At 41.2% G+C, this 61818-nt stretch overlaps 1 protein-coding gene across 1 annotated transcript; it reads left to right on the top strand.

The window, feature by feature from the left end:
- Window positions 1-3283: 3283 nt before the first annotated feature.
- Window positions 3284-47188, top strand: EXOC5 (exocyst complex component 5). Its single transcript, XM_060753674.2, has 18 exons — window positions 3284-3543; window positions 10572-10666; window positions 11566-11713; window positions 14414-14608; window positions 21071-21135; window positions 24680-24708; window positions 24829-24938; window positions 27018-27062; window positions 27750-27890; window positions 28230-28312; window positions 31142-31351; window positions 33766-33913; window positions 35091-35199; window positions 35647-35767; window positions 38414-38500; window positions 38801-38909; window positions 44390-44605; window positions 45143-47188. Exons 1-18 carry the CDS (start codon window positions 3415-3417, stop codon window positions 45329-45331), a joined length of 2229 nt encoding a protein of 742 aa, XP_060609657.2. The 5' UTR covers window positions 3284-3414; the 3' UTR covers window positions 45332-47188.
- The last annotated feature ends 14630 nt before the right edge of the window (window positions 47189-61818 follow it).

Here is a 61818-nt window from a genome sequence, read left to right as displayed (position 1 = left end):
TTGTTTCGCCACTCTTCTCATTTGGAATTCAATTCCCAGAAGTCCTTATCATTGATCAAAGCAGCCGAGGCTTCTGGGAGTTGGAGTCCAAAGAACCTGGAAGACTCAGGCATACATTGAACTGGCTTACATGGCAGTGTGGACTCAGATAACTCAGGTCCCTTCCACATTGCTGCATAAAATCCACATTGAACCGGATTATATGACAGTGTGGACTCTGATAACTCAGGCCCTTTCCACACAGCTGTATAAAATCCTGATAACCAGATATTGTGGATTAGCCTGTGTTGGATGGGGTCGCACTCCCCCTGAAGACGCAGGTTCGCAGCTTGGGAGTGACATTGGACTCATCGCTGAGCCTGGATCCCCAGGTTTCGGCGGTGACCAGGGGAGCCTTTGCACAATTAAAACTTGTGCACCCGTACCTTGGGAAGTCTGACTTGGCCACGGTGGTCCACGCTCTGGTTACATCCCGTCTAGACTACTGCAATGCTCTCTACGTGGGGTTGCCCTTGAAAACGGTTCGGAAGCTTCAAATGGTCCAGCGCTCGGCAGCCAGGTTGCTAACAGGAGCGGCACTCAGGGAGCATACCACTCCTCTGTTGCGCCAGCTCCACTGGCTGCCAATCTGCTACCAGGCACAATTCAAAGTGCTGGCGTTAGCCTATAAAGCCCTAAACGGTTCCGGCCCTACTTACCTCTCCGAACGCATCTCCTCCTATGAACCGACTAGGACATTAAGATCATCTGGGGAGGCCCTGCTCTCGATCCCGCCTGCATCACAGGCGCGCCTGGCGGGGACGAGGGACAGGGCCTTCTCGGTGGTGGCCCCTCGGCTGTGGAATGCCCTACCTGTAGACATCAGACAGGCCCCTTCACTGTTGGCGTTCCGGAGGAAGGTGAAGACCTGGTTCTTCGAACAAGCGTTTGGCTAAACAGTGCAATTGAATATAGGAACATGAAACAAAGGATTATGAGAATGGATTCTGATTTGTTGTTGAGGCGTTATGATAATGATTGTTATTGATATTGAGTGTTATGTATAATGTGTTTTAAATTGCTTATGATACTGTCTTGATAATTTGTACTATGTAAACCGCTTTGAGTCGCCTAAGGGCTAAGAAAAGCGGTATAGAAATAAAGTAAGTAAATAAATAATAATAATAAATTATCTGACTTGACATTTTGGTTTGCCCATTGTGTTCAATTTTCTATTATGCCATTTTGTTCTGTCTATTTTATTTATGTACTTTATTGTGATGTCATTTTTGTTGCTATATTTTGCATGGATGGTACGACTTGGTATTCCAAATTATATTTATTTATTTATCTTGTCATCAGCAACCATACCATTGTATTACAGTTCTAGCAGAGCAAAGCAAACACACAGATTAAAAAGAAAAAGAAAAAAACCCCACAGAATTTGCAAGCTTGGTAGTTGATTAGATGTCCTTTGACCAGTATCTGGCCACTTGGAGTGCCTCTGGTGTTGCCACAAGAAGGTCCTCCATTGTGCATGTGGCAGGGCTCAGGTTGCATTGCAGCAGGTGGTCAGTGGTTTGCTCTTCTCCACACTCACATGTCGAGGATTCCACTTTGTGGCCCCATTTCTGAAGGTTCGCTCTGCATCTCATGGTGCCAGAGCGCAGTCTGTTCAGCACCTTCCAAGTCACCCAGTCTTCTGTGTGCCCAGGGGGGAGTCTCTCATTTGGTTCTGGGTTTGAGCCTGCCACTTTTGGACTCTCGCTTGCTGAGGTGTTCCAGCGAGTGTCTCTGTAGATCTTAGAAAACTATTTCTAGATTTAAGTCGTTGACGTGCTGGCTGATACCCAAACAGGGGATGAGCTGGAGATTTATTATTATTATTTATTTATTTACCTTACTTATATACCACTGTTCTCAGCCCGAAGGCGACTCACAGCGGTTCACAACAAATACGAACAGCAAAAATTCAGTGCTACAATATAAAAACAGTTAACAACCTAACACATTACACAATTAATAAACAGTTACTACAATACCCATTCACTGTCGCCACGTCATCAAAAACATGTTCCAGATTCATCATCCATTGTTCCATTCCAGTGTTCATTAACCAATCATTGCACTAATCTCTGTCTCTGCCTTGGTCCTTTCACTATTGGCTGGTACTTCCCGGCGGATGTCAGGTGGTGCAATACCGACTAAGCAGTGTAATTTCTCCAGTGGTGTAGGGCGCAGACACCCCGTGATGACGCGGCATGTCTCATTAAGAGCCACATCCACTGTTTTAGCGTGGTGAGATGTGTTCCATAGTGGGCATGCATACTCAGCAGCAGAGTAGCATAGCGCAAGGGCAGATGTCTTCACTGTGTCTGGTTGTGATCCTCAGGTTGTGCCAGTCAGCTTTCGTATGATATTGTTTCTAGCACCCACTTTTTGCTTGATGTTCAGGCAGTGCTTCTTGTAGGTCAGAGAACGGTCCAAAGTGACTCCCAGGTATTTGGGTGCGCTGCAATGCTCCAGTGGGATTCCCTCCCAGGTAATCCTCAGAGCTCGGGATGCTTGTCTGTTCTTAAGGTGAAAGGCACATGTCTTTGTTTTAGATGGATTAGGGATCAGCTGGTTTTCCCTGTAATAGGCAGTGAGAGCACCTAGAGCTTCGGAAAGCTTCTGTTCTACCATCTCAAAGCTCCCTGCTTGAGCGGTGATGGCACGATCATCAGCATAGATGAAACTCTCTGTCCCTTCTGGCAGTGGCTGGTCATTTGTTTTGTATGGATGATACGACTTGATATTCCAATTATATGACTGCCTGGAAGAGCCTGAGAATGAATAATGGGTTGGCAGAGGCTGCTGATTGATTTTTACCAGTTGGACTTCATCTCCCAGAATCCTTGTCCATTGACTAAACCAGCCGAGGCTTCTGGGAGTTGAAGTCGGATTGGTAACAATCCCCGGCGTTCCATTAGAGGTTATACCTATCAATCAGCTGCTCAAGACCCGCCTTTCCTCTCAACACTTATTCCCAGTCTGTCAGCCTCTGTGGACTTCAACTCCCATAATCCTTGTCCATTGACTAAACCAGCCGAGGCTTCTGGGAGTTGAAGTTCGAAGATGCTGACAGACTGGGAATAAGTGTTGAGAGGAAAAGGCGGGTCTTGAGCAGCTGATTGATATGTGATGGAACGCCGGGGATTGTAGTCCAATGAGATCCAAGCGCCGCCTAATTGAAGGCTGGAAAGGCGACCCCGTAAACTCCAAATCCCGGCATGCTGTTGGCAGGAAACATAGAGCTATGACAATCAGTGTTGAAAGAGTTCTGAGTGACTGACTGAGTGACAAGGGCGGAGTCGCCGCAGAGGCCTAGTCGGGGAAGGTCCGCCCGGCGGTGGAGTTGTGTTCTCTGTCTGCCTGTCTGTCTCGGCGGAGCGGATGGAGGAGGCGTCGGCCTGGCGGCGGGCCCCGGGGAGCGGCCTGAGGGGGCGGCTGAGGGACAAAGACGGGGGCGGCTCGGCGGGGATGCACGGCAACATGGCCGCCGTCACACCCGACCTCTTCGAGGTAAGTGGAGCAGGAAAGGCCCCGGCTTCGTCTCTGAAGGGAAGGAAGGTAGGCCGCGCAGGAGGAGGAAAGAGAGGGAGGAGGGGGAGGCAGGTCATCATGGTAGGGCGGGTGAAGAGTAACAGTAAGAATGATAATAGGAATAATAGGGAGGGTGAACAATGTTAATTATTATTATTTATTATTATAATTATTATAATAATTAATATTGATAATTGGTAACAATAAGAATGATAATAGGAATAATATTCGCAATAGGGAGGGTGAATAATATTATTAATAATAATAGTTTATAATTATTAATATTATTAATTATTATTTATTATAATTATTATAATTATTAACATTGTTATTATAATTATTATAATATTAATATTGTATTATAATTATTAATATAATAGGAATAATAGTCATAATAGGGAGGGTGTATAATATTAATAATTAGTAACAATAAAAATGATAATAGGAATAGTCACAATAGGGAGGGTGAACAATATGAATAATAATAATAATTTATTATAATTATTAATATTAATAATTATTATTTATTATAGTTATTATAATTACTAATATAATTATTATAATTATTATAATATTAATATTGTATTATAATTATTAATATAATAGGAATAATAGTCATAATAGGGAGGGTGAACAATATTAATAATAATTACTATTATTAATATAATTATTAATATTGTTATTATAATAATAATTATAATATTAATATTGTATTATAATTATTAATATTGTTCATAATATTGTTCATAATAGTAATAATAGGGAGGGTGAATAATATTAATTATTATTTATTAATTATTATTATTAATAATTAATAATAATAATAATTATTATTATTAATATAATTATTATAATTATTAATATTGTTATTATTATAATTAATATAATATTAATATTGTATTATAATTATTAATATTGTTCACCCTCCCTATTATTACTATTATTCCTATTATCGTTACTATTATTCCTATAATCATTAATTATTAATCTATTTAATATATGCTATGCTACCAATATAATATAATGTAATTTAATGTATTGTATATACACATAATATTTATAGTATTATAATGTAATGCAATATAATAATAATATGATATAATGTATTGTATATACATATAATATTTATAGTATTATAGTGTAATGCAATATACTAATAATATGATATTATCATTATATTAATATTGTATTATAATTATTAATATTGTTCACCCTCCCTATTATTCCTATTATTCCTATTATCATTACTATTTTTCCTGTTATCATTAATTATTAATATATTTAATATATGCTATGCTAATAATATAATACAATAATATAATATATTATATAGGTAAAGGTAAAGGTAGTCCCCTGACATTAAGTCCAGTCATGTCTGACTCTGGGGTGTGGTGCTCATCTCCATTTCTAAGCCGAAGAGCCAGCGTTGTCCGTAGACACCTCCAAGGTCATGTGGCCAGCATGACTGCATGGAGCGCCGTTACCTTCCCGCCGGAGCGGTACCTATTGATCTACTCACATTTGCATGTTTTCGAACTGCTAGGTTGGCAGAAAATATATTATATATACATATAATATTATTAGTATTATAATGTAATGCAATATAATACTAATAATATGATATAATTATATTAATATAGTATTAAAATTATTAATATTGTTCACCCTCCCTATTATTACTATTATTCCTATTATCATTAATTATTAATATATTTAATATATGCCATGCTAATAATATAATATAATGTAATATAATGTATTGTGTATGCATATAATATTTATAGTATTATAATGTAATGCAATATAATAATAATATGATATTATAATTATATTAATATTGTATCATAATTATTAATATTGTTCACCCTCCCTATTATTCCTATTATCATTACTATTACACCTATTATAATTAATTATTAATATATTTAATATATGCTATGCTAATAATATAATATAATGTATTGTATATACACATAATATTTATAGTATTATAATGTAATGCAATATAATAATAATATGATATTATAATTATATTAATATTGTATTATCTATTAATATTGTTCACCCTCTCTATTATTACTATTACTCCTGTTATCATTAATTATTAATACATTTAATATATGCTATGCTAATAATGTAATGTAATATAGTATATTATATATACATATAATATTATTAGTATTATAATGTAATGCAATATAATACTAATAATATGATATTATAATTATATTAATATTGTATTATAATTATTTGTATTGTTCACCCTCTCTATTATTACTATTATTCCTATTATCATTACTATTATTCCTATTATCATTAATTATTAATATATTTAATATATGCCATGCTAATAATATAATATAATGTAATATAATATATTGTGTATGCAGACATTAACATCATAATTACATAAAACATGTGAAAACATAATGATATAAAATTACAATAAACACATCACAGTGACAAGAGCGGGTTACATGTAATGTTTAAAAGAAAAACTGATTTAAACTAATTGAAACTCAAGTGAGATAAAGGAGAGGCAGGAGGGGAGCTCATTATAGCGGAGGTTGTGAAATCACAGTAATAACAGTAATAATAGCAGAATAATAATAATAATAATAATAATAATAATAATATAGGGAAAGTGAATAGTATTAATATTAATGATAGTAATAATAGTATAACAATAACACAGAGGGTGAATAATATTAATATTTATAATAATAGTAATAAGAACAATAGTGAATATATAAGAATTAGAATAGTAATAAGAATAGGGGTGTGTGACTAATAGTAATAATAATATAATTATGGAGGGGGGCTGCCTTAGTACTAAATAGGCAGGTGAGGGAAAGATTAATATAATAATGATACTAATAATAATAGTAATAATAATATAATTTTAGGGGACTGCCTTAGGTCTAAATAGGCAGGCAGAGGGGAGGATGAATATAATAATAATAATAATAATAATAATAATAAGAAGAAGAAGAAGAAGAAGAAGAAGAAGAAGAAGAAGGATAATATAATTTATTATGGAGTGTTGCCTTGGTTCTAAATAGGCAGGGAGAGGATAGGAGGAATATAATAATGATAATAATAATAACAACAACAGCAGCAGCAGCAGCAATATGTGTGGCTGCCTTGGTCCTAAATAGGGAAGTAGTGGGAAGGATAAATATAATAATGATAATATAATTTATTATGGGGGTCTGCTTTGGTCCTAAATAAATATAATAATAATAATCACTGGCAACAGGCTATCCCCATCTGTCTTGAAAACAGCATATGTGGAAGGGGTTTAGAAATCTTGGTAGGTCACAAACTGAACATGAGTAAGCAGTGTGGTGTGGCAGGTAAAAAAGCAAATGCAATTCTAAGATGCATCAATAGGAGTGTAATGTCTATATCAGTGGTTGTCAACCTGTGGGTCCCCAGGTGTTTTGGCCTACAATTCCCAGTCAGTTTATCAGCTGTTAGGATTTCTGGGACCTGAAGGCCAAAACATTTGGGGACCCACTGGTCTAGATCCAGGGAAGTAATAACCCCATTTTCTTCTGCTTTGGACACCTCACCTGTAATCTAGTTCTGGGCACCACGATTCAAGAAGAATATGAACATCCTGAAGGGCCACCAAAATGATAAAATCCAAACCCTATAAGGAGTGGCATAAGAATGTTGAATTTGGAGAAGAGAAATTTGAGAGGGGACATGATAGCCATGCATAAATGTTCATGTCATATTGAGAAGAGGGCAAGATAGTTTTCTGCTTCTGTAGAGTAGGGCACAATGGAGCAAAGGTTTCAAATAGAAGGAAATGAGACTCCACCTAAACATTAGGAAGAACTTCCTAGTTGTAAGAGCTCCTTGGCATGGAATATGCTGCCTGGGAGTCCAGTGGAGCCTCTTTATCTGGATGTTTTTAAGCAGAGGCTGGAGGGCCATTTATTAGGAGTGGTGGGGTTTTTTTTTGGAGGGGGGTGTTGTCAAAAGACAGTGGGGCTGTAGTGGATGGTCCTTGTGATCTCTAACTCTACAATTCTATGATCCAAGGCAGGATGCTAAGTGGGTTCGCAGACAAAGCTTGTAGCAGCTATTTCTGGAAATGATTCATCCAGGAATACCCCAAGCAACATGTTTGCTTCTTGGGAGGGAATGTGGCTTATATCTTCACCGGATTGTAAATACCTCACCTGGACAAAGGAGTGAACTATCTGCGAAGCCTTTCTGCATTGGCTCTCATCTGTTCATTACTAAAGCCAGACGCTAGTTCAGCATTTCTGCAGTCAACACCTGCTTGAGCTGAAAAGAAGCAGAGTTGCATGCTGACGTACTAGCAGTATCACATTGCAACAGATTTTGCACCTTTTCTCCCTCACCCTTGTAAAATGGGTCGGGAGACCAACAGGTTCCTAAATTACCAACAGATAATGGTCGTTTAAATGTACATACTTTGCCAATTATATTATTGTGATCGCATTTGTCAAAACAGCAGATAGTATAAGTTGCTGTTTTCCTGCCTCCTTGAGAACAAGTTTGGAAGGCAAAATAGGGCTTTGAACTTGAGGTGCAGAATGTTGTGTTGTCCATCGCTACCTGATTTGATTTTAATATCTCAGACTCTCGTATAATAATTGCAATTAGACTAACAGGAATATACATGAATGACTTGAAGATCAAGATTTGACTGTTTTCTTTGCCAACCAATCTTGCAATATAACTTGGTATAGTGTAGGCATGAAGGAACTTGTGTATCTGTTGGGTTATATCTTTTCTTGATAATCAAATGTCAAGAACTGAATACTAGTTCTTGCCCTAACCAGTTCTTGCAGTTATGAGATCTTCCTGTTACTTTATTTCTTTTGTTGAAATAATTTGATATCGCTTTAGATGTTTTAAATAACATATGTAGCTCGTTCTTGACAGATTCTACAGAGTTATATGCAATTAACTTGGCTAAATTACTTTAATGTGTTTTAGAACTGTAAAAAAAATCTTGTTCAAATTTATTTATTTATCGTATCAGGAGCAAACCAAGGGTACAGTTGTATTGTACTTAAAAAAGAAAAAGAAAACACAAAGTTTGAAAACTTGGCATTATACTAAATGTCCTTGATTAGTAGCTGGCCACTTGGAGTGCCTCTGGTGTTGCTATAAGGGGGTCCTCCATTGTGCATGTGGCAGGGCTCAGACTGCATTGTAGTAGGTGGTCTGTGGTTTGCTGTTCTCCACACTCGCACGTCATGGACTCCACTTTGTAGCCACATTTTTCAAGGTTGGCTCTGCATCTCGTAGTGCCAGAGCTCAGTCTTTTCAGCACCTTCTAAGTCACTCAATCTCCTGTGTGCCTAGGTGGGAGTCTCTCATTTGGTAACAGCCATAGATTGAGGTTCCACATTTTAGCCTGCCACTTTTGGACTCTTGCTTGCTGAGGTATTCCTGCGAGTGTCTCTGTAGATCTTAGAAAACTATTTCTTGATTTAAGGCGTTGGCATACTTGCTGATATCCAAACAGGGTATGGGCACAGGGATCTCACTGCCTTGGTCCTATATAACACATTAAAAAACACAGTACAGCCAGTGATGTGTAGAAAGCTGAGTCTCCTTAATGGTTTTATCCTGTTGGGATATGCAGTTTATACATGTATAGCAGAGAGGAGAGTATGAAAGAATGTGGACGACAGTAACGGGGAAACGAGAACTGCAAGTTTGCTGGAGAAATATTAATTTTGAAATGGGACTGGAAAAAATTGCTGCCGAAGCACTTGGCTCCCCATTCTTAGAAACAGTGAATCATGGATTATTTGGGCTGTTTATATGCTACAGTGAGTTAGTTAAATAGGAGGAGTTTGATGTGTATATGGTCTTGTATTGAGAGAAAGCCTCTCTCTACTCAATACTCTTTAGTCTGAGTTATGGCACTTCTTTGAGATCTTGGGATGAAGATAATAGCCCTGTTACCCACCATCCTTTAAATTGGAGATACTGACAGTATAACTTGGACATGTATAAACCAAAGCCTGTAATTTACAGCAGCGTTCTGTCCTCCATTCCTAAGTAGCATCAGGTTAAAAGGAACAAAATGAACAGAATTATGGTGGGAAAGGCGAGAGCATGATCCTATGAACATGAGAAACAATTTCAGCAATTCCTTATCCCATTCACATTTTTTTGAGCTACTCGATGGGAAGAGATCTGTCTCCAAAGCTTTAGTATAATATGGTCTTCAGTATGGACTCAGTGCTATGGACTCATAGGAGTTATACTTTTACCATATTTTTTAGTTTTCTCTCTCCAAAAGTGCTAGTGCCTCACCAAACTACAACCCCTAGGATGCCATAGCATTGAGCCATGACAATTAAAGTGATGTCAAAGTGCATTAATTCTACTGTGTAGATGCACCTATTGTTGAAGAGAAACACTTTGAGCCTATACCATGATAGAGCTTTGAAGTAAACAACAGGCCCTGGACTGTAGAAGGTTGGAAAACCTTGTTTAATATGTATTGTCGAAGGCTTTCATGGCCGGAATCACTGGGTTGTTGTAGGTTTTTCCAGGCAATATGGCCATGTTCTAGAGGCATTTTCTCCTGACATTTCACCTGCATCTATGGCAAGCATCCTCAGAGGTAGTGAGGTCTGTTGAAAGTAGGAGCCCTATAAACCCATTTTCCTACTTCCAACAGACCTCACTACCTCTGAGGATGCTTGCCATAGATGCAGGCGAAATGTCAGGAGAAAATGCCTCTAGAACATGGCCATATTGCCCGGAAAAACCTACAACAACCCACTTGTTAAATTGTTTTCCATTTTTAAAAAAATCTCATTTTTATACTTGGTCCACAAAAGTGAAATGTACTATTAGATATAATATGAAGTATCTTTATCTGTAGAAGGTATATTCTGTAGAAAGGCTGTGTGCTTTGTACATTGACATGTAACCAACATGTACCTTGCATTTCCCACTGCTGTTTGCTGTAAAAGAGCCTCTTTGTCTTGTTTGGGCAGGAGCCCTTTGTGGCAGATGAATACATTGAACGCCTGGCATGGAGGACTCCTGGTGGGGGTTCCCGCGGAGGCATGGAAGCCTTTGATCCCAAAAGGTAAAAATAGTATTTTTTAACCATTTCTCACATAAAGTACAACTAGAAATCAAAAACATCCCTGTGTTACTCTGGAATATCAGTAGGCATAGGGATTATGTAGCACTTTAGAAACTAATTGAGTGAACAAAATTGGTAGCATAAGCTTATGTGGACTAGAGGCTCATCTACATGGGCCGCATATCCTGAATGGCAGAAAGGTCATTGTGGCATGAACATGACACACAGGGCCTTCTCACCCCCAGCATGGAGCAAAGCTACAAATATATTATTGATTGATAAAGAGTTTTGCAGAAGAAACTATTAGCCTTTAATGGCTTTTGAGTCTTTGCTCTCTGCCCAGCCAAGGATTCCTTTAGTATAGATGTAGTAATAATCGTGCACTTTATAGAGGTGGCCTGTGATCAACTTAAGAGATGTGTCTCAGATTTATTTTCTTGTCTGGACAATTGCTAGGATAAGGCAATACCTAACTATAGGTTATACCATGAAGCCTGATGGGGCAAAATTTCTTGCTCTGTTTACATTGGTACAGAGACACAATGGCCTTCATTAGTTTAATTCCAGGCCAAATGCTTGCTAAAGAAATGCCCTATCATGGGTCAAATGAAAGACCTTTTCGTGTAACTACAGAGTGGTATGTATGACCCGCAAGGGACGACAGTAAGATACAAATGTTGTTGCTAAAATGAGGGTAAACTATAGAAGTCAGAATTTTTTTAAAGCTCACCAATTGTAAGTATTTCCATGGTATACCTATCTTAGGTACTTATTTGTAACACCTTTGTGATTCTGAAATACTATATTTTGTAATATCATACTATGATTTTACTGTCACAGATAAAACTCCTGTGTAATAAAATCTGTTGTTTCAAACATCTTTCTTTTCAAAAAATCAGATTGCAAGAAGAATTTGTAAACCACATAAACGAGCTGAAGTTACTAGATGAAAGAATACAGAGAAGAGTGGAAAAGTTAGAGCAGCAAGTCCAGAGGGAAGCGAAAGAATTTGCCAAGAAGGTTCAGGAGCTTCAGAAAAGCAATCAGGTAAGCTGCTTAATCCATGTTCTTCATGTATTGCTGCTATGTGACCTTGTACAGGAAAACCCCCTCTTGTTCCTTGAGGTTCTCTGTGAGGATTTTTTTTTGTCTTCAGAAGTTTTAGTTTAGGAGCACTAAAGTCATAGCTCAGCACTCACACAAAAGGTACCCTTTGTGTTCTGTACACCTAACAGTAAACAAAATCTAGGGAAATTGCATCCTTTTTTCTTTTTTTTTTTTTTTTTGGTGGAGTTGTGGTGGTATGCTTCAGTTATTAGAGGAATTAAGAGGACACCCACCAATGCAGTGGAATCAACTTCTTTCCTCTCAATAGGGAGTAATGAGAGTTGAGATACAGTTGCTCAATTTATCTTACTATCTACGAGGGGTATTTTTTAAGTAAGGTCCGTTTTGTTGTAGACACTAGTAGTTTGCGCACATACCGCAACGAGCTCGTGCGTCGTCTACCGGCATGCCTCGGGAACAACTGTGCTCAGTTTCCGCTCTGTAGCTCACCTGTATGGTTCTGTTCTGTGCTTTAAAAATGTTTAAGACTATCAACTCACCCTCCGCATGTGACGTTCACTCAGTGATGCGGTTTTTGTCAGCAAGGAACCTGCCTGCTGCAGAAATTCATCGACAGATTTGTGAAGTGTACGGTGATACTGTTATAAGTGAAAGCAAAGTGCGTAAGTGGGTACGACAATTCAAAGACGGCCGTGACAACGTCCATGGTGAGGACTGCTCCGGTCGCCCTTCTTTGATTACAGTGAACTCTTGGTTATCGGAACAGGCGGCAAGTTTTTATGAAGAGGATATTTTAAAATTGGTTCAGAGGTATGATAAGTGTTTGAACAAACTTGGCAACTATGACAAAAAATAGAGTGAAGTATGTACTTTCTGAAAATAAATTTACTTTTTTGAAATAAACTTTCATTGTGTACTTATGTTCAAACGGACCTTACTTTAAAAATACCCCTCGTATATAAGTACGGTTTTCTGCATATAAGTATCGGTATGCGCATGTGGATTTTTCTCCATTTGATTACCTCTGCAACCATTAGTTAGTTCTGCTGCTTGTACTTGAGTCTGCAACTGTGGCACTAGAGAATGAAACTAACAGGATCTGTGATTATGACAGATAGCCTTGTATATACTGTACTGTTGTTTCTCCACCCTTTTGTGTGGGTTGGATTATTCACAATTTAATTAAAATGTTTTCTCTAGGTTGTGCAGTGTGACTCTGTGGCTGACCATAATATCATTCTGGAGGTCATAGAAATTCCCTAAAGAATGTTCTCTAGTGTAAAAACACTCAGCAGTTTCTTTGTTTTTGGTTTTTTACTTTTAAAGAAATCCTTTGCTCCTAAATTTGCTAAAAGTAGAAGGCTGATTGTATAAAGTTATGTATAAGTTCATGTAAGTTGCTCCCAGTGGCACAGTGGGTTAAACTGCTGAGCTGCTAAACTTGGTAACCGAAAGGTCGCAAGTTCGAATCCGGGGAGCGGCGTGAGCTCCCGCTGTTAGCCCCAGCTTCTGCCAACCTAGCAGTTTGAAAACATGCAAATGTGAGTAGATCAATAGGTACCGCTCCGGTGGGAAGGTAATGGCACTCCATGCAGTCATGATGGCCACATGGCCTTGGAGGTGTCTATGGGCAACGCTGGCTCTTCGACTTAGAAATGGAGATGAGCACCAATCCCCAGAGTCGGACACGATTGGACTTAATGTCAAGGGAAAAACTTTACTTTACCTATAAGTTTAGAAATTTTAGTTAAAAAAATAAACCCAGTAAACCTGAGTTGATATATCTACAGGTCAGTGTAAATTTTGTACCTTAACTGTTATCAAAAAAAGGAACCATCTCCTTTCTGACCAGATGGTGAAATGCACTAGCTTATTCCAGGAGAACCTAGAAGAAGCACTGATGCCCTCCCCTAGATTCTCTGCCGCTTCTGGCCTTTTTTTGGATGCCGGTTGGGAAGATGGTGGCTGCAGGTCTTTGCCACTTTCAAAAGTGAAGGAGTAGAGTGGGTTGTGCTCCTTTTAGTTTCTACTGGGGTGGACTAAGCTCTCAGCTTTTGTCACTTTACTCAGAGGAGATAGTTCCTTTTATATTAAGAGTAAATTAACTTCATACCTTAGCACTTATCATAAAAGGGAGGCATCCCCTTTTTTTGAATGAGAGTAACCAGAAGTGGCTGGCCCTTGGAGGTAGCATTGGAGCTTCTCTCTAGAATAACCTTCAACTTCTACTAAAATCCATATTTTTGTCCTCCATAGCTTCCCTCAATTTGTACATGAATCTAGAGAGACAGCAACACAATTTTCATCTTAAAGCTGACTGATAAGAAGTGTTGAAAAAAATACAGGAAATCTTTTGCACATTTCACTGAACTCTTAAAACCAATTTGCCCAAATAGTTAAGCAGATAGGCACTTGGGGAAAATCATTGTGGCCATCCCTGCCATGCCTTAGATACCAACTGGAATCAGTTCACTTTGTGTAAATGAAGGCTTTACTCTCATCCACTGTGTTTGGAATTTCATTGATGTTTCTACATTTTATGTAAAGCTGCTGGTTGCTGAATCTCTCCCCCTATATTGACTTCTGTGGGTCTCTTTGTTCTTTGGCATGCTGGTTTTATAGGTTGACTGTATTTAATGACTGTAAACACCAACAGATTTGCTTTGCCACTTCTCCCAGGTTGCCTTCCAGCACTTCCAAGAACTTGATGAGCATGTCAGCTACGTGGCCACTAAAGTCTGTCACCTTGGCGACTTGCTGGAGGGGGTAAACACTCCGCGACAGAGGCTGGTGGAGGCCCACAAACTGATGAAGTACTTTAATGAGTTTCTGGATGGAGAGCTGAAGTCTGACGTTTTCACCAACTCTGAAAAGGTAAGACCCGACAACGGCATTGAATGGCGTTGGGTGCAATAAGCTGAGCTGCCCTAATTACAACCCTTTGCAGTAACTTTTCCACAGCCTCGGCTCCCCAGTGAGCAACTTGTCTGAGCACCATTGTTCTGGTGTGCAGATTAACTTCATTTACCTGCAGATTCAGCTGTTTTCAGTATGCCACATTTTCATTTTGCAAAATCATAAGCGACTTGGAAGAATTGCTGAGAGAGGAACTCTTTAGAATACCTTTAGAAAGCTCTTGTGTTCTTTTCTCTTTTTTCTGAACATCTCGCCCTAATTCCTCTCACTTGTGAATGAGTCTTTTTGCCCCATATAAACTCCTTGAGAGATCGTTCTTCATAGAATTACGTATTGTTAGACTATCTTTTTAGGCTCCAGGAAAAAAAAATAATGTTCTACTTTGTTTTTTTTCTGAGGACATATAATGGAAATTGAGACACAGTGTTGAAATAAATCCTGCAGATGTAGGAATACTTCTTTGTGCATTTGACTTCATAATTCTGAACCACTGTTCCTGATACTGTGGTAGATATAATGGTTTGTTCAGCCAGTTTGTCATGACTGTGGATAAAGCAACATTTCTGAAGTCAACCAACATCAAATAAGCCAGTCATATTAGTTTTTATTTGAGTCTTAAATATATAGAACACTGGTTTACCTTCCTCAAGATGTAGTTGCGAACCTTTCCTCTTAACAAGTTCCCAGATTACCCCTATCAATGTTTTTATATATGCCCTTGTTTTGATCTATTTGCCATCATTTATACATCTGTGATAGTATGTTTTGTATTTCTAAAAGGATGTTTTTATATTGTACTAGCTTGGGGACTCTGCATTGCCAGGGTAATTAGAAGAATAATAGAATCATAGAATCAAAGAGTTGGAAGAGACCTCATGGGCCACCCAGTCCAACCCTCTGCCAAGAAGCAGGAATATTGCATTTAAATCACCCCTGACAGATGGCCATCCAGCCTCTGTTTAAAAGCTTCCAAAGAAGGAGCCTCCACCACACTCCGGGGCAGAGAGTTCCGCTGCTGAACATCTCTCACAGGAAGTCAAAATGCATAAATTTGTGGGTGTACCACAACTCATATCATGCTAGGTTAACCCCCTGAAACTCCACCCATATTTAAAGTTTGTCATGTTGGGTAAGTTTGCTCTAGATGCAGCATCGGTGGGGTTCAGTGTGCTCTCTGGCTGCAGGATGAATTACAACTCTCACCATGGTGGGTCACTCCCATCAAATCCCTTCATTACTTTCAGTTGGTTTTGGGGGTTCTGGGTTCCAAGTTAGGTCCAGGTACATCATCAGTGGGGTGCAGAGTGCTCCTTGAATGCAGATGAACTGTAAATCCCAGAACCTACAACAAACAAATGTCAAGGCCAATTCTCCCCAAAACCCACCAGTATTCAAATATCGGGTATGCGTGCCAAATTTGGTGCAGATCCATCGTTGTTTGCGTTCACAGTGCTCTCTGGATGCAGGTGATCTATAATTCCTATAAATCAAGGTGAATTTTCCCCAAAGCCCTCCTGTATTTATGTTGGTCATGGGGGTTTCTGTGTGCCAAGTAAGGACCAAGGCCATCGTTGGTGGGGTACAGATTGCTCTTTGATTGCAGGTTATAGATAAATCCCAATACCTAAAATGGCTCTAAATCAAGTTGATTTCCCTCCAAAACTGTCCAGTATTTTTGTTTGATAATGGGGGTCCTGCGTACCAAATGTGGTCCAGGTCCATTGTCAGTGGGGGTCACAGTGCTCTGACTTGATACAGGGTGAACTACAACTTCCATCATGTGGAGTCAATCCCCCAAACCTCTCCAGTATGTTGAGTTCCTGTTTAGTTCTGCTCTGTTTGTTGTGCAGACAGAGTTGAAAAGTGTAGGAAAGGGTTAAGGGAGAGGCAGTGGGTTGGGTCATACAAATTCCATACCAGTGGAGAGAGTCAGAAACACTGGGATGTCTGTGGTGGAGGAAACATGTAAAATCTAGGATGAAATTGTCCCCAAATGAAAGCATTCCTTGGGTGGTGGGCAGTATGATGTTTGGGAAGCATATTGGCTACATGTTCATGGCACCTGCTGTAACCTGAAATGTCAGTGGAGGGAGGACTTTTGGTGGCTCCCCGTCATTGTGGATTAAAGCTGTTTGTGGAAGTGGGCAGCCCAGCTACACGCATACATACACATTTTTACTTTAATTATGGATATTTTTTCATTCATGTATTTTGATTTAAAAGATTTCTGATTTGAAATATTGACTGTCATTATTTGAAATAATTATTTTAAAGTGGTAACTGAGAGTCAGTGTGGTTTAGTGTTTAAGTGTCAAAATAGGACTGTGAGTCTTGGGTCCAAATCCCCATTCAACCATAGAAACTCACTGCATGTCATGGTCCCTTCGCCTTAGAAGAAGGCAATGGGAAACCCCTTCTGAACAAACCTGACCAGGTGCACTCTGAGATCAATTCGTTTTAAGGTCTTCATAAGTTGGAAACAACTTGAAAGCACACAAGAACAATGTCTCCCATTTTTTCCCTTTGTAATGACAGTATCTCTTTGCTCTTGCTTTCTTAATTTGAATGGATAAGTTCATACCTTTTTCAGTCAGGTCTGTGTACTTTTTAATTCCAGAAGATGTGCCTATTTTAAATCATCTGGTCTTCCACAGTCCTTTGAAATTTGGATTGGATGTCAAGGGAGAATTATTTGGAGATAAAACTCATCTAAATTTATCTGCGACATTCAGTAGGAAATTAGAGCTGACTGTTTCCATATTAATTATATCCTGCCTTTTAGATTTTCACTGCAGCACAGTTGGTGATGGCATCCTGCTAAAAGTTTTGAAAGCCATATCCTACCCTTTACAAAATTTAATTCAAACAATTTATATTGTCAATATATATGTAATTTTAGACTGTGCCTTTTTCCTTCCTATTTTACATAGTGGCTTCCAGGAATAGGACACGATGTGTCATGTCCTTCCCTCAGAAATACCCTGTGCTTTTTTAAATGCTTGATTTAGGGCTGGGAAATCTTTGGAATTTTGTCACTGGCTCCAGATGGGTGAAGCAATTGAGAGGACAATTGAGAAGGGTGCTTTGAGAATGCAGTTTTCCTGCTTCTTGGCAGGGGATTGGATTGGATGGCCAACGAGGTCTCTTCCAACTCTACGATTCTATGATTCTATGACAAACCGCCCACTGTTTTATAGGAAGAAAGGAACAAGCTAAGGTCTAAATCATTACTTTGATGTCACCTTATTGCTTTGCTTGTTCTCCAAGATCAGGAGCAGGGAAAGTAGTGTGCAACAGCCACATGGGGCCCCAAGGTTTCCTGCTCATCCTCTGTGTTGTGTGAGGCGGCCAATTCTCTCACACCAGAAGTGACTTGCAGGATGGCCTATGTGGTATTTTCTGACTGGGCCCTTCCAGACAGGCCCTATATCCCAGGATCCGATCCCAAGTTTTCTGTTTATCCCAGATTATCTGGCAGTGCAAACACATATAATCCAGTTTAAAGCAGAAAACCTGGGATCAGATCCTGGGATATAGGGCCTGTCTGGAAGGGCTCTGTGATTACATCTCTTGCTTTCCAGACAATTTAAAACTGCTGTAGTCTTGCATTTGTGATATACTTTTAGCATGACTTTTTTGCTCTGTAGAGGACTCTTAGCTCTAACATCCCACATCTGCAGTTCAATTATTTACCTCCTGTTTCTTACATGTCAGCTAATTGCATAGGTAGTTGAATGACATTTTACAGAGAACATCCTTGTGTATCTTCATCAATCCCTCTTTCTTTGCCTAATGTTTCTGTTTAGAGCAAGGTTATTAAACTTCCTGAAGTGGAGCTTCTGGAGAAATCTCTCTTCTCCATCTCTCCATCCCAGTTGTTTTTCGAGTTTTCCCTTTCGTGTGAGATCTTGCAAGGATTTTTGTCACCCCTTCCTGCAGGATGCCCTCCAGTTTCTTGTCTGCAACAAATGTCTTGTATGTCTCACTATGTTCCCAGGGCCACTTTAGACTTCAAAGGCTTTTGATTGCCTACTAATCTTGGCAGTTTTCAAAACTGTAATTTTTGCCTATTTTTAAACCAGCTTTGCAAATCTCGCTCGCCTGGGTGATAAGAGCTGTTCAGCTACCCTTGCCTGTCATGACAAGCAGTCAGGAAAAGACAGATCTTTTCACTTCACTGTTGCGGGATGCAGGTTAGAATTTTGGAGAAACTCTTATACATGAAGGTCTGTTGCCGCTAAAAAATGTGTTTGGTTAGCAGTGGAAAACTTCCTTTCTAAGACTGGTTCTAAACCTTTAAAATTGTATCTTGGGAAGAACTTCCTGACGGTATGAGCTGTTTGGCAATGGAATATTCTGCCTGGTGGAGTCCATTAATGTTCCTCCATGGCAGAAAGGGTTGGACTGGATGACCTTTGTGGTCTCTTCCAACTCTGTGATTCTATGAAAGTGCCAGATTTTGCATGAGATCCTACACAGTTGAGCATAGTGCCTGAATTATGGTGGAGAATAGGGGGGAAAAACTGAGAAGCACCTGGCCTTATTCTTCATCAGATGCAGATGGAGGACATAAAACCATAATGTTGGATGAGATCCTAAGGGCCATCCAATCAAACCCTAAGAGGAGCACACACACACACACCCAACAGATGGCCATTCAGCCTCTTAAGAAGCCACCCAATAGGGAGACTCCACTAGACTTCCAGGCAGTAGCCTATTCCACTGTCAAACAGCTCAATCCATCAAGACATGCTGGCGATTTCAATGAACAGTGCCATTTGTCCCCACCTGATTATAGGGACATAGGCAGACACTTTTCTGATCCCTTTCACTCTTCATCAGCAAGAGGATGGCTATAGGAGGCAAGTTCATATACCGTAACAGTGAGTTTGAGCTAGAGAACTGTGGTTGTTGAAGGTGAAAGAGAACACTTATCTATATAGTAATCAGAAAAGGCATATACAGGTGGATTTATACCTGCTTATGCCACTAACAGGATTCCAATTCTTGAGTCAGCCCCATCCTGTTCAGCATTGGGCATATTAAATAGCATTCTAAACCACTTTATCTTTTAACTAGTTCACATAGTGGTTCCCCCCCCCCCCCCCCCAATAAATTAGTCTGCTGTTATTGTTGTTGCTAGCTATTTTTGTTATGTTGCTTTATGTTGTTTTATGCTGTTTTAATTGTTATGGCTTTATTTTAATTGTATTCTGCCTGGGCTTGGGCCCCATGTAAGCCACCCCGAGTCCCTTCGGGGAGATGGAGGTGGGGTAGAAAAATAAAGTTCTTCTTCTTCTTCAACTCTGGTGAGAGTCTACACCAGAGGTCCTCAAACTTTTTAAAGAGAGAGCCAGGTCGCAGTCCCTCAAACTGTTGGAGGGCCGGATTATAATTTGAAAAAAACCCAAAAAACAAACAAACATGATTCCTATGCACACTGGACATATCTTATTTGTAGTGCAAAAACCACGTAAAAATAATACAATAATTAAAATGAAGAATAATTTTAACAAATATAAGCTTATTAGTATTTCACTGGGAAGTGTAGGCCTGCTTTTGGCTGATGAGATAGGATTGTTGTTGTTGTTGTTGTTGTGTGCTTGCAAGTCATTTCAGACTTAGGTTGACCCTGAGCGAGGGCCGGGTAAATGACCTTTGAGGGCCGCATCCGGCCCCTGAGCCTTAGTTTGAGGACCCCTGGTCTCCACTGTTCAAGTGGCATTGGACTGCATTAGTTCTACAGCGTAGACGTACCTTCAGAATAGTCTTTCCCAGCCACACAATGCAAGAGATTGAACTTGAGACATTCTTAATGCAAAATTATCTTTTCCATTGTCTGTATTGAGTTTGATATTCTGGGATATAGGGCTGTGTGGAAGGGCCTTGTGGCTACCAGATGTGGGAATCAACAATTGTTTTCCTTCATCTAATCTTCCATTATCATATATGTGCCCATTAATTATATCTATTTCTTTATTTCCTGGAAATTTCCCAGAAACTGGCAGCCAGTGACTTAGGAACCCCGACTGGCCCAGGGACAGTCACTTTTGAGAGAAATGATTTCAAGTTTAGTGAACAGCACCAAGAAACCAAATGGCAAAATCAAAGTTTGCTATTTGGATTTTGAAAATACTCATATGAATGGCTGAATCCATGGATGTAGGATCTGTGGATAAAGAAGACCAATTACACGTTCTTTCCAAGCTACAGTCATCCCTGTTACAGATACAGGGGCTGTTTCAGATTGTTATCTGTACATAGACACATTATGAAAATATTGCTCAGAAATGTTTCAAATACATCATTTCTGTATATTAAGGAGGACATTCAGAAATGCTTTTGGTTTGAGGGAGCAAATGATCTACTAAAATAGGTTGCTATTTTTTTCACAGTGGGTTGTATATCTTTTCCTTCTAGATCGAAGAGGCTGCTGATATTATCCAGAAGCTGCATCTGATAGCACAAGAATTACCTTTTGACAGGTGAAGTGTGACTGACATCTATAAATTATCTTTGATTTCTGTCTCATTCCGCCGGATTTCAACTGACTTACTGGCTTTCTAGAGAACAAAAATAGTGACTGATAACCTGCAGGATTAAGGACATGATTCATTTCAAGCCGAAACCTTCATTTTCAAAGAACAGATAGCTTAGTCAAGAATCATAAGTCACCCTCGATGTTATGATGTTTTCTGAGACATGATAGGCGATTTACAGAACAGCCCTATTCCTGTTCACTCACAAGTGAACTCATACATCCAGTAGAAGGCAGAATTTCCCCAAGTTATTCACATGTAAATATTGTGTCTGACTATATCTTTATTTATTTACAGCATTTTGTTCCTTCTAGTTTCTGAGGCTTAGTGGTCAGTATACATTATAAGCTAAACATTAGTGTACATGGATTTATGGCATAAGATAATAAAAACTAGAACTATTTAAAGCAAGCACAAAACCACACTAGGAAAAATTGACAGGAGAGACACCAGAAAGGTAGAATTATCTAGAAACACATAGTGTCAGTTATCATCCAGTCCCAGTCAACAACTATGTTATTTGGTATACCTTAAATTTCCATTTAACTTTCAAAGGTAGCCTCACATACAAAACACCGCAGTAATCCAACAGAAAACTTTTAAAGCATAGATAGCTATAGCAAGACGGCTAGACCTTATCACACTAAACTTTAATAATAATAATAATAATAATAATAATAATACTTTATTTATACCCCGCCACCATCTCCTCAAGGGACTCGGAGCAGCTTATATGAGGCCAAGCCCAACAATACATCAAAAACAACAAGCAATAAATAAAACAACAAGCAATAAAATAAACAATTCAATTAATATAACTCAAAAGTAGACAATAACACACAAGAATTTAAAAACTTGAATAAATAGGTAAAGAGTGTGCATTCCACTTGAAATCCTGTTGCTGCCTCCTGCAGAATTCTGGGGCTTATAGTAACTCCAGCCAATATATATATGTGTGTGTCTAGGGAAGGGTTAACACCCCTGTGTTGTTTGTGTGTGCTCCTGTTCAGGAAATAGGGTGGGTTATAAAGAAATAATAATAATAATAATAATAATAATAATAATTTGCTCTAGTGCAGTGGTTCCCAACATTTGTTCCTCCAGGTCTAAATTGCATCAAATAGACAGCATCAGATCTAGATTCTTTGATAGGGCTATCATAGTTTTCTATGAGCAAGGAGATGGCGTTTGTGGATGCCACCTGTATCTCAAAAAACTAGAGCTGATAGGGGAAAACTGGTGCCGTTTTTGAAATCCGCAGGTCACATATACCCAGAAACATGACTAACATTTGAGGCACCAAAATGTGCATTGATCAGCATTATTATATAGGATTCACAGGGTGCAAAGACTTCATGGATCCATGGCCATAGGACAGTGGTTCTCAACCTGAGGGTTCCCAGCTGTTTTGGCCTTCAGATCTCAGAAATCCTAATAGTTGCTAAACTGGCTGGGATTTCTTGGAGTTGTAGGCCAAAATGCCTGGGGACTCACAGTTTGAGAACCACTGCTATAGGAGAATATGGTTCAGAAATTCAAAGGTTTAGCAAAGGCAAAGGGTATAGCAGCCAGAGCTGGGGCATATGGGATTCTCAAATTGCAATGGGAATAGAGCAGTGGTTCTCAATCTGTGGGTCCCCAGATGTTTTGGCCTTCAACTCCCAGAAATCCTAACAGTTGGTAAACTAGCTGGGATTTCTGTGAGTTGTAGGCCAAAACATCTGGGGACCCACAGGTTGAGAACTACTGGAATAGAGTCTTTGGGATTCAGGGCTAGATGCCATGGAAATAAATAGTTCAGAAATTCAAGGGTGGAAGAAGAGCGAAGACTTATGGGACTCAAGGGTGAGTTGTCCAAATTGCAACAGGAACATATGGGTCAAGGCTGGATTCTCAGGTTCCAATGGGAGCAAAGGTATTAGGGGTTCAGGCACTGGATTAATCAAAGATACTATGCAAACAAATGGTTCAGAAATATAAGGCTCCAGAAGCCCAGGGCTGGATTATCAAAAGTGCAAGTGGAACATATGGGCCAAGGCTAGCTTTTCAGGTTGCAATGGGAGCAAGGGATGCATTGCTGAATTAATCAATGATGCTATTGGCATCAATAATTCAATGATGGATTAATTATGCTTTTGGAGCAAGTGGAGTAGGGATGACTTTTCAAGGGTACAAGGGAAGCAAAGGCTGTGTGAAGTCAGGGGTGAGTTACTTCTCATGATTGCAGCAGGAACATACAAGATTTCTCAGATTGCAGTGGGAGGAGAGCAGGGGGATTCAAGGCTGGATTAATCAGTACTGCCAAGGAAGTAAATGATTCAGCATTTCAGGTATTCAGTGGAACAAGCAAAGGCTGTGGGAAGCCAGTAGTGGGTTCTTGAGGTTGCACCAAGAATAAATATATGGGATTGTTAGGAGTACAGCAACCTCAAAAAGCCGAAGTTGGGAAATCAAATATGCCTCTATCTATCTGTCTGTCTGTCCTGTCATTGTATAATCAGCATTGAATATTTGCTGTATATTTGTTCTGTGATCTGCTCTGAGTCCTCTTGGGGGTGAGAAGAGCGGAATATAAATACTGTAAATAAAATAAATACTTTCTGTCCCTGTGATAATTGGATTTTGGAAAAGTGGCTTGTTGTGGAAACAAGGATTGGTGATCAAGCTTCAGTGGCAACATCTTTTCCACATAATAAGTTTTCTAGGAGTGAATTTCCCTTTCTAGGGATAGATTTCTCTCACTTCCTGTTGTCTCGCCCCTATTCTTAACTGGGAGTCATTTTTAAGTTGGATGTTTGTAATTCTGGGACTTCCCGTATATTCAGGCCTAGTTTTCTTTTGCATTTAGATTTAGGATTTCTTTGCCAAATTGATTCCTGTTAAATTTTGAACGTGGAAATATTTTCACAATTAAGAGAAAATACAATTTTGCTCATAATCTTCAACCTAGAAGATTGTTTTGGGAAGTAGAATTTGCAGGTTTGAATTTGGTTGGGTATTGGCTTAGCAGTATTATTTTTCAGCACCTCGTAGGAGTTTGCCTTGTGCATCTTCTGATGATGTCTCTGTGACTGCGCTGTTAAAGGCCTCCTTTCGCAGAGCTTGAGTAGAGAGGTTAAAAAGTATGGAAATAATTGTAAAGACGAGGAACTGAAGTGATGTTTCCAAGTTCCTTGTTGAGAGTCCACAATATAAGATGCTAATCGAAAGTTGGTCTCCCAGGTCTAGCTGTTTGTTGACATGATTATATTGGTTCACTTGCTACTCACCTTGTGCATTTCCTGGGCTGGGATGCAACAATGAAGTGTAACTCAACAGGGCATGGCACATAATTATATGTTCGGAGAAGGTGTATGCACGAGGCATTATGCTCTACATTTGTGGTGGATGTTTAAAATACCTTAACCTGCACTAGCTAAAAATGTAATGCTTAAAAAGGCTCTTGGTTGGTCAAAATAGATCGTAACAATATTTTTATTGTTGTTAACAGGTTCTCTGAAGTAAAATCCAAAATAGCAAGTAAGTTCTGCTCTTTGTTATTCATATTTTGTTTAATTTACTTGAAAATGGCTGTATTACCCTTGTTTCACCAATACTAGCATTGTATTTTGTTTCATCCACCCTATGTCTTTTTCTCAGGTAAATACCACGATTTAGAGTGCCAATTGATCCAGGAGTTTACCAGCGCACAAAGAAGGGGTCAAATCTACAGGATGAGAGAAGTAGCCGCAGTCTTGCTTCACTTTAAGGTACAGAAGCCCATTCTTTGTAACTTAGCAGGGTGTAAGCCCCAGTGAACACAGTGGGCCTTACTTCTGAGGAAACATCCGTACATTTGCAACTGCGCTGGCTACAATTTGAGGCAAGGTTTTTTGACCTGTAAGCATCTGAATGATTGTGGCTTAGAATGCGGCGTTTCGGCGGCTGTGCAGCCATTGTTAATCCACCCAGATGATTTGGCTCCAGCAGGCTACTTCCTGGCTGAAAAATCAATATATTTTTCTGCTGGAAAAGTACTTTCTTTTGCCCCTGTAAATTAGACTCTCGTGCTGTTTATTGTGCGGATGGTAATTGCACTCGTGTTAGCAGGCAACAGTGAATGACCACTGTCAGGCACATCACCTTCTTATCTGTGCCATTTTAAAAGGGTCTGGGCGGTTTTATCTCCCCACCAGCCCAAACTGGTCAAAACCCTTGCCGTTCTGCCCCCTTCGGAAAAGGCCGTCCCCTAAGAGCTTGTTTTCACCCTTTATCTCACTGTGATCTCTGTTGTTGATTAAGAATAATCTATTTGAGTCAAACCACTACATGTAAGTTCAGACTGCCAGAACCCATAAAAAGGAACTATCAGTGGCTTACCTACAATTGTGGATGCCTTTTCTTGTAGACATTTTTTCAGGATTCAGAATCGAGCATTGTTCAGTGTGCTGTAAGAACACAGTTTGCCATGAAATCAAGCATTGTTCAATGTTGTTGTAAGAGCACAGTTTGCCACAAAACCGAGTATCAAACAAGCCTTTATATGTAAGGATATGTGTTAAATGCATCTGTATCTCTCTTAAGATAAATTGGGCCTTTCCTAAATGAATGTGGACAGATCCTTTGGTATCAGTTTGGCTGTGTCTGAAAAGCTGTCCAGTTTGTCAAGCTGAATAATCATATATCAATGAATAGTCCTGATGATAAATGGGATAAATAGGGAACCTATTGATCTGGTATCAAAGTTATTGAAAAGAAACAAAATTCAGATTTAAACAATACATTTGGATCAGTGGTTCCCAACCTTTTTTTGACTGAGGCGACTTTGACCAGAGACCACTTGACCAGAGACCACTCTCCAATATTGGTATCAAAAGGGTCACAAATCAGTTTTTGGTCAACTTTAGATTTGATTTGGTTATTTGGGGTACTGATTCAGAAAATTGCATTGGATAGACCACATCAGCTCTATTTTCTGATACAGAACATATGCCATCTAGTAATCGCCATCTGCTCGCCCACAGAAAACCATATTTAATAATCTAGAGGTGATGATGTGGTCTATCCAATGCAATTTTCTGAATCAGCACCCCAAATAACCCCAGGAACAGGCCTAAAATGGAAGACACCAAGGCACCCCCTCTTCCAGGTGCTACATGGTACGGCTCCACTCAGGGGGAGGAAGGAAGAGGAGAAAGGCTTGTTGTCATGCCTTTCATGGGTAGTTAGCCTCTTCCCTCCTGACATTCCCCTTGCCTTGGCACTATAAGAGGGTTTCGCGAGACCAGTCTATCCAGTGCAATTTTCTGAATCAGCACCCCAAATAACCCCAGGAACGGGCCTAAAAACGAAGACACCAAGGCACTTCCTCTTCCAGGTGCAACAGTGTTGTAAAGGTGAGGCCATTGACCACATTTTAGTTCTTGGGAACCACTGGTGGTCCATGGACCATAAGTTGAGAACCATGGTCAAAACATGACGGCCTGGAGAAGAAGGAAATAGGCCCCAAATCAGGCCAGAGATATTGGTCACAGTTTTTGTAGACAGAGTTTTCAGTTTATGTTTGCTGTCCCCTCTGGGCAAAAGCTTGGCTGTAACTTCTACAGGTGTGTTATTTGCTGTAATGTAGCAGAAGCAGAGAGATTTCCAAATGGCACAGAGCAAATTGTACTTAACTTACCGTCTATTTTCTTCTTTTGTTATCTTTGCTGATGGTACAGAGTTTCTGAGAGGCTGAGTAATAACAGCAGGAAGGATGTTCCACATCTACTGCGCTTATTAAAATATAAGATTCATTAACAATAATAGTACTGTGACCCTGAGCTGCAATATCTTTTTTCCTTTCACAGGGCTATTCCCACTGTGTCGATGTGTACATAAAACAGTGCCAAGAGGTAAAAGTTTGCATGTCACCGTTTGCGTATGAAATATCTGAAAAACAGATACTCAAAATGTTACTGTTGCAGTTATGTTTACATTTATGTGTTGAAGATATTTCCTCTATCGTCCTCCAATACAAATAAACAAATACAAATAATTCAAAGATGAAAATGTTTAAAAACATACAATTAAAATACTCTTTAGCAAACTTCTCAAAATCTAAAAACAATCCTAAAAGACAATATTAAACTACTGGTATTTTTAGACATTAAAGGCCACACAGAAGAGCTCTGTTTTGCTGCCCACTGGATACTTAAAAAAAGATGAGGCTAGCCCAATTTCCTTGAGCAGGGATTCCACAATATGGTGGCCATTTGCAACGTTTACACTTGCCTCCAACAGACAAGATTTATTTCTCCTACCTTGGACATTCCACAGATATATAAACCACATGTGCCTAGTTTCCAGCAGACCTCACAACCTGTTAGGATACATGCCATAGATATGGGCAAAACATCAGGAGAGAATGCTTCTGGAACATGGCCACACAGCCTAGAAAACTCACAGCAACCAGTGATTCTGGCCATGGAAGCCTTTGACAACACAATATGGGTCCTTATACTGAAAATGAATAATAAACTTTATTTGTATCCTGCCCTATCTCCCTTTGGGTCCTCACTTCTAACTTTTCCTGTACTCAGGGTGCCTACTTGCGAGGTGACATATTTGAAGATACAGCAATTCTCTGCCAGAATGTGAATAAGCAGGTTGGAGATATATTTAGCAGCCCAGAAACTGTCATGGCCAAACTCATCCAGAATATCTTCGAAATCAGACTTCAGGTGATTTGCAAGAAGTCATACTTTAAAAAAGAAATTTGCTTAGTCCTAAGTGTTGTTTACATTTTTTAAAAATGGATTATGGGTTTTATTTTTTTCCTTGTGTATGTATGTGTAGTCCATCCCTTTGTACTGTGCATTACCTGTACAGAAATGAGCATTTGGGGTTGAAGGATGTATTCTGTGATGCTTGTCATAAAGTTTTGGAAGCAGTGTGATGTCAGTGCCTGGAAGTTTTCCATTTTTAGAACTGGAATGGAATTAAATATATGTGAATGTATGCAAGACACATGCATTCTTAAAGGAGATTTTATGAAAAAAATGTTGGCCTTCATTTCACAGAGTTATATAAAAGACCAGCTGGAAGAACATAAGAAGTCAGATGCGGAACAGTATCTTCAAAGCCTTTATGAATTGTACACAAGGTAGGCGCTGTGTTTTAGTTCTTCAAAAATCAGATTATGGGAGTAGTAGAAACCTGTTTTTTTCATTACACTGATTCCTCAATATTTTTTACAGGTACAGACAGGCCCCCAGTTACAAACAGAATAGGTTCTGTGAGTTTGTGTTTAGAAAAATTCACCTCACTTTCTGTCCCTGTGAGAATTGGATTTTGAAAAATGTGACTTGTTCTGAAAACAAGGATTGGTGCTAAAGCTTCAGTGGAGACCCCTTTCCTCTATGAATAATGACTTTTCCAGGAGTGAATTTCCCTTCTGAGGGCTAGCTTTCTTTCATTCCTGTTGCCTCCACCCTGTTCTTAATTATGAGTTGTTTGTAAGTCAGATGTTTGTAACTTGGGGACTACCTAAACTCTTTTTCAGAATGGTGGGCTAGTGTCTGAACACAGAGTTCCTTTCATCAATTTTATCTCTCTGTATGAGTCTGCCAGGGTCCAAGATTATCAGGAGAGGCCCTTCTCGTATTCTCATCACCATTGCAAATGTGGTTGGTGGAAATACGAGAGAGGGCCTTGTCGGCTATCTCTGGATCAGCTTGGGAACCCCATTGATAGGGAGGCCAGAATGGTCCCTTCCTAGATGCTGTTCCATCGACAGTCTAAACCAGGCATGGACAAACTTTGGCCCTCCAGGTGTTTTGGACTTCAACTCCCACAGCCTAGTGGCTGTTAGGAATTGTGGGAGTTGAAGTCCAAAACACCTGGAGGGCCAAAGTTTGTCCATGCCTGGATTAAACTCTTTTTATTCCACCATGCTTATGAAACCAAAAGCTTTTAAAGAATGGCATAGGGAGTGCTGTATTGTTTTAGCAAAACCGTTTTTAGCAGCTTTTATCTTTTTTATTTTTTTGTTTTTCTTTTAAATACAACTATACCATTGGTTCGCTCCTGATACAATAAATAAATAAAAATTAAATATTTTAAATTGCTTTTTATTGTTTTAGGTGGCAATGTGAATTTACTAGTGTCAATAATTTTAATGTTCCCTTTTTATGTTCTTAATTGCATTGTTCTTTTGAATTGTGAGCCGTTTCTGTCCCAGAAGGTTTGGGAAAGGTGGGATGATGATAATGATGGTGGTGGTTTGAATTTGCCATTACTTTTGTACAGGAAGCTGATTAATGGTTCCCATGCATTACCAAATAGATCGTTTGTAATAATAGTAACAACAACAATTTTATTCTTGTATCCCGCCACCATCTCCCCGAAGGGACTTGAGGTGGCTTACACACGGCACAAGGTGCCTAAAAACAGAACATAAAATGAAAACAATTTAAAAAATGCAATTGAATAAAATATATAGGCAGATAAACAACAGCTAAGACTCAATTTAAAATGATACTAATTTCTGATGGGTTAACCTACTATGATTGTGGCCAGGCTGTAAACGATCGAACTGGGAATGAGAAAAGTGCAAAGCTGCAACACAATTGCATAGGTCAACTAGGGGCTAGGCATTTTCAAAAGCTTGTTTAAAACAGCCAGGTCTTCCGTTTCTATGGCAGAAGGACAGTTTTATTTCTCCTTTGCTAATCATAATTTATACTATTGTTGAAGGCCAGAATTACTGGGTTGTTGTAAGTTTTTTCGGGCTATATGGCCATGTTCTAGAGGCATTCTCTCCTGACGTTTCGCCTCCATCTATGGCAAGCATGACAAACAGACCTATGGCAAACAGACCTCACTACCTCTGAGGATGCTTGCCATAGATGCAGGCGAAATGTCAGGAAAGAATGCTTCTAGAACATGGCCATATAGCCCGAAAAAACTTACAATAGGTTAATTTTTCTGATAGGGCCATATCTGTTTAACCAATTCTTTATTGATAAATTACCAATACTTTTATGGGTGTTGTGGCACATGACATGAGCAATATACAATTTTTATTTACCAAATCCCTATTTTTCCTTTCAAAAACTGAAATTATTAGTATTTGTTTATTTGTTTATTTATTTACGATCTTTCTACCCTGCCTTTCTCAAATCCGAAGGTGACTCAAGGCGGCTTTACAACATAGGCCGCTATTTGATGCCATTGAAACAATGTAAAAATTACAATAAACATTTAAACAGAATTATAAAAATACATATATTAAAACCTTTAAAAACATATAAACCATTACCTTCACTATTAGTCTCGTTGTCCAAAAATATGTCTAAGCCGTTCCAGTATTCAATTTCACATAGTTCCATGTTTATCTATTGCACTAGTAGAACTCCTCTGAAGTGTACCATTTCCCCCACTGTTTGGCTTATCCAGCAAACAACCAAGAAAGACTGGGAATGAACAGTTTGAAAATATATTTCAATCATTATATGCAAGGGATGAAATTAGAATAAGTAAACTAATAGAACTGAGAGAGCTGCATTTATAATGCCATATGGATAATGTTGGAGGGTGAGTGGGGCATGTATAAATTTGGGAATAGACAAGGTAACCGGGCAATTGTAATATGTTAAATGTTGTAAAATAAGTAAACAAAGTTCAGTTTTAAATTTCTAAAGATGACGACAGTGGATCAGGTGCCTTTGCTCTGTCAAGAGGATGGGGCCCTCAGAGAATTACCATTCTTGCCCTGAGAGAAAAGGAAAATACTGATTCGCTGAGTGTTTGCAGTAGTCTGAAATCCAGCAGACTGACCTCGTTCACCTTTGTTGAGTTTTGACAATGCCTCTCTCTGAACCCACTAAGAAATGAGCGTCCTCGCAATTGCTTTCTGCCTGTCTTTTACCTCCTACAAGTTCATTGCTTCCTTCTCTCCCTTTGCCTCCTATCTGCCCCCGACAACATAAAGGACGACTAATCTGTCAAGCAAATTGATGGAGTTTAACTTGGGCACTGATAAGCAGACTTTCTTGTCTAAGCTTATCAAATCCATCTTCGCTTCCTACTTGGAGAATTACATTGAGGTGGAAATTGGTTATTTGAGAAGCAGGAGCTCCATGATTTTGCAGCGCTATTATGACTCAAAAAACCACCAGAAGAGAGCCATTGGAAGTGGAGGGTAAGTGGAGCCTCTTTCTCTCATTTTTTTTTTTAAAAAAATCCCACATGTATTCTTACCATTTTAAAAGTGCAGTATTCTCAAACCTACTCTAAGGATACATCTGTTTAAAAAAAAGTTAAACTATTAATGGATTCCTAGCACATATTGTAAGATTTCGTTGCATATTTAAGATGGGTTCTAAAAAATGAAGACATTTTGTGCACTTATTTCACATAAATAATAAATTCTTGTAGCTATAACAAGTCTCTTTAGCATTACTTCCTTAGATCTAGACACTGTTCTCCTATTGGGCTGCATCAGTAGGAGCACAGTTTCTAGATCTAAGGAAGTCCTGCTCCCCATGCTCTATTCTGCTTTGGTTAGACCACACCTGGAATATTGTGTCCAATTCTGGGCACCACAATTCAAAAGAGATATTGACAAGCTGGAATGTGTCCAGAGGAGGGTGACTAAAATGATCAAGGGTCTGGAGAACAAGCCCTATGAGGAGTGGCTAAAGGAGCTGGGCATGTTTAGCCTGAACAAGAGAAGGCTGAGAGGAGATATGATAGCCATGTATAAATATGTGAGAGGAAGCCACAGGGAGGAGGGAGCAAGCTTGTTTTCTGCTTCCCTGGAGACTAGGATGCAAAGGAACAATGGCTTCAAACTACAAGAGAGGAGATTCCATCTGAACATGAGGAAGAACTTCCTGACTGTGAGAGCCATTCGGCAGTGGAACTCTCTGCCCCGGAGTGTGGTGGAGGCTCCTTCTTTGGAAGCTTTTAAGCAGAGGCTGGATGGCCATCTGTCAGGGGTGATTTGAATGCAATATTCCTGCTTCTTGGCACAATGGGGTTGGACTGGATGACCCATGAGGTCTCTTCCAACTCTTTGATTCTATGATTCTATGATTCTTTTGAATTGTGTATTTGGTTGCCAACTCTGAATATCTCAGAGAGGAGGATTAAAAACAGAAAGCTCATGTATTACAGTATGCCTGCCATATATAGACAGTCCCCAAGTTACAAAGGTCCGACTTACAAAACGACTCATAGCTAAGAACGGGGTGAGACAACAGGAAGTAAGATAACTCTATCTCTCGAAAGGGAAATTGACACCTGAAAGCGTTATCATGGGGGAAAGGGGTCTCCACTGAAGCTTTCTCACCAATCCTTGTTTTATCAACAAGCCAAAATTTTCAAAATCCAATGATTACAGGGATAGAAAGTGAGGTGAAATCCTCTGAACAGGTGCATAGACAGCAAAGCAAACAACACAGGGCTGTTAAACCTTCCCTATGGTATCCAAAGCTAAAAGATAGATAAAGTATTACTGCAGCTATGTGTGTGTGTGTAACTGCAGCCCTACAGACCAACAGAAAATACTGGAAGGGTTTGGTGGGCATTGACCTTGAGTTTGGGAGTTGTAGTTCACCTACATCCAGAGAGCACTGTGAACTCAAACAATGATGGATCTGGACTAAACTTGGCACAAGCACTCAATACACCCACATATGAACACAGATGGAGTTTGGGGGAACTAGACCTTGACATTTGGGAGTTGTAGTCACTGGGATTCACAGTTCACCCACAATCAAAGAGCATTCTGAACCCCACCAATGACACAATCGGGGCAAACTTCCCACACAGAACTCCCATGACCAACAGAAAATACTTAAGGCCATCCAATCCAACTCCCTTCATTGGGGCAAGAAAACGTAATCAAAGTCCTCCTGACAAAGAGCCATCCAGCCATAGATATAGATAGATAGATATGATTCACACACAGAAATATAGTATCATAGATTTGAAAGGGGCCCTTAAAGAAGGACAATGATATGTTGCATGTTCCAGGGTGATCAAACCAGACACTCTACACATCAACACTGACAAAGAAACAGCAAGAAATACTGTTTACCCACAAGCATAAGGAAATTACATATATTAGAAACCAACACTTTCTCATTACTTTATTTTCCAGATCAAAAGACTGGGCCACAGCAACGGATGGCAGGGGACAGCTATATATATATTTGTATGCAAGTCAGAAGAAGTCCATTTTAAGTGTAACAGCCACACATACACACAGCTGTTACACTTAAAATGGACTTCTGACTTGCATACAAATTCAGCTTAAGAACAAACCTACCAAACCTATCTTGTTTGTAACTTGGGGACTGCATCAATAGCATATATACCTGGTGTTGTCAATGTTTGCCTTTTCTCTATGGGGTATGTGTGCCAAGTTTGGTCGAGCTCCATCAAGCTGTGTAGGAGCCTTTGTGGTACAAACAAATCAACCCACAAATATACATACGTACTTTGACTTCTATAGATAGATAGATTGATAGTTTGCTAGTGTGATTAAAAAATGATCCCTACTAATTCTCGATTTGGATGAACATCCTTGTTTGGTGCATCTCTTTCCAGCATTCAAGATCTCAAAGAGAGAATACGGCAACGGACAAACCTGCCGCTAGGCCCAAGTATTGATACCCATGGGGAAACTTTCCTGTCCCAAGATGTAGTGGTAAATCTCTTACAAGAAACTAAGCAGGCTTTTGAAAGGTGTCACAGGGTATGTATATATATGCCTGGTCTCTCACATGTTTTATCAGAAGTCAGCAGAGATGAGGAAAGGTGCAAACTGGAGGTCTCATGTGACCCCTCAATTCTCAATTAGTAACTCTGAATTAGTAACTTCCCTCTCTTCCATTTCTCACTTACCTGACAAATGGAAGAGAGGGAAGAAATATTATCCGAAACTCAATGTGACTTTTGATCATAGGGGTTTTTGTGGAGGAGTGAAAAATGGCTACTGAACTTTCACAGTTGCCCACCCCAAGAATATGTATGCCCTAAAATATCAACTATTTTAGGGTATTGTCTTGCTTCAGTGATCTTTCTTTACTCTTCTTCATTTTTAATAGTTTTTTGGTGGGCCACAATTGTGAATGGTTTCAGTAGTCATTCCTCCCATGGTATGACTATGTTCCCATCCTCTGGAACTATACAAAGGTTGCCATATCAGAGGTTAACCTTTTAAACTTTTTTTGAAGTGTGTTTTCAGAAGTTATTTATTTATTTGTGTATTTCGAACACTTTTACCCCGCGCTTCTCAACCCCTGGGAGGGACTCAGGGCGGCTTCCAATTGGCAACAGTTCGATGCCACATAATAAAATACAAAACATCAATAATTATAATAATTTAAAACATTAAAACAATATTACTTACAATCTACTGAACTATAGTAGTTGAAGGAAAACATAATACTCTTGATCCTAGAAAGTGAAAGGTAGAGATAAGGTTAAAAAGAGGGGCAAGAAATGTAATTTTGTAAGAATTTCAGGAGTTAACCTAAGTTACTGGGAAAAAATATAGTTTTTGAGCCAATAGCAGAAGAAAGGTTCTCTAAATGCTGAAAGAGTGTAAATTCCATCTATCCAAGCCAGCCTAGGGTGCATCTACATGGCAGAATAAATGCAGTTTGACACCACTTTAAGTGTCACAAGTCAGTACAGTGGGATCATGAAAGTTGCAGTTTCACAATGTCTGCTGCAGAGTGCCTAACCAATCTGCAAACCCCTGTATTCCATAGCATTGAGGCATGGCAATTAAAGCGGTGTCAAACTGCATTAATTTGACATTCTGCCTCTCCACAGTTACACTGGCTCATTTGGAAACCATGCAAAACACTCTATGGTTGGAGTTCTCCACATCTCAGTGCTAATGAACCCTTCTCTTTTCTTCAAAGCTTTCTGATCCTTCAGATTTGCCAAAGAATGCCTTCAGAATTTTCTCTTTGCTTGTGGAATTCTTATGTATTGAGCACATTGATTATGCTCTGGAAACTGGATTGGCTGGTAAGTGCAGCAATGCTGCCTTTTTAAAATATCACAGAATACAATATCACAGAATACACCAAATTTAGACACAAGACACCTATCAGGCCAACGATTGACCATCACTCATAAAACTCTGAAAAACACAGCATAAGAGACTTAAAAAGCCAACCCCCCCCCCCAAAAAATTACATTACAACGCATGCATAAAACCATACACACACACACACAGAACACAGACTGGGCAACAGCAACACATGGCAGGGGGTGGCTACTATTTAATAAAGAGCCTTAATTCATTCTGAAATATTTTTTCTTACTCTCTTATCTAATTGACAAAGGTTACTTGGCATTCCTACTGCTTTGAGGGCAGTGCTAAAGTTACTTAGGACTGCTAATGCTTTTGAGATGGATTGTTTTCCCAGCCTTTCAGATATTTTTTTATCTGTGTCCCTTACTTGCTTCTAGGTATTCCTTCTTCAGATGCCAAGAATGCAAATCTTTATTTCTTGGATGTTGTGAACCAAGCTAATACAATTTTCCATCTTTTTGACAAGCAGTTCAATGACCATCTGATGCCACTGGTTAGGTAAGCAATTCTTGGAAAATTCAGTTCTTCACAAAGTGTTTGCTTCTGGGAATAAAAAAATGGAATTGGGCAAATTATTAGAACATAAAACTTCCAGTGGCTATATGAGTTGTGATAATTACAGTCATCCCTGTTGCAGGATATGGATTTGTATATTAAGTTTTGACAAGGATCATCTCCTGTATGGGTGTGTGTTGAGGAAGAATACCAGGACACTTAAACAATTAAGTGTGAGCCACTCCCTGATTAGAGTATATCAGAAGTTTGCCTTGATGTATTGAGAGAAGGAATAAAGGGGGGGGGGGGGGGGGATAATGATCAGATGATCAGAGACTACACTACAAAAATTGCTGACTATTTACCAAGAAAGAAGCAGATAATGCATGAATTTAATGCATTGGATTTTGTAAGTTATGTTGCTGAAATGGACTAAGTATATTTCCAAGGCTGGTTTTTTTTTTTTTTTTTTTGTAAAGCTGCATATTTTACTACTCAAGAATAAAATTTATTTTTCCTTCTACTCTGTATGATTTAACTTAAGGGCTGGAGCTGGGAAGACTGCTGGGTAGCTTCCGTATAGACTAATAAACCGCTACAATCCCTTCCACATTTGGGGTTTTGATTTTTTCAGATTTGCTTATACATGGATTTGATTAAAAATGCTCTCTAGGAATCTCTAGGTCCTCCAATGCTGTTCTGTGTTCATTTTCCAGTGGAGAAATCTGATTATAAGTTGCGAAAGAGGATACTGAGTTAGATCAGCAGGGCATTTCTTGTACTTTCATGGATATGCAAAGCATTGAATGCATACCATTAGGTTCCTCTCAAGGAGAAAGGCGATATATAAATTAAAATAACAAATAAATAAATAAATAAAAGTTGATTATACCTTATCTAGAATTCCTAAATCTGCAATGCTACAAAACTTGAAATTGTCCTCTTGGGTGTCTGAGATTGGGATTTTCTGATGGCTCAGTGACCACGAACCTGGTTTCAAGCACAAAATGAGTAAAAGTATTGAGTATACAATTATCTCAAGGCTAAGGTAATAAGGTATATATGAATCATAAATGAATTTCATGTTTAGACATGGCTCCCATCTCCAAGATATCTCATTAGGAAGTATATGTTGTAGCTCAGCAGTCACAGCAGCCAGGGGTTGATAGGTTCACTGATGAATTCGATTCAGAAGGGATTGTGAGCTTTCCTGGGATTCAAAGTGATACAGGCCAAGGGAATGAAAATGTTTCACATAGTGATGCAGACCAAGAGAATGCAGTTGCCTTAGACAGTGCTGATGAGTTCCAAGGACAGTCAGTCACAGGAGTCAGAAGCAACATTCTTAGATAAGGGGTCGAGTGAAGATGAATTAATAGAAAGTTCTCATGAGAAAACACTTGTCAGTACGGGGCTGAGCAAGGATCTTCCTTTGCAGATTAGGGCAGAGAGCCAGCTCCGTAGATCAACACGTTTACATGGAAACAGATAGAAAAGGTTCATGGGAAACACCATGACTTCATGTCTGTTTATTAACAGCCAATTGTTTACCCTGAATTCAGTTCAGGCAACGTTGGTGTTCAAGAAAGAACCTAGGCCTGAGTTTTTTGTGTCATATCAAGCCCTGTTCTTGGATTTAAGTATTTTTGAAGTTTCTATATTCTTGTTTCATTATTCTTGCGCAGTTTTCTGGGAGATCTGTTAATTATGAATTTATGCTGCATTTGTAGCTTTTTGCTATTCCTGGACTGTGTGATCTTTGGACTTTCATGAGACATTTAAGTTCCTGTATGGATATCACTTGCTATTGAACCTGCTTTGGATTATTCCTCTTCTTTCTTTATTACTGCTCTTTTTCATATATTTTTGTGTGTTTTTACAATAAATTATTTGCTTGTATTTGGACTCTTGTGTGGTGTGGTCATAGGTGGCTTCAGGCATGGGGTTCAACAGTATATGCAAATAGAGGTATTCCAAAGTCTGCCCCCCCCCCAAAAAAAATCCCCATACAAACCCACTTCTGGTCCCAGGCATTTTGGATAAAGAATGCACAACCTGTAAATAAATAAGTAAATAATAATAATAATAATAATAATAATCTGTATTTATACCCCGCTACCATCTCCCCAAGGGATTTGGTGCAGCTTACATAAGGCCGAGCCCACAATACATCAGTAATGCAAACAATAACAACAGTAATATAAGCAATAATATAAAACTCATAACAAAGAATAAGCAATAGGCATTAACAGTAACACACCAACATTTAAAAACCTATGGCTGGGCCAAATGTAATAATTAAAAATTTAAAAAATAATGCTGAGCATGAGCAGGTGAAATATAACTAGGATAGAGTTTTCGGAGAGGGATGGGGCGTGCAAACAATCCTAGATCATTAATAAAGTGCATATAAGGACATATTGCTGGAAGATTCCTTGAATTGATTTTTTAACTGTGATTTTAAAAATGACATTTTATAGATATGGGTGATTTTAATGTGCGTTTCAGTCTATGATTTATGCAGTTTTATTTTGTTTGCTTGAAGTAGTTTTATGTTTTTACTTGTGTGTTGCATTTTACCTTGAACCTTGAGCAAATAAGAAATAAAATGCATTATGTTGATGATGATGATGTCTTAATATCTCACAGCTCTTCCCCTAAGCTCTCTGAATGCCTTCAGAAAAAAAAGGATATTACAGAACAAATGGAGGTCAAACTGGACATGGGCATCGACAGGCAAGTGAAAATTTGCTGCTCTATTTCTGCTTTTCCATCCACTTTATTAATTGGTCTGGCAAAAAAAATGACCAAAAAATTGCATATGCATTTTTTTGGTTTTGTGAGCGAATTATAAAGTGTTTATTCTTTCTGATATAAAAGAATCTTTGATTCTCTCCAGTGGTCCGCCATTTCTGGAAGGCCACTTCAGCCCAAGTTAGCTGTTGCTTTGATGAGGAGGGAGGCCATTGGCTGGGGCTCCGCGGTGTGCAGAAATGCTCTCTTTTAAAACAGCCACCTGCTATTTTAACTTTGAAGGACGCTGAATTGCATGATTGGGCAGATGAAGCACATCTTGGCGGCAGAACAAAAGAAGACCGATTTCAAACCAGAAGATGAGAACAATGTTCTGATTCAGTACACTAATGTGAGTAACTATATATAGATTAGTCAATGACAAGTGGCACAGCAAGTAATTGGACTGCCGCTGGCACTTTTCCTTGCGGGCTGCCGAATCTGCTTTGTGTATATGTTTTATCGTGCGTCTGCCTCACTTAATAGTCAAGTTTTCTTTCAGTCTTATAGGAATTCAGACGCATTTCGCTGTGTGGTTTTAGCTGAGGAGAACACTAAGCATATTCAGTGATTTGTGGCCTGTTGAGGGACAGAGGCATTTTTTTTGCAAAAAATGGGTCACCGTTTCGGGTGCAAAAATTTGGCTTTTCTGCAGTAAAGTGCAGCCTCATATTTTGTAATCATTGCTATCATTTCCGTACTATTCAGTAGTCATGGGCCTGGTAACATTTTCAGCTGTTTAATTCGTGTTTTCATACTGTTTGTTTCATTCAGATGGCACAAAACGGTACACCCACCCACCCCCCTCCTGGTACGGAAATATCAGTGAAACAAAAGTTAAGTGGGAATGGTAACCATTTGGTTGCCTGATTTTTGGCACTCAGCTGCAGGTCCAGGCAGGCGCGGGTCCTTAGGGCCTGCAAGCCACACACACACTCTTTTCAAGGAGTGTGTGTGTGTGGCTTGCAGGCCCAAAGCGCCCATGCCTGCAGCTGAGCACCAAGTAAGAGAGTGTATGTGCAGCTTGCAGGCCCAAAGCGGCTATGCTTGCCAGGGCCTGCAGCTGAGTGCTGAGTAAGAAAGTGAGTGCGTGGCTTGCAGGCTCAAAGCGCCAATGCCAGGGCTTGCAGTTGAGTGCCGAGTAAGAAAGTGCCTGCATGGCTTGCAAGCTCAAAGCGCCTGTTCCTGCCAGGGCCTGCAGCTGAGTGCTGAGTAAGAAAGTGCGTGTGTGGCTTGCAGGCTCAAAGCGCCCATGCCTGCCAGGGCCTGCAACTGAGCAGGCATAGAGAGTGTGTGTGCGGCTTGCAGGCCCAAAGCACCCATGCTTGCCAGGGCCTGCAGCTGAGTGCTGAGTAAGAAAGTGCGTGTGTGGCTTGCAGGCTCAAAGCGCCAATGCCAGGGCTTGCAGTTGAGTGCCGAGTAAGAAAGTACATGTGTGGCTTACAGTCTCAAAGTGCCCGTGCCTGCCAGGGCCTGCAGCTAAGTGCAGAGTAAGAAAGTGTGTGCGTGGCTTGTAGGCTCAAAGCGCCAATGCCAGGGCTTGCAGTTGAGTGCCGAGTAAGAAAGTACATGCGTGGCTTGCAGGCTCAAAGCGCCTGCGCCTTCCAGGGCCTGCAGCTGAGTGCTGAGTAAGAAAGCGCGTGCGTGGCTTGCAGGCTCAAAGCGCCAATGCCAGGGCTTGCAGTTGAGTGCCGAGTAAGAAAGTACATGCGTGGCTTGCCGACTCAAAGCGCCCGTGCCTGCCAGGGCCTGCAGCTGAGTGCAGAGTAAGAAAGTGCGTGTGTGGCTTGCAGGCTGAAAGCGCCTGTGCCTGCCAGGGCCTGCAGCTGAGTGCTTAGAAAGTGCGTGCGTGGCTTGTAGGCTCAAAGCGCCAATGCCAGGGTTTGCAGTTGAGTGCCGAGTAAGAAAGTACATGCGTGGCTTGCAGGCTCAAAGCACCCGTGCCTGTCAGGGCCTGCAGCTGAGTGCAGAGTAAGAAAGTATGTGCGTGGCTTGCAGGCTCAAAGCGCCTGCGCCTGCCAGGGCCTGCAGCTGAGTGCCTAGTAAGAAAGCGCGTGCGTGGCTTACAGGCTCAAAGCGCCAATGCCAGGGCTTGCAGTTGAGTGCCGAGTAAGAAAGTACATGCGTGGCTTGCCGGCTTAAAGCGCCCGTGCCTGCCAGGGCCTGCAGCTGAGTGCAGAGTAAGAAAGTGTGTGTGTGGCTTGCAGGCTCAAAGCGCCTGCGCCTGCCAGGGCCTGCAGCTGAGTGCAGAGTAAGAAAGTGCGTGTGTGGCTTGCAGGCTCAAAGCGCCCATGCTTGCCAGGGCCTGCAGCTGAGTGCTGAGTAAGAAAGTGCATGCGTGGCTTGTAGGCTCAAAGCGCCAATGCCAGGGTTTGCAGTTGAGTGCTGAGTAAGAAAGTACATGCGTGACTTGCAGGCTCAAAGCACCCATGCCTGCCAGGGCCTGCACCTGAGTGCTGAGTAAGAAAGTATGTGCGTGGCTTGCAGGTTCAAAGCGCCTGTGCCTGCCAGGGCCTGCAGTCGAGCGCTAAGTGCCTCTTAGTTGGCGCTCAGCTTCAGATGCTGGCAGGCATGGGTGCTTTGGACCTGCAAGTCACACACATACTGTCTTGGAAAGAGTGTGTGTGTGTGGTGTGCAGGCCCAGAAAGCACCTAGGCCTGCCAGTGCCAAAAATTAAGGGGAAGGGGAGCATGGGAAGCCCGGCCATTGCCGCTAATGGGACAAAAATATTCATTTTTTCAGACCTAGGATGAAAAAGCTGATTTGGAAAGACATCTGTTTTCGGGAGAGGTGCATGAAAACGGGGCCTTACGAATAAAACAAGCAGAAATGCATAGTGATTCTATATAAATGCACAAGACTACTATTCAATAACTCCTAGTGTTCTACTAAACAAAGGGCAGAGCATTTATATTTCCAATCTCAAAAATGATGGAGCATGTTTTTTGATTCTGCTCTTAATGTGATTTATTAATCTATAGATTTGTTACTTTTTTCAGCAATGTAAGTTTGTAAAAATAGTGATTTCCAATATGTCACTTATGTCACTTAATACACCTACTGAAAATAACTCCCAGCTACAAGCAATAATCATAAATTAAGCAAGTTAAAATGGACTTCTCTGCTCCCACATTAAAGCTGTGCGATGGCTACCTTCTCTTGCCATCTTGCTAACTTCTTATCTTAGACAATTTCTTTATTCTACCTTGCTATCTCAATATTTTCCTTAATCTTCAAAACCTGCAAGCATGTTTAGATTTGCTTTTTTTCTTTAGAAATGTTACAAATGTTTCTCATTCTTTAAACAAGTTGGTTGACTTCTCCTTTATCAAACAAGACAACTTGTCTGCTTCTGCCAGCTCTAGAAGTTTTATAATCCAATTTCCTTTTGAAGGCAATTCTTTATTTTTCCGTTGTTGTGCCTTTAATGTTCCTTGGTCTTTGTGGTTGTCATTAACTCAGCCACAATATGTGAGGGTAGTGACATTCTATACAACCTCAAATATGAAGCATATAGTAAAACATTATATTACTAAGGGCTGTATTTCAGAAGCAGTATTTTTACCTGCATTTATGTGATTTTTTAATTTGCATTCAAAGGTCTCCCTTGTGCATTATGCAGAATAAATACAGTATAGTTCTGGGGTTCTGAATTGATTTTAAAGCAGCTGAAGTGTTTGGATAATTGTAGTATATGTCATTTCTTTGTGTAGTGAGCAGGAAGGGAGGACACAAAATAATAATGCAAAATAATACTGGCTCCCAAGTGAAGCCTGAAGTCTTAAACAGAATTATTGAGTGTTATAGTCCCTTTGGAACCAGCAGGCTTTACACCTGGGTAAAAATGTAGTGTATTGAGATACCAAGATAATTTAGAGACATAAACGTTTTAAGGTCGTTTCTGTACCCATGTCTCCTCCTGTATATGACTGCAATCCTTTGGACTACATAGAAGAGTGGTTCTCAACCTGGGGTCCCCAGGTGTTTTTGGCCTTCAACTCCCAGAAATCCTAACAGCTGGTGAACTGGCTGGGATTTCTGGGAGTTGTAGGCCAACAACATCTGGGGACCCCAGGTTGAGAACCACTGACATAGAATGTGTTATATATTGTGGGAGAATCCGGGAAGCGGGGTGAGCTCCTGTCTGTCAGCTCCAGCTTCTCATGCAGAGACAGGAGAGAAGCCTCCGGGCATCCTCTGGGCAACGTCCTTGCAGACGGCCAATTCTCTCACACCAGAAGCGACTTGCAGTTTCTCAATTTGCTCCTGATGCGAAAAAAATAGAAATATCTGGCTAATTATGTACGATGCATGCAAATACAGGAGCCCCCGGTGGCGCAGTGGGTTAAAGCACTGAGCTGCTGAGCTTGTTGATCGAAAGGTCGCAGGTTCGATTCCGGGGAGCGGCGTGAGCTTCTGCTGTCAGCCCTAGCTTCTGCCAACCTAGCAGTTCGAAGACATGCAAATGTGAGTAGATCAATAGGTACCGCTCCGGCGGGAAGGCAACGGCGCTCCATGCAGTCATGCCGGCCACATGACCTCGGAGGTGTCTACGGACAACGCTGGCTCTTCAGCTTAGAAATGGAGATGAGCACCACACCCCAGAGTCAGACATGACTGGACTTAATGTCAGGGGACTACCTTTACCTTTACTATGCAAATACAAGTATTCCAAAATCTGTTTCTCAAGTTGCTCCTAACACACACACAAAAAAATGTGGGATATCAGTTAAGTTGGTTGTATTTTTCTTGTGCAAATTCGTTGTCAGATCACAAAAATATTTTTCTACTTCAGAGATAGTTTATTGAGAGCTAATAAAAGCTCAATAATTAAATTATATGAGTTTTGTAATCGACAGAATAAGCTGATTTTCCTTTCTAGTACAAGTTGAGCATCATTTGTCTGGACCTTTCTTTCAAGCACAAAATTATGTAAAATAGTGTGTATGAAATTATGGTACTTCTTGCCTATGTCTAGGAGGTGTAAATGAAACATAAACAGATTTCATAGATATACTTGGGTTTCAACTCAAAGATGGAGCCCCTGCTGGCGCAGTGGGTTAAATCCTTGTGCTGTCAGGACTGCTGACGAATCCAGGGAGAGTGCGGATGAGCTCCCTCTGTCAGCTCCAGCTACTCATGAGAGACATGAGAGAAGACTCTCATAAGGATGATAAAACACCAAACATCTGGGCGTCCCCTGGACAACATCCTTGCAGACAGCCAATTCTCTCACACCATTTTCTCACACCAGAAGCGACTTGCAGTTTCTCAAGTTGCTCCTGACACGAAAAAAAAAAATATCTGACTAATTATGTACGATGCATGCAAATGCAAGTATTTCAAAATCTGAAAAAAAAAATCCAAAACACAGAACACTCAACCTGTAACGTAATCTAAAATTATAATAATGGTCTCCTCTGGTAACTGCAAAAAGAAGAGGGCCCTAAGTTTTGATTCAATATGCAAGTATGTGGATATGAATTAATCCAACAGAAGGCAATGGCTTACCAGTTGGGCCGTTTTCAGTGGCCCACAATTTCCCTTTTTAGCTTCCAGTGGCTTTCAAGCTCTGTACCCACTCATTGTTATTGTTATCGTGATCATGTTTATTAAAATGTTATTTTATGACTGTTTTTTTTTATGATGTTGTTGTTTGTTGTTTATGCTTTGATTTTATTGCTGTAATATGTTGTCTGGGCTTGGCCCCATGTAAGCCGCTCCGAGTCCCCACTGGGGAGATGGTGGCGGGGTATAAATAAAGATTATTATTATTATTATTATTATTATTATTATTATTATTATTATTACCTTCCCCATTTTCCCTTCAGGCTTGTGCCAAAGTCTGTGCCTACGTCCGAAAGCAAGTGGAAAAGATCCGGAATTCCATGGACGGCAAGAACGTGGACAGTGTGTTGATGGAGTTTGGGGTCCGTTTCCATCGGCTCATCTATGAGCATCTTCAGCAATATTCATACAGCTGCATGGGAGGGATGCTGGCCATCTGCGATGTGGCTGAATACAGGAAGTGTGCCAAAGAGTTCAAGGCAAGTGGCAGCTGTACCTAAACCAGGGACAATACGGGACATAGTCCTTGGCTGTGTTTTTAACCGCAGGCCTTTTTGTAAAATGTGAGTAAGGAAATTACCTACTGCATAAACAGACATAGACAAATATCACCCTCCAGGTGTTTTGGATTTCAACTCTAACCATTCCTAACAGCTGGAGTTGAAGTCCAAAACATCTGGAGGACTGAAGTTTGCCCATGCCTGGCATATACTAATATGTAAGTCAAGACTAGGTTTGGGGACAAAATTATGAATTTTGATATGACCCCATGGATAGGTCAAGGAAAGGGGAAAGCACTAGACCAGGGGTCCTCAAACTTTTTAAACAGAGGGCCAGGTCACAGCCCCTTGAACTGTTGGAGGGCTGAATTATAATTTGAAAAAAAAGAATGATTGTGTGGGTTCGTAGGCGGGTCCCAAACCATTTAGGGCTTTGTAGGTTATTTTTGAGTTAATCTCAAGTGTGTGAGAAGCGCCGTGTGATAATTTACAATCACCTTTTCCTCTTTGCCACAGATCGCGTTGGTGCTGCAGCTCTTTGACACACTCCATTCTCTCTGCAACCTCCTTGTCGTAGCTCCGGATAACTTGAAACAGGTCTGCTCAGGAGAGCAGCTGGCCATTCTGGACAAGAACATCCTCCATTCCTTTGTACAGCTCCGCCTGGACTACCGATCCACTCGTCTGGGCCGCCACTTCAGCTGAGACAGTTCCCAGAAGCAAGAACCATGCTTTTGCTGGGACTCAACTTATTACATGTCACGGTCATGGCTACTTATTGAGAGGGAAATGAAATGGAGGTGAGGAGTACTCAGAAACTGAGTTTGTCCTCTTTTTTAAAAACTGCCTTGTGACATAAACAGTCTGCAGAGACTGAGCAAAATGGCTTCCAGTTGCTGGTTTGTGACAACACACCACAAGGTGGCAAATAATACGCTGAAACTGTGTTTTGAATGGAAAAGACATGAAATACCCAGCACTTATCCAAATGGAAAGACTTGGACATCTTTGTGGAAACAAAATGGATTCTTGTACTACCATATTTTCACCTTTATGCCACACACTAACACTGTACAGTTAAGGAGGTGTGGGTTCAGGGCAACAACACTCTCTCAATGATATTCCTTTAATGGCTTTGCGCAGTTTCAAAATGCAATCCACCACATGTAAAAAAAAATGCTTGGGATCTGTTGTGAATGAGGTTGCAATATATTGGGGGAGGTTAATATTCTTGGCCCAGCCACATCTGGAGAGCTGTACTTGGTTGTTGAAACAAACAAGTCTCTTCCCAAAAGCCTCTGTTCACTTTAAATAATTGGGGTTCTCTCGTCTTATATCTTATTTGGGATATTGAAGGTTTTGTTGCCTTATGCTTCTCAATCTGTATTTACCTGGAGCTTCTTATGCTCCTTCTACACTACCCTATAATGCAGTTTCAAACTGCTCAGTGTAGACTTAGATAATGCAGTTTATGAGTCTACATCAGGCATGGGCAAACTTGGGCCCTCCAGGTGTTTTGGACTCCAACTCCCACAATTCCTAACAGCCGGTAGGCTGTTAGGAATTGTGGGAGTTGGAGTCCAAAGCACCTGGAGGGCCCAAGTTTGCCCATGCCTGGTCTACACTGTCCATATAATGCAGTTTCAAACTGGGTTATATGGCACTGTGGATGGGGACTTAGTGTTTCCTTTTTTTTTTGGTCAAAGCTGTTTAAAGTATTGCCCAGCAGATAGTTCATTTGCTTGGAAAAGTCTCTCATCCTTTGGGATTTAAGGGAATGTCTATGACAGGGAATGAATATGTGGCTTTATTTCTTTCCTGGTGCATTTTGCTTCCTTTCCCCCCCTCCGTTTGCCATTCCTTGCAGCCTCCTTTTTCCTTGCATTTTTTCCCCCTCTGTGTGTTCTTACCTGACAAATAGATGGTGATGAGGCTTGGTGTCCTGTAAGCATGCGGAGCAGGCGATAACAGGCACGGTTTCTCCATTTTGTGTGTGTCTCTGGCAGAGTCCCTGTGCCTTTGACAGCTGCATCACAGGCAGAAATTCAACGGCCAAGCCTTTTCCAGACACGGAGGCGCAGCGGTGGGGCTGGGGGAAGCATCACAATACCCATTTAGTGCTTGATATATGAGCATTAAAAGAGATGTGACATTAAGAAGTGAGCTGCAGCAGACGGCAGAGTGGGGCTCCTGCTCCTGAAGTTGGTAACACTGCCTTTTTATTTAAAAAAAAAAGCAAAACAAAACACTGTCTTGTTTGATGTCTGAAGGCTTTGGAGGTCAGAGCAAGAGTGTTTCTGGGCAGAAAGTATTTCGTTGGCTTTGTATTGCACTCGGTTCAAGACAGAAGTCTGTTCTGTTTTTAAAAGGCCTGAAACTGGGCAAAGTTTGTGTTTCTTGGTCACTGTGTTATTGTAATAGGAGCTGCCCCAGGCTTTCTCGAGAGTTCTCAAAAGGGAATTGAACTTGCACTCCTTTTCAGATTGTGGGTCAGGGTAACATCTGTATAGTATCTCCTTTCATTTTTAAAATGGTTCAATGGCATTAAACTAATAAACCTGACTATGTTTTCATTCTTTCCTGTAAGACCAAGAAGTATTGTAACGTTTATTAAGACGTATTGTCGAAGTCTTGCATGGCTGGAATCACTGGGTTGTTGTAGGTTTTTTCGGGCTATATGGGCATGTTCTAGAGGCATTCTCTCCTGACGTTTCGCCTGCATCTATGGCAAGCATCCTCAGACATAGTGAGGACCTCACTACCTCTGGGGATGCTTGCCATAAATGCAGGCGAAATGTCAGGAGAGAATAATATATTTATTTATTTATTTATTTATTTATTTGTCGTGTCAGAGCAACCAGTCCATTACATTACATTTCTAACAGAACAAAGCAAACAAACAGACAAATACAAAACTTGTGAGTTTGGTAGTTGGTTAAATGTCCTTTGACCAGTATCTGACCACTTGGGAGTGCTTCCGGTGTTGCTGCAAGAAGGTCCTCCATTGTGCATGTAGCAGGGCTCAGGTTGCATTGCAGCAGGTGGTCAGTGGTTTGCTCTTCTCCACACTCGCATGTCGAGGATTCCACTTTGTGGCCCCATTTCTGAAGGTTGGCTCTGCATCTCGTGGTGCCAGAGCGCAGTCTGTTCAGTGCTTTCCAGGTCGCCCAGTCCTCTGTGTGCCCAGGAGGGAGTCTCTCATTTGGTATCAGCCATTGGTTGAGGTTCTGGGTTTGAGCCTGCCACTTTTGGACTCTCGCTTGCTGAGGTATTCCAGCGAGTGTCTCTGTAGATCTTAGAAAACCATTTCTAGATTTAAGTCGTTGACGTGCTGGCTGATACCCAAACAGGGGATGAGCTGGAGATGTCTCTGCCTTAGTCCTTTCACTATTGGCTGCTACTTCCCAGCGGATGTCAGGTGGTGCAATACCGGCTAAGCAGTGTAATTTCTCCAGTGGTGTAGGGCGCAGACACCCCGTGATAATGCGGCATGTCTCATTAAGGGCCACATCCACTTTTTTAGTGTGGTGAGATGTGTTCCACACTGGGCATGCGTACTCAGCAGCAGAGTAGCACAGCGCAAGGGCAGATGTCTTCACTGTGTCTGGTTGTGATCCCCAGGTTGTGCCAGTCAGCTTTTGTATGATATTGTTTCTAGCGCCCACTTTTTGCTTGATGTTCAGGCAGTGCTTCTTGTAGGTAAGAGCACGGTCCAGAGTGACTCCCAGGTATTTGGGTGCGCAGCAATGCTCCAGTGGGATTCCTTCCCAGGTGATCTTCAGAGCTCGGGATGCTTCTCTGAATAATAATAATAATAATAATAATAACAACAACAACAATAATAGAGCACCTGATGAACCAACCTGGACACAGCATTTTATTTGAGAACACAGAAATGCTGGACCACTCTCACAACCACCATGTCAGACTACACAGAGAAGCCATTGAAATACACAAGCATGGGAACAATTTCAACAGAAAGGAGGAAACCATGAAAATGAACAAAATCTGGCTACCAGTATTAAAAAAATTCTAAAATTAGAACAGCAAAACAGAGAGGAAACAAGCAAGGACATCTAATCACCTCTCAACAAAAGATTGCTCCAGGCACTGCCAGGCAATCAAATGGTAATCAAGGTGGCCAGTTGAAACATTCACACCTAGCTCCAGCAGACAAGGCTCCTTTGTCCCACCCTGGTCATTCCACAGATATATAAACCCGTTTTCCTAGTTCCAACAGACCTCACTACCTCTGAGGATGCTTGCCATGGATGCAGGCGAAACGTCAGGAGAGAATGCCTTTAGACCATGGCCATATAGCTCGAAAAACCTACAACCCAGTGATTCCAGCCACGAAAGCCTTCGACAATACAATAACAATAAAACTTTATTTATACCCTGCTACCATCTCCCCAAGGGACTCGGTGTGGCTTACATGAGGCCGAGCCCACAATACATCAATAATAAAAGCAATAACAAACAAACAATAGAAAACAGTTAAAATAAATCTCATAAACAAAAAATAAGCAGTAAACATTGACAGTAGCACAACAAACGTTTAAAAATCTATGGCTGGGCCAAATGTAATAATTCAAATTTAGAAAATAATGCTGGGCATGAACAGGTAAGATATAACTGGGATAGAGTTTTCAGAGAGGGATGGGTGCGTGCAGGCAATCCTAAATCAGTAATGAAGTGCATTTAGAGGACATATTGCTGAGAGTTTCCTTATTCTGGGAAGGTACACTGGAACAACCATGTTTTCAGACTCCTCCTGAAGACTGCCAGAGTTGGGGACTGCCTGATGTCCTTGGGAAGTGAGTTCCAGAGTCGAGGGGCCACCACCAAGAAGGCCCTCTCCCTCGTCGTCACCAATCACGCTTGCGATGGAGGTGGGAGCGCGAGCAGTGCTTCTCCAGATGATTGAAGAGGTTGTGTGGGTTCATACACAGAAATGTGGTCACGCAGGTAGGCGGATCCCAAACCGTTCAAAACCGTGCCTCTAGAACATGGCCATATAGCCCCAAAAAAACAACAACAACCCATTTATTAAGACCTCTTTCCCTTGATAGGCCTACATTCAATGCAAGACAAGAAACAACATGGATTTGATTTTTTTTTTTGGTACCTGAAGTTCTAAACTGGCCATGTTTCAGAAGCATTCTCTCAGGAAAGAACAGGCAAGAGTATTTTCTCCTATTCTGGACATTCTACATATATATAAACCCAATTTTCCTTGTTTCCGACAGACCTCACAACCTCTGAGGATGCCTGCCATAGATGCAGGCGAAACATCAGGAGAGAATGCTTCTGGAACATGGCCGTACAGCCTGAAAAACTTACAACAACCCAGTGATTCCAGCCATGAAAGCCTTTGACAATACAGGAGTACAACTGTTTTGGGACAGGTTGATTACCCAATTCCTGGACCCATATAATCTCCATCTTGCTTGGATTCAGTTCCAGTGTATTGGTCCTGATCAATCATTTGGGTGTTGCATGTTTTCAGTCACTTGAGTCACATAAACTCTCACTCTTATCAGGCTTAAAGAGAGCAGAAAAGTGAAAATACCAGTGGAAGGCATGCTGAAAAAATGATTGTCCCATGACTCACAGATAGTTTCTGCTTTTGTTTCCGAGGAATTATAAAAGAGTTCCTAAGCAGGCAAAGATGCCAAGCTGCGAAGGCTCTAAAGAAATTCCTTGCTTGGTATGAATTAGAACTGGCATTTTGTATTATCTCTGTGGCAGGAATGAGATGGTGGTGGGCACATGGACTTGTGGCATCCATCAGCCTGCGGAGAATAAGACAGGCGCTGAAGCAACTGACTAATATCAAACCAAATGAGCTTTTGGGGTGACTCACACACAAGGGAGTACAAAACCTTCAACTTGGCAAAGCTGCAAAGGGCTGCAAAGGGTTTGGGTGGGTATGTTGTGTCATCCCACATGGAATGCATCAACACTAGGCATGGTCAGTCGAAAGGCCGAACAGGGCATAGGGTTACAGCGTGTGCTTGACAGGGTTGCACTCCCCCTGAAGGCGCAGGTTCACTCCCCCTGAAGGCGCAGCCTGGGAGTGATCCTGGACTCATTGCTGAGCCTGGAACCCCAGGTCTCGGCGGTGGTCAGGGGAGCTTTTGCACAATTAAAACTTGTGCGCCAGCTGTGCCCGCACCTTGGGAAGTCTGACTTGGCCACCGTGGTCCACGCTCTGGTTACATCCCGTCTAGACTACTGCAATGCTCTCTACGTGGGGTTACCTCTGAAGACTGCCCGGAAGCTTCAATCAGTCCAACGTGTGGCAGCCAGATTACTAACAGGAGCAGGGTACAGAGACCATACGACCCCTCTGTTACACCAGCTCCACTGGCTGCTGATTAGCTTCCGTGCACAATTCAAAGTGCTGGTTTTGACCTATAAAGCCCTAAACAACTCTGGCCCAGTTTACCTGTCCGAACGGATTCTCCCCTATGAAACATCAAGGCTATTAAGATCTTCCGGGGGGGGGGGGGCTGCTCTCGGTCCCACCACCCTCGCAATCACGGTTGGTGGGGACGAGGGACAGGGCCTTCTCGGTGGTGGCTCCCCGGCTCTGGAACTCCCACTAGAGATCAGATCTGCCCCCTCCCTCCTGACGTTCAGGAAACTACTAAAACCTGGCTCTGGAATGTGGCATTTGAGGACTGAACCTATAACCTCCTTCCTTGTGCTGAACTGTGCTGAACTGTGACTACGAGTATGACTATGACTATGACTGCATTGACGACTTGGCTTAGGTAATTGTGATGATGATGTTTTATTGTACTTTAGTGTACTATTTTAATATGTAATCACTTTGCACTTTGTTATATATTATTGTACTTTCCTATATGCTGTAAACCGACCTGAGTCCCTCGTTGAGGTGAGAAGGCCGGTATAGAAAACCTCTAAATAATAATAATAATAATAATAATAATAATAATAATAATAATAATAACAACAACAACAACAACAACAACAACAACAACAACAACAAATTCCTACCAGCTGTTAGGAATTGTGGGAGTTGTAGTCCAAAATGCCTGGAGGGCTGAAGTTTGTTCATGCCTGATCTACACTGTAGAATCAATGCAGTTTGTTTCCCTTTTGACTCCTGTAGCTCAATGCTAGAGGCCCTGGGATTTGGGTGAGACATGAGCACTCCGGCTGAAAAGTAATATTTATTTATTTATTTATTTTGGACATTTGTGTCCCGTCCTATCTTGACCTTCGCAGAGGGACTCATGGCGGCTAACAACTGGCACACCATGATGCCCACAACCAAAAGCATATATATACAATTTAAATAAAAACAATATAAAAACAGTCAAACTGTCACCGATTTAAGTCATCGTCCTAATAGCAGTCCATCAAGTCCAGCAGGTCAGCCTAGTCTGCAAAGGCCCGATCCCATAGCTAGGATTTCACTTGGTTCCGAAAGGTCAGGAGGGATGGAACAGATCTAATTTCGCTTGGGAGGGAGTTCCACAGCCGAGGGGCCACCACAAAAAAGGCCCTATTCCTTGTCCCCACCAAACACGATTGTGATAATGGGGGGGACAACGAGCAAGGCCTCCCCGGATGATCTTAGGATCCTAGGTGGATCGTAGATGGAGATACGTTCGGGCAAGTAAATAGGGCCTGAACCGTTCAGGGCTTTTTAGACTAAACCAGCACTTTGAATTGTGCACGGAAGCTAATAGGCAGCCAGTGGAGCTGGAGTAGCAAGGGCGTTGTGTGCTCCCTGTACCCTGCTCCGGTGAGCAACCTGTCTGCCGAGTGTTGGACTAGTTTGAGCTTCCGGGCAATCTTCAGAGGCAACCCCTCATAGAGTGTGTTAAGACATTGTAAATCTACAGAGACACTCGCTGGAACACCTCAGCAAGCGAGAGTCCAAAAGTGGCAGGCTCAAACCCAGAACCCAATCAATGGCTGATCCAAGTGAGAGACTCCCTCCTGGGCACACAGAAGACTGGGCGACTTGGAAAGCGCTGAACAGACTGCGCTCTGGCACCACGAGATGCAGAGCCAACCTCAAGAAATGGGGCCACAAAGTGGAATCCACGACATGTGAGTGTGGAGAAGAGCAAACCACAGACCACCTGCTGCAATGCAACCTGAGCCCTGCCACATGCACCATGGAGGACCTTCTTGCGGCAACACCAGAGGCACTCCAAGTGGCCAGATACTGGTCAAAGGACATTTAATCAACTACCAAGTTTGCAAACTTTGTGTTTTGTTTGTAAAGAAATGCAACGCAACTGTTTGGTCTGCTCCTGACATGATAAATAAAAAAATAGACATTGCAAAGCTATGCCCATGATTCCATAGTAGCGAGCCATGCCATTTAAAGTCATGTCAAAACTGCATTAATTCTACAGTTTAGATGCAACTTTGGATTGTCTCCATGTATTTCTTCTGTCATTCAAGAGGATTTCCCCTCTCTCCACTTCAAGCAAGCACTCTGCTTTTGACATTTCAACCTATGTGTTTTCTCCCACAAGCTTTCAAATGTCTCCAGGCTCAGCAAAGTCGGAGCATGATTTGTGATGCTATAGATTAATGTTTTTCCTAAAAAGCCAACCATCCCCACCAACAACATAAGCCCAGTATTATAGTGATAAAACCAGGAAGGAAAAAGCATGCCAGGCTTTCTGGAGCATTCTGGGAAAGCGCCTGCTTTGTTCCGTTGCGTTGCTCTCTTCGTCGGCCATGGCAGGCGCACAAAGGCTTCTGTGGACATTGGAGGAGGCGCTTGCTGTACGGCTGCCATTTTCCGAGGCTGTGATGTGGCTTCCAAGCCTACCTCTCTGATACCTCTGAATCCGAGCGCCAACATTTTCAAGACTCCGCTTCCCTCACCAGTGCAAATCTTTTGTACTGAGAAGGATGGGGGAGAGGGGGAGCCCATTGGTAAAGATTTCTAAATCGCAAGCAAGTCACATCTGGCGCTCTCCAAAGTTGGCAAATGGTAACAGAAGAACACTTCAAAACTCCTTGTGTTGTGTTTCCTTCTCCCCCCGCAGCTTCCAAAAAGTTTGCCACTTTATAGATGTTCTTTTGCTCTTGTTTCATAAGGGTTGTTCTCCAAGGACGTGAGTGTTGACCTTTCTCTGCCATCATAGAGTCATAGAATCAAAGAGTTGGAAGAGACCTCATGGGCCATCCAGTCCAACCCCCTGTCAAGAAGCAGGAAAATTGCATTCAAATCACCCCTGACAGATGGCCATCCAGCCTCTGTTTAAAAGCCTCCAAAGAAGGAGCCTCCACCACACTCCGGGGCAGAGAGTTCCACTGCTGAACGGCTCTCACAGTCAGGAACTCTCACAGTCAGGAAGTTCTTCCTCGTGTTCAGATGGAATCTCCTTTCTTGTAGTTTGAAGCCATTGTTCCGCGTCCTAGTCTCCAGGGCAGCAGGAAATGAGCTTGCTCCCTCCTCCCTATGACTTCCTCTCACATATTTATACATGGCTATCGTGTCTCCTCTCAGCCTTCTTCAGGCTAAACATGCTCTTTAAGCTGCTCTTCATAGGGCTTGTTCTCCAGACCCTTGATCATTTTAGTCGCTCTCCTCTGGACACATTCCAGCTTGTCAATATCTCTCTTCAATTGTGGTGCCCAGAGTTGGACACAATATTCCAGGCGTGGTCTAATCAAAGCAGAATAGAGCATTGGTATCAGGATTTCCCTGGATATAGACACTAGACTCCTATTGATGGAGGCCAAAATCCCAGTGCCTTTTTTTGCCATCATCCATGCAAAACTAATAATAATACAGTTGAGACATGGAAGGTTCAACAGCAGTATGTGTGGAAAATATCTTGATTAATGACTTAGATGAAGGGTTAGAAGGCACGATCATCAAGTTTGCAAACGACACCAAATTTGGGAGGGAGAGCCAATACTCCAGAAGACAAGAGCAAAATTCAAAACGATTTTAACAGATTAGAGAAATGATTGGCCAAAACTAACAAAATGAATTTCAATGGGGACGGATGCAAGATACTCCATTTTGGCAGAAAAAAACGAAATGCAAAGATACAGAATGGGGGACACACGGCATGGGAGCAGTACGTGTGAAAAAGATCTTGGAGTCCTTGTGGACAACAAGTTAAACATGAGCCAACAAAATCATGAGGCGGCTAAAAAAGCCAATGGGATTTTGGCCTGCATCAATAGGAGTCTAGTGCAGTGTTTCTCAACCTTCCTAATGCCGTGACCCCTTAATACAGTCCCTCATGTTGTGGTGACCCCCAACCATAATATTGTTTTCGTTGCTACTTCATAACAGTCATTTTACTACTGTTATAACATAATGTAAATATCTGATATGCAGGATGCATTTACATTCACTGGACCAAACTGGGCAAAAAATACCCAATACGCCCAAATGTGAATGCTAGTGGGGTTGGGGGAGGATTGATTTTGTAATTTGGGAGTTGTAGTTGCTGGGATTTATAGTTCACCTATAATCAAAGAGCATTCTGAACTCCACCAGCGATGGATTTGAACCAAACTTGGCTCCCATGACCAATGGAAAACAATGGGAGGGTTCAATGGGCATTGACCTTGAGTTTGGGAGTTGTGGTTCACCTATATCCAGAGAGCACTATGGATTCATGCAATCATGGATCTGGACCAAACTTGACACAAATACTCAATATGCCCAAATGTGAACACTGGTGGAGTGTGGAAAATAGATCTTGACATTTGGGAGTTGTAGTTGCTGGAATTTATAGTTCATCTACAATCAAAGAACATTCAAAGTGAATTCAAAGTGCTGGCGTTGGCCTTTAAAGCCCTATACACGTTCGGGCCCAAGCTACCTATCCGACCGCATCTCTGCCTATGAACCCACCAGGACTTTGAGATCTTCCAGGGAGACCCTGCTCTCGATCCCACCTGCTTCTCAAGCTCGGCTGGCGGGGACGAGAGATAGGGCCTTCTCGGTGGTGGCTCCTCGGCTGTGGAACGCCCTTCCTACGGACATTAGACTAGCACCATCTCTAATGGTATTCCGCAAAAAAGTGAAGACCTGGCTATTTGAGCAGGTGTTCCAATAATTAGTGCAATGATTGGTTAATGAACACTGGAATGGAACAATGGATGACGAATCTGGAACATGTTTTTGATGACGAGACGACAGTGAATGGGTATTGTAGTAACTGTTTATTAATTGTGTAATGTGTTAGGTTGTTAACTGTTTCTATACTGTAGCACTGAATTTTTGCTGGTCGTATTTGTTGTGAACCGCTGTGAGTAGCCTTCGGGCTGAGAACAGCGGTATAGAAGTAAGGTAAATAAATAAATTCTGAACTCCACCAACAATAGAATTGGCTCAAACTTCCCACGTGGAATCCCCATGATCAACAGAAAATATTGTGTTTTCTGATGGTCCTTGGCGACCCCTCTGACACCCCCTCGCGACCCCCTCAGGGGTCCTGACCCCCAGGTTGAGAAACACTGGTCTAGTGTCTAGATCCAGGGAAGTCATGCTCCCCCTCTATTCTGTCTTGTTGAGACCACACCTGGAATCACAGTGTCCAACTCTGGGCATCACAAGGTAGATGTTGACTAAGCTGTCCAGAGGAGGGCGACTGAAAGGAGCAAGGGTCTTTAGAACAAGCCCCATGAGGAGCGGCTTAAAGAGCTGGACATGTTTATCCTGCAGAAGAGAAGGCTGGTCAAAGTGGTCCCTGGTCAAAGTGGTTCCTGGTCAAAGTGGTCCCTGGTCAAAAAAGTTTGGAAACCACTGCTTTACAGGGTAGATGCTGGGGATGCTTTAGCTTGAGAGCTTGCACTGAGCAGGAGGTTGGACTTCATGGTCTATGGGCCTCTTCTGACCCTATGATTCCATGGTCTAGAGATGACACGAGACAAGGTCCAAAGTCTGACAGGTTCTACCAAAATGGGAAGTCATGGTCTACCATACTGGCTTGTGCAAAGGCAGCTCCACAGGTAGAAGAGGGGGCATCTTGACCTGCAATTTGAGCACTTCATTAAAATTAATTGTAATGGTAATGCTAAATTTATTTTGTCATAATTTTCATTCATTGACCCTTATAGTGCCCTGCTTGAGACGAGAAGTGCTTTGGAGTTTAGTCAAAATGAACAATTAATAGGAGCTGACATTTTACAAGTTATTTAGCCTTCTCTGTCAAAGAGTGTGGATGCCTTAACAAACTACAAATCCCAGACATGGCAGATCAAGTGGCTTTTGTCTTTTTTCATGTCGCGAGCGACTTGAGAAGAAAGTTGCTTCTGATGGAGTCCCCAGTGGCGCAATGGGTTAAATCCTTGTGCCGGCAGGACTATTGATTGACAGGTTAGCGGTTCGAATCTGGAGAGAGCGGGTTGAGCTCCCTCTGTCAGCTCCAGCTCCCCATCCGGCGACACGAGAGAAGCCTCCTGCAAGGATGGTAAAACAACAAACATCCGGGCATCCCCTGGTCAACGTCGTTGCAGATGGCCAATTCTCTCACACCAAAAGCGAGTTCAAGTGGTATCAAACTGGATTAATTCTACAGTGTAGATGCACCCTATGTATTTAAATAATCTCGGTACAATTCTTAAGGGGGAGCCAGCATTTTTTGCCACTAAGCCATTCCTTCAAAAAGACCCTGTAATTCCAAGTCAGTTGTTCAGGAGGGCTGAACATTGGGAGGTGTGTTGCACGTCCTGTAAAGACTATGCCTCTCTTCCTACTTATGCCATCTTACTGTTGAAGCAATAAAAATATTAAGGAGAAACAGCTCAGCAGAGATTTGCATTTTAATGCAGCCTTACCTAATTCCACTTTCCCGAATCACTCAAAACTAAAACACAGTTACGCTTGGAGATTGAACTTTCCCTGAATGTTGCTGTGTTTAGGCAGAATCTCTTTTCCTGTAGTTTGAATGCATTGCTTCATGTCTTAAGGTGCATCTACACCAATCAGAAACAGCAATGTGATCCAAAGTGAAGTACCATACTACATACCGGGCTGTGGCACAACTAGCTGATAGCTAGCTGCATTAAATCACTACTGACCGAGAAATCGTGAGTTTGAAGCTAGCTTGGGTCGGAGTGAGCTTCCGGCCATTAGTCTAGCTTGCTGTCGACCTTTGCAGCCCGAAAGACAGTTGCATCTGTCAAGTAGGAAATTTAGGTACCGCTTATGCAGGAGGCTAATTTAACTAATGTATGACGCTATAAATCTCCGGCAAGCAAGCAAAAGAATGAGGAAGTATTCCATCAAAGGACTCGGTGTCACAAATGGATGATGAAGTGGCAGCTTCCCCTGTGGCTGGAATCAAGCCGGAATCGAACATACTCTCATGAAACTGGAATAACTGGAATGTTAAACTGCCTCTGTAGCTGTCTATTAGGGCTGGGCGGTTTCGTTTCGTTAATTTGTAATTCGTTAATAATTCGTTAATTTTTTAAATTACAAAACGATAACGAACCATTCTGGAGCAATTTTTTAAAAAAACGAATTTTTAAATAGTTTTGTAAATGCTTTGTATTTCGTTATTGTATTCGTTTCGTTATTGTTTTGAGGTCGTTTCGTTATTATTTCCGCATGTCTGGGGCAAGTTTTATGGTTGTTTTTTGTTTAATTAGTGAAAAAAAATTATAATATCACACCAACAGTCAAGAACAGAGAGAGAGGGAAGCTTCAGAAGTTTTTGGAGGTTTTTTAGCGTATTTCGCAGTCGCGTCCGCCATTAACGAATCGATTCGTTATTGTTTCGGAAATCGATTCGTTAATGTTTTGTAATTTTTTTCACATTTACGAAATTTCGTAAATATCGAACTTTTTAAAAGGAAAATTTTGTAATTATTTTAAATAACGAAACGCAAAACCCCCCCAAAAACTAATCGATTTTAGAAACAAAATTTTCCGTTGTTACCCAGGCCTACTGTCTATATATGTTGTATGTCTAATTCGTATTGAATGTTTGCCATGTATATGTGCATTCTAATCCACCCTGAGTCCCCTGCGGGGTGAGAAGGGTGGAATATAAATCTATATAAATAAAAATGTAATGTTCGTTTGTGATACCATCAGAACTCAAAAACCACTGGGGGAATTGACACCAAATTTGGACACAAGACACCTAACAGTCCAATTTATGTTCTCCACTCAAAAGAATTGATTTTGTCATTTGGGAATTGTTGTTGCTGGGATTTATAGTTCACCTACAATCAAAGAGCATTCTGAACTCCACCAAACTTAGCACACAGGGCTCCCATGACCAACAGAAAAAACTGGAAGGGTTTGGTGGACATTGACCTTGAGTTTGGGAATTGTAGTTCACCCACATCCAGAGAGCACTGTGGACTCAAACAATAATGGAGTTGTAGTTCACCTACAATCAAAGAGCATTCTGAACTCCACCAATGATGGAATTCAACCAAACATGGCATACAGGACTTCCATGACCAACAGAACACACTGGAAGGGTTTGGTGGGCATTGACCTTGAGTTTGGGAATTATAGTTCACCCACATCCAGAGAGCACTGTGGACTCAAACAATGATGGATCTGGACCAAACTTGCCACGATTTTTCCATATGCCCAAATATGAACACAGATGGAGTTTGGGGGAAATAGACCTTGACATTTGGGAGTTGTAGTTACTGGGTTTTGTAGTTCACCTACAATCAAAGAGCATTCTGAACTCCACCAATGATTGAATTCAACCAAACATGGCATACAGGACTTCCATGACCAACAGAACACACTGGAAGGGTTTGGTGGGCATTGACCTTGAGTTTGGGAATTATAGTTCACCCACATCCAGAGAGCACTGTGGACTCAAACAATGATGGATCTGGACCAAACTTGGCACGAATATTCCATATGCCCAAATATGAACGCAGATGGAGTTTGGGGGAAATAGACCTTGACATTTGGGAGTTGTAGTTACTGGGTTTTGTAGTTCTCCTACAATCAAAGAGCATTCTGAACTCCACCAATGATGGAATTCAACCAAACATGGCATACAGGACTTCCATGACCAACAGAACACACTGGAAGGGTTTGATGGGCATTGACCTTGAGTTTGGGAGTTGTAGTTCACTTACATCCAGAGAGCACTGTGGACTCAAACAATGATGGATCTGGACCAAACTTGGCACAGATATTCCATATGTCCAAATATGAACAGAGATGGAGTTTGGGGGAAATAGACCTTGACATTTGGGAGTTGTAGTTACTGGGATTTATAGTTCACCTACAATCAAAGAGCGTTCTGAACCCCACCAGCGATAGAATTGGGCTAAACTTCCCACACAGAACCCCCATAACCAACAGAAAATACTTAAGGCCATCCAGTCCACCTCCCTTCACCAGGGCAAGAAAACGTAAACAAAGCCTTCCTGACAAAGAGCCATCCGGCCATAGATATAGATATATATGATTCACACACAGAGAGAGATATAGTATCATAGATTTGAAAGGGACTCCTAAAGAAGGACAATAATATGTTGCATGTTCCAGAGTAGACAAACCAGACAATCTCTACATCAACACTGACAAAGGAACAACAGGAAGTACTGTTTATCCACAAGCATGAAGACATTGCATATATTTATTATTTATTTATTTATTTACTTTATTTGTATACCGCACTATCTCAGCCCGTAGGCGACTCAGTGCAGTTTACAACAGGACAATATACAAAGTGCATAGCATTAGCATCTAAACAGTCACTAAAGCAGTTAAAACAATACAACAATAGATCAGTAAATGACAAACATCAATACATCCAATAACTAATCCGTCACGTCTCATCAGTAAAATCACAATCCGATCTCCTCATCCATTATTCCAGTCCAAACTCAGTCAATTGATTGCACTGCTTAATTGAACGCCTGTTCAAAGATCCAGGTCTTCACTCTTCTCCTGAACACCAGCAGGGAGGGAGCCGATCTAACGTCTGCGGGAAGGGCGTTCCACAGCCGAGGGGCCACCACGGAGAAGGCCCTGTCTCTCGTCCCCGCCAGCCGTGCTTGTGAGGCTGGTGGGATCGAGAGCAGGGCCTCCCCGGACGATCTTAATGTCCTATATTAGAAACCAACACTTTCTCATTACTTTATTTTCGAGATCACCAGACTGGGCCACAGCAACGCGTGAATAAAATGTGAGAATCCAGACCTTGAAACTGCTAGGCCATTAAATGCTAATCAGGGTGGCCAATTGAAACATTTACACCTACCTTAGGAGATAAGAGTTCTTTCTCCCACCCTGGACATTATTCCACAGATATATAAACCCAATTTTCCTAGTTTCCAACAGACCTCACAACCTCTGCCATAGATGCAGGCAAATGTCAGGAGAGAATGCTTCTGGAACATGGCCAAGAAAATTCACAACAATGGAGCAAAAGTTATTTGGAAAACAGATTCTGGGTTCGAGGGATGGGGCCTTTTTCCAGCTGCTGTGCCTTGCCAAGTATTATAGCTATTACGGCATGCAATTGAGGCAAATATTTCCAGTAGCACCTCAATATAATTTAAGTACCATCGACCGCTAAATTTTTTAAAAGTGGCTTTTTTTATTCCCAGGTAATGAGTTAAAAGTGCTGCTTTTCTAAGGCTCCTTCTCCTCATAGTGGCTTTTAATGAGCGGGAACCAAGTGAATGCTTGAGAGGGGGAGTTTGCACGGATGTGTAATTATACGCCTCCCAATTGGTTAAAAATGGGAAATTGCCAATAGGGTGGAAAATAACACATGTGATGTTTTTCCCCCTTTACAAGTCCTATAATTTTTTAACACAACTTGATATTTGTATTCAGTTTGCCTTGCAGTCGAAAGGGCAATCATAATGGAAACCCAGATGGGAAGAAGCAGGGTGGGTCGTTTCCCACTCCATCGTGCGAGTTGCAAAAAAAGGAAAGAAAAGCAAAAGAAAATATATATATTGTGAAGGGAACGGAGGAGGGTTGCGGGAAAAAGAAAGATATATTTAAATGCTTAGAAACAGGCTGATGGAAAGCCGTGAAGGGTGAAAGCAGCCGTAACATTTTCAGAGTACAATGGAACCGCTTTGATAATTTTCTTGTTTTCCTCCAAACACAAACATATATTTCTTTGGGCTCGGGGTGAACTCTGGGTGGGTAGAGGGGAAAAATGTATTTGCCTTCCTTTAATTTTTCCCTTCTGAAAATGCTTGTTGCAGTCATG

Source organism: Anolis sagrei, chromosome 1 (assembly GCF_037176765.1).
Source record: "Anolis sagrei isolate rAnoSag1 chromosome 1, rAnoSag1.mat, whole genome shotgun sequence".
NCBI classification, from domain to species: Eukaryota; Metazoa; Chordata; class Lepidosauria; order Squamata; family Dactyloidae; genus Anolis; species Anolis sagrei.
The sequence above is the reverse complement of the archived record's forward strand: the minus strand, read 5'-3'. Positions and strand labels throughout refer to the sequence as shown.

Bases quoted from the DNA above. Each gene is read 5' to 3' on its own strand.
- EXOC5 (XM_060753674.2), top strand. From the start codon at position 3,415: ATGGAGGAGGCGTCGGCCTGGCGGCGGGCCCCGGGGAGCGGCCTGAGG. The intron at 27,063-27,749 runs GTAAAAGTTTGC...TCCTGTACTCAG, and splicing joins ACATAAAACAGTGCCAAGAG to GGTGCCTACTTGCGAGGTGA. The intron at 38,501-38,800 runs GCAAGTGAAAAT...TTAACTTTGAAG, and splicing joins CTGGACATGGGCATCGACAG to GACGCTGAATTGCATGATTG.